Source organism: Triticum aestivum, chromosome 7A, assembly GCF_018294505.1.
Source record: "Triticum aestivum cultivar Chinese Spring chromosome 7A, IWGSC CS RefSeq v2.1, whole genome shotgun sequence".
NCBI classification, from domain to species: Eukaryota; Viridiplantae; Streptophyta; class Magnoliopsida; order Poales; family Poaceae; genus Triticum; species Triticum aestivum.
Genome location: NC_057812.1, coordinates 337,916,419 through 337,988,507, shown reverse-complemented (window position 1 = coordinate 337,988,507; position 72,089 = coordinate 337,916,419).

Here is a 72,089-nt window from a genome sequence, read left to right as displayed (position 1 = left end):
CCCGAGAGGTTTTAGGGCTTGCCGGCGGCTCCATATCGTAAAACGCGATGATTTCTTCTCTCTGATTTTTTCTCCCTGAAACACAATATATGGAGTTGGAGTTGGAGAGGCAACAAGGGGCCCACGAGGTAGGGGGGCGCGCCCTAGGGGGGCAGGCGCGCCCCCACCCTCATGGACAGGTGGTGGGCCCCCTGGCCTTCATCTTTTGCGGGTATTTTTCATATTTTCTGAAAAGTTGCTCCATGAAGTTTCAGGTCCTTCCCGTTTGTTTCTGCACATAAATAACACCATGGTAATTCTGCTGAAAACAACATCAGTCCGGGTTAGTTCCATTCAAATCATGCAAGTTAGAGTCCAAAACAAGGGCAAAAGTGTTTGGAAAAGTAGATACGACGGAGACGTATCAACTCCCCCAAGCTTAAACCTTTGCTTGTCCTCAAGCAATTTAGTTGACAAACTGAAAGTGATAAAACAAAATGTTTACAAACTCTGTTTGCTCTTGTTGTTGTAAATATGTATAGCTAGCATTCAAGTTTTCAGCAAAGATTATAACTAACCACATTCGCAATAACACATAGGTCTCAAGTTTACTCATATCAATAGCATAATTAACTAGTGAGCAATAATAATAAATCTCGGATGACAACACTTTCTCAAAACAATCATAATATGATATAACAAGGTGGTATCTCGCTAGCCCTTTCTGAGACCGCAAAACATAAATGCAGAGCACCTTTAAAGACCAAGGACTGACTAGACATTGTAATTCATGGTAAAAGAGATCCAGTCAAGTCATACTCAATGTAAATTAATAATAATGAATGCAAATGACAACGGTGCTCTCCAACTGGTGCTTTTTAATAAGAGGATGATGACTCGGCATAAAAGTAAATAGATAGGCACTTCGTAGAGGGAAGCATGGATTTGTAGAGGTGCCAGAGCTCGGTTTTAAAACGGAGGTGAATAATATTTTGAGCGGTATACTTTCATTTTCAACATAACAACCAAGAGATGGCGATATCTTCCATGCTACACACATTATAGGCGGTTCCCAAACAGAATGGTAAATTTTATACTCCCCCTTCCACCAACAAGCATCAATCCATGGCTTTCTCGAAACAACGAGTGCCTCCAACTAACAAGAGTCCCCAGGGGAGTTTTGTTTGCAATTATTTTGATTTAGTTTGCATAAAGCATGGGACTGGGCATCCCGGTGACCAGCCATTTATCTCGTGAGTGAGGAGCGGAGTCCACTCCTCTTGAGAATAACCCGCCTAACATGGAAGATACAAACAGCCCTAGTTGATACATGAGCTATTCGAGCATACAAAACAGGATATTTATTTGAAGGTTTAGAGTTTGGCACATACAAATTTACTTGGAACGTCAGGTAGATACCGTATATAGCTAGGTATAGTGGACTCATGTGGAATAACTTTGGGGTTTAAGGGATTGGATGCACAAGCAGTATTCCTGCTTAGTAGAGGTGAAGGCTAGCAAAAGACTGGGAAGCGACCAGCTAGAGAGTGACAACAGTCATGAAAATGCATTAAAATTAATCAACATCGAATGCAAGCATGAGTAGGATATAATCCACCATGAACATAAATATCGTGAAGGCTATGCTGATTTTGTTTCAACTACATGCGTCAACATGCGCCAAGTCAAGTCACTTAAATCATTCAGAGGAGGATACCACCCTATCATACAACATCATAACTATCTCAATAGCATGTTGGCACGCAAGGTAAACCATTATAACTCATAGCTAATCAAGCATGGCACAAGAAACTATGATCTCTAATTGTCATTGCAAACATGTTTATTCATAATAGACTGAATCAGGAATGATGAACTAATCATATTTACAAAAACAAAAGAGGTCGAGTTCATACCAGCTTTTCTCATCTCAGCCAGTCCATCATATAACATCATAATTGCCTTTCACTTGCACGATCGAATGATGTGAATAATAATAATAGTGCACGTGCATTGGACTAAGCTGGAATCTGCACGCATTCAATAAACAGAAGAAGACAATGCAATATGGGCTCTTTTGTCAGATAAACAATAATGCATATAAGAGCCACTTCAACAATTTAATTATGGTCTTCTCCTATCGACCCCAAAGAAAAGAAACAAAACTATTTACACAGGAAAGCTCCCAACAAGCAAAAGAAGAACAGGAAATAATTTTGGGTTTTCTTTTTAATTACTACTACAAGCATGGAAATTAAACTGATTAAAAGCTACAACTAATTTTTTTGGTTTTTCTTAAGGTTTATTAAACACACAAGAAGAAAGCATAAAAAGGAAAATAAACTAGCATGGATGATACAATGAAAACTATGAGCACCGACATCTAGCAATGAGTGTCTGAACATAAATGTACTATCGGTGGGAAATACGTACTCCCCCAAGCTTAGGCTTTTGGCCTAAGTTGGTCTATGGCCACGGCTGGCCTGGCGGATATCCATAATAATAGTTGGGGTCATACTGTGATGCAGCGGCTATTTCCTGCTGAGCTGCAGCGTGGCGACGAGTGGCCTCCGCTCTCCTCTCGTACTCATCTGCCTCCTCTCTGGTAATAGTATATCTTCCTTTTGCCTGATGATCAAAGAAGGCAGGAGCAGGGAGAGTAATATGGACAGCACGGCGTCTGTCGAAGATTAGTCGATACTGGAGAGGTGATTCATTCCTCTCGACAAACTGGTGGTGAACCATAGCATTAAAGTCTAGGTAAGCAAGAGGTAATTCAATATCATCTTCGTGTATGGCTATACCAAGAAAATTAGCTATGCGGGTTGCATAAATTCCTCCAAAGAAATCTCCATTAAATCTATTAAGATACAACCTACGTGCAACAATGGCTCCCAAATTATAAGATTTGTCTCCTAACACAGCACTCCGAAGAATACTAAGGTCAGGGACACACATGTGACATGCCTCATCTTTACCATTAATGCATCTACCTATGAAGAGAGCAAAATAATGTATAGCAGGAAAGTGAATGCTCCCTATGGTGGCTTGTGTTATATCTCTAGATTCTCCTACAGTTATGCTAACAAGAAAATCTCTAACTTCAGATTTGCGAGGATCCCTTATACTACAACATTGTGGAAGTTTGCAAGCAGTGGTAAAATCCTCTAAGTCCATAGTGTAAGAATTATCATAAAGATCAAACAGGACAGTTGGAGAATTATGTGAAGTTGCAAATTCAAACCTCCTCACAAAGGTACCGGTGAGGTTGTGGTACTGGCTGCACTTCTCTTCCTTGAAGCTCACAAGATCAGCGTTACGCAAGTATGCATTGAATTCTTCCTTAATTCCTGCTTGATTCATAAAGTTCTCAGAAGGCCACTCACAAGGACGCATCGGAGCGTCTCTTGGTGGCTCTTCATCAGCATCACGCATTGCAAGCCTGGGGCCTTGCTTCCTTGAGGAACCACCCTGGAACATTTTCCTAAGCATTTTTCTTCCTCTGAAAAATTCTAAAATTTTTAGTAACTTCAAAATAAAAGTAAACCAAACTCAATAATATTGATAGCAACTACTCATACAAGTGCCTAGAGCCTATGTCATGCATCAAAACTACTTTTGACCATATAAATTTGACATGCAAGCTCAAGAACATGGTCACCTAGGCAGCACAAATTTGCAATGAATAAAGCACTAGAACAAAAACTAATTGGACCAATGGAGGAGTCACATACTAAGGAACAATCTCCCCAAGCAGTTTTGTGAGAGGTGCTTTGAGCAAGGAGATCGAAAATGGCAGCAAAACAAGCTTGGACTCGGGTTTGAGCTGGTTGCTCGTGTTTGTGGGAGGAAGAAGGAGTGTGTGGGTGAAAGGATAAGTGGAGGAGGGCCACCATGGGCCCACGAGGCAGGACGGCGCGCCAAGGGGGGTAGGGCGCGCCCTCCACCCTCGTGGCCAGGTGGATGACCCCCCTGCTGTGTTCTCAGTGCCAAATATTCTCAAATATTCTAGAAAAAATCATATTTAAATTTCAGGGCATTTGGAGAACTTTTATTTTCGGGGTATTTTTATATTGCATGGATAATTCAGATAACAGACAGAAAAATACTTGTTTTTATTTTATTTAATATAAATAACATAAAGTAAAAGTGGGGTACAGAAGGTTGTGCCTTCTAGTTTCATCCATCTCATGATCATCAAAAGGAATCCACTAACAAGGCTGATCAAGTCTTGTTAACGAACTCATTCCGAATAACATGGAAACAGAGAAATTTCGAATAACACTATGTTACCTCAACGGGGATATGCACATCCCCAATAATAAGAATAGCATATTTCTTCTTGACAGTAGGAAGAGGAAATTCAAAACCTCCAAATATAATTGATGGAATTTTTCCAATAGAGTTGATACTATGAACTTGAGGTTTTTTCCTCCGAAAGTGTACCGTGTGCTCATTACCATTAACATGAAAATTGACATTGCCTTTAGTGCAATCAATAACAGCCCCTGCAGTATTCAAAAAGGGTCTTCCAAGAATAATAGACATACTATCGTCCTCGGGGATATCAAGAATAACAAGTTCGTTAAAATAGTAACGTTTGCAACTACAACAGGCACATCCTCACAAATACCGACAGGTATAGCAGTTGATTTATCAGCCATTTGCAAAGATATTTCAGTAGGTGTCAACTTATTCAAATCAAGTCTATGATATAAAGAGAGATGCATAACACTAACACCGGCTCCAAGATCACATAAAGAAGTTTTAACATAGATTCTTTTAATGGAGCATGGTATAGTGGGTACACCGGGATCTCCATGTTTCTTTGGTATTCCACCCTTAAAAGTATAATTAGCAAGCATGGTGGAAATTTCAGCTTCCGGTATCTTTCTCTTGTTTGTAATTATATCATTCATGTACTTAGCATAAGGATTGGTTTTGAGCATATCAGTTAATCGCATACACAAAAAGATAGGTCTAATCATTTCAGCAAAGCGCTCAAAATCCTCACCATCCTTTTTCTTGGATGGTTTGGGAGGAAAAGGCATGGGTTTCTGAACCCAAGGCTCTCATTCTTTACCATGTTTCCTAGAAACAAAGTCTTTTTTATCATAATGTTGATTCTTTGATTGTGAGTTATCAAGATCAACAACAGGTTCAATTTCTATATCATTATCATTACTAGGTTGAGCATCATTATGAACATTATTGTTAACATTATCACTAGTTTCAGGTTCATTACCTGATTGTGTTTCAACATCAGAAATAGAAATATCATTTGGATTCGCAGGTGTTTCGGTAATAGGTTCACTAGACGGATGCAAAGTCCTATCATTTTTCTTTTTCTTCCTCTTAGAAGGACTAGGTGCATCTATATTATTTCTCTGAGAATCTTGCTCAATTCTCTTAGGATGGCCTTCAGGATACAAAGGTTCCTGAGTCATTCTACCAGTTCTAGTAGCCACTCTAACATCATTATCATTATTCTTACTATTCAATTCATTGAGCAAATCATTTTGAGCTTTAAGTACTTGTTGTACTTGAGTGGTAACCATGGAAGCGTGTTTACTAATAAGTTTAAGTTCACCTTTGACATTAGCCATATAATCACCCAAGTGTTCAAGCATATTTGAATTGTATTTCCATTGTCTACCAAAATAAGCATTAAAATCTTCTTGCTTAGCCATAAATCTATCAAACTCATCTAAGCATGGGCTAGCAATCTTAGTAAATGGGATTTCAGCTTTATCATATCTATAGAGAGAATTTAGCTTTACTACCTTTGTCGGGTTATCAAGACCATGAGTTTCTTCAATAGGTAATGGATTAAGATTATATGTTTCTTCAACTGGCGGTAAATTAAGACCATGTATTTTTTTTCAATAGGAGGTAAATTCTTAACATCTTCAGCTTCAATACCTTTTTCTTTCATAGATTTCTTTGCCTCTTGCATATCTTCAGGACTGAGAAATAGAATACCCCTCTTCTTCGGAGTTGGTTTAGGAATAGGCTTAGGAATTGGCTCCGGAGGTGTCCAATTATTTTCATTTGTCAACATATTATTCAATAGAATTTCAGCTTCATCCGGTGTTCTTTCCCTGAAAACAGAACCAACACAACTATCCAGGTAATCTCTGGAGGCATCGGTTAGTCCATTATAAAAGATATCAAGTATTTCATTTTTCTTAAGAGGATGATCAGGCAAAGCATTAAGTAATTGGAGAAGCCTCCCCCAAGCTTGTGGGAGACTCTCTTCTTCAATTTGCACAAAATTATATATATCCCTTAAAGCAGCTTGTTTCTTATGAGCAAGGAAATATTTAGCAGAGAAGTAATAAATCATATCCTGGGGACTACGCACACAACTAGGATCATGAGAATTAAACCATATCTTAGCATCACCCTTTAATGAGAACGGAAATATTTTAAGGATGTAAAAGTAACGAGTTCTCTCATCTTTAGTGAACAGGGTGGCTATATCATTCAATTTAGTAAGATGTGCCACAACAGTTTCAGATTCATAACCATGAAAAGGATCAGATTCAACCAAAGTAATTATATTAGAATCAACAGAGAATTTATAATCCTTATCAGTAACAAAGATAGGCGAAGTAGCAAAAGCAGGGTCAGGTTTCATTCTAGCATTTAGAGATTGCTTAATCCATTTAGCTAATAGCCTTTTGAGTTCATTTCTATTTTTGCAAGCTAAAATAGCTAAAGAAGCTTCTTGATCAAAAACATAACCCTTAGGACTAACAAGTGATTCTTCATCATCACTTTCATCAGTATCTTCAGATTCAATATTTTCAATTTCTCTAGCTCTAGCAAGTTGTTCATCAAGAAATTTACCAAGTGGCACAGTAGTATCAAGCATAGAAGTAGTTTCATCATAAGTATCATGCATAGCAGAAGTGGCATCATCAATAACATGCGACATATCAGAACGAATAGAAGAAGCAGGTGTAGGTGTCGCAAGCTTACTCAAAACAGAAGGTGACTCAAGTGCAGAGCTAGATGGCAGTTCCTTACCTCCCCTCAAAGTTGAGGGATAGATCTTGGTTTTTGGATCTCTCAAGTTCTTCATAATGATAAGAAGATATATATCCCAAGTGACTCAAAGAATAGAGCTATGCTCCCCGGCAACAACGCCAGAAAATAGTCTTGATAACCCACAAGTATAGGGGATCACAACAGTTTTCGAGGGTAAAGTATTCAACCCAAATTTATTGATTCGACACAAGGGGAGCCAAAGAATATTCTCAAGAATTAGCAGCTGAGTTGTCAAATCAACCACACCTGGAAACTTAGTATCTGCAGCAAAGTATTTAGTAGCAAAATAATATGAGAGTAGTGGTAACAGTAACAAAAGGTAACGGTAGTAAAAGCAATGTTTTTGGTATTTTGTAGTGATGATAGCAATAGCAACGGGAAAGTAAATAAGCGAAGAACAATATATGGAAAGCTCGTAGGCAATGGATCGGTGATGGAGAATTATGCCGGATGCGGTTCATCATGTAGCAGTCATAACCTAGGGTGACACAGAACTAGCTCCAGTTCGTCAATGTAATGTAGGCATGTATTCCAAATATAGTCATACGTGCTTATGGAAAAGAACTTGCATAACATATTTTGTCCTACCCTCCCATGGCAGCGGGGTCCTTACGGAAACTAAGGGATATTAAGGCCTCCTTTCAATAGAGAACTGGAACAAAGCATTAACACATAGTGAATACATGAACTCCTCAAACTACGGTCATCACCGGTAAGTATCCCGATTATTCTCACTTCGGGGTTAACGGATCATAAAACATAATAGGTGACTATAGACTTGCAAGATAGGATCAAGAACACTCATATATTGATGAAAACATAATAGGTTCAGAGCTGAAATCATGGCACTCGGGCCCTAGTGACAAGCATTAAGCATAGCAAAGTCATAGCAACATCAATGTCAGAACATAGTGGATACTAGGGATCAAACCCTAACAAAACTAACTCGATTACAGGATAGATCCCATCCAACCCATCACCGTCCAGCAAGCCTACGATGGAATTACTCACGCACGACGGTGAGCATCATGAAATTGGTGATGGAGGATGGTTGATGATGACGATGGCGGCGGATTCCCGTCTCCGAAGCCCCGAACGGACTCCGGATCAGCCCTCCAGAGAGGTTTTAGGGCTTGGCGGCGGCTCCGTATCGTAAAACACAATGATTTCTTCTCTCTGATTTTTTCTCCCTGAAACACAATATATGGAGTTGGAGTTGGAGTAAGTGGGAGGTTGTTCGGCATTATCAGCTGTTCAGTCCCATCCTCGAGGGGGCGGTCTGGCTGGTCTGCCTGAGTGTACCTTGGAGGCGTTGCTCTGTGGCCTCGTCATCGAATTGCGGTAGTAATTTTTGCTTTGGGTAGCTTTTGGTCTATCGCTCCTGACTGCACTCCTCTTCGACATCTAGGACATTAGTCCATCTCTCATTAAATGTATCTTGTTCGGACATTATTTTTTGCCAATGTTTCTTCATGCTTCGTGCGTTGGAAATTAGCTACCGTTTAAGCCACTCTTGATCCAGCGGGTCTTCGGGGACAATGAAGTCCTCGTCTCCTAAACTAACCTCCTGTTTGGAAGGGGGTAGTTGCTGTCTCTGGAGTCATCGAGGTATTCAAGATCGAGTGGGTCCTCATGCTCCTTGTGGTCATTCTGTGGTTGTTTGTCGGCGTTGGGATCATTGAGGTTGTCCGCATTGTCCGGGGTACTGTTGTCACCGGTGTCCGTGTTGCTCGCATGGCTTCGATGGTGTTTCGGCAGCTCATCACTGGGCATGCCGTTGTCCTTCCCGGGAGTGTCCTTATCGTCTTTTGGGGTGTCCACCATGTATACGTCGTAAGTGGACGTGGTCATCCAGTGGCCGGTGACGGGGGGAGCAACATTGGTGTTAGCCATGGCTCCACTATCCTTGTTCATGTATTCGGTATTTTCCAAAGTGTGGTCCAACATGTCAGTTAAGTCTTCGACAGTGGCTACTAGGTGGGTGGTGGGTGGGTCGTAAAATTCCATGTAATTCACCTCGAGGGGATGCTAAACGCAGGCCGAGGGCGAGTCATCTCGAATAGACATCATCCGGATTCGGTCGAGTGCTTCATTTAACAAGGCGAGGTTTACCGAGCTAGTGTGTGATGGCCGCTCTGGACCTATTTCTGTTGCGGCGGGGCGAGGGGTGGTCCAGACCTGAAGTGAATCCTGGTTTTCCAGGGCCGAGTTGATCTCGAGGCCCAGGGTCGGGCTTGTGGCCGGATAGACATAAGGGACCGAGGACAAGACCTGGTCTTTGGATGTCTCCGCATTAGGGCTCGAAGCCAAGGTGGTAAGGGAGAGCTTGGCCAGGGATGATTCCTGACTTCTGAACGTTGAACCGTCATTAGGGCTGATATAGACCGAACATCGTAGCGAGATCCAATCTGTTGTTGCGGCCTGACCTTTCCCGACAGTCCACCTTGAGCAGCAGTAGCCTCTCCCCCACGCACGTGATGTACATGAAGTAGAGGGTTTGAACCTTGCGGATCAGCGCAAGAGAAACAATCTACACGACGATACCTCATGCGCAAAATAATTTCCACGTAGAAATCGCAGCGAAGAGGTTTTCTAAAGTTACCTCAAAAACTTGATACAGGTGTCTACCCTCGAAAAGACATCTTTATTTCATATAAAAATATAACCTGAATTTTACAAAGGACTAGATTGGCTTTATATAATAGTCAAACACCTTAATTATCTTGGAAAGCAGGACTTGTTACAAACTTAAAAAAAAAAGGTAAGGCTCATGCATATCTAAACCGACTTATAATACTACATAAATTAAAACTAGTAGTAGCTTTCATGCATGCGTTAATATATTCTAGGTGGGCCCTATCCAACATCCTTCAAGCTCAATAACTTCCAGATAAATGGATTGATCACGCAAATAATTTTCTTGATCGAAAGGAAAAGAAATAATATTATGTTTCTTGTTTTGATCTGCGCATATCAAACACTCTTAGCAGGGAAATAGTCAAGACCAGTCAAGGACTCCTTGATGCCTCCTCCTGAACATGGCCTACCAAAATAACTAAAGTATTCTTTTCTTTGGTTTCCACTTGATGCATGCACGTTCAATCCAGAAGTAGCTAAAATCTTGAACTGAACAATTCTTACCCCTCTTGATGGTATATCTATGTGTTTTGCAATCATACGCAACATCATGCTCTTTGTACCATGGCTCGCCCAACAACAAGTGATATGAAATCATCGGTGCCGGAATCACATCGCACAAAACCTCAAAAAAATAATTTTCCAACAAAAATGGTACCTTGGTCTGGTGCGTGACAGTGAGCTCTTCATGACCCCAACTGTAACACCCATGATGCGACTATATCTCCCACGTGTCGGAGCACGACTTAGCGGCATAACCGCATGGTAGGCATGTCGCAAGAGGGGTAATCTTTACACATCCCTTGTACTGAATAAGAAAGGAATAAAGAGTTGGCTTACAATCTTCACTTCACACAAATACAAGTTAATCATACATCATGCAGAATACACTCAAGGTCCGACTACGGAACCAAAATAAAATAATACAACCCCAAATGCTAGATCCCCGATCGACCCGACTGGGCTCCACTACTGATCAATAGGAAACGAAACAACACAACAAACAAGATCTTCATCGAGCTCCCACTGGAGCTGGGTTGCGTCATCTGCACTAGTATCAATGGCACCTGCAACTGTTTGGAAGTATCTGTGAGCCACGAGGACTCAACAATCTCACACCCATGAGATTAGGACTATTTAAGCTTACGGGTAGGAAAGGGTAGTGAGGTGGAGCTGTAGCAAAGCACTAAGCATATATGGTGGCTAACTTACACAAAAGAGATCGAGAAGAGAAGCAACGCACGGTCGAGAAACTATAAGTGATCAAGAATTGATCCTCAAGCTACTTACGTTCAAGCATAACACCAAAACCGTGTTCACTTCCCGGACTCCGCCGAAAAGAGACCATCATGGCTACACACGCGGCTGATGCATTTTAATTAAGTTAAGTGTCAAGTTCTATACAATCGGATATTAACAAATTCCCATCTGCCCATAACCGCGGGCATGGCTTTCTAAAGTTCAAAACCCTGCAGGGGTGTCCCAACTTATCCCATCACAAGCTCTCATGGTCAACGAAGGATATTCCTTCTCCCAGGAAGACCCGATCAGACTCGGAATCCCGGTTACAAGACATTTCGATAATGGTAAAACAAGACCAGCAAAGCCGCCCGATGTGCCGACATCTTGATAGGAGCTACACATATCTCGTTCTCAAGGAAACACCGGATTGTACAAACTTCCGGTAGGCTAGCCCAGAGTTGCCCCTGGTGGCCACCGGCGGCTGATAGGTTCGGACCAACACTTAGACAAGCACTGGCCCGGGGGTTAAAATAATGATGACCCTTGAGTCTGCAGAACCCAAGGGGTGATAGTTTGTTAGGCAAATGAAAAACCAAGGTTGGTCCTTGCTGGAGGAGTTTTATTCAAAGAGAACTGTCAAGGGGTTCCCATAACACCCAACCGCGTAAGGAACGCCAAATTAAGGAACATAACCCCGGTAAGACGGAAACTAGGGTGGCAAGAGTGGAACAAAACACCAGGCATAAGGCCGAGCCTTCCACCCTTTACCAAGTATATAGGTGCATTAAAGTAAATAAGATATAGTAATGATATCCCAACAATATTGATGTTCCAACATGGAACAAACTTCATCTTCACCTACAACTAGCAACACTATAAGAGGGGCTAAGCAAAGCAGTAACATAGCCAAACAATGGTTTGCCGGGAAAGGTGGGTTAGAGGCTTGAAATGGCAATATGGGAGGCATGATATAGCAAGTGGTAGTTATTGCGGCATAGCAATAGAGCGAGCAACTAGCAAGCAAAGATAGAAGTGATTTCGAGGGTATGGTCATCTTGCCTGCAAAGATCTCTGAGTTGACGAAAGCTTGATCCTTGTAAGCGTACTAAACAGGTTCCTCGATCACGAACTCGTCTCCCGGCTCTAACCAAGGTAGGAACACAAGAAAAGGAAGCAACAATCAACCACGGTGCAATGCACAAACAACATGATGCAAAACATGGCATGACATGGGGATGTGATATGCAATGCATATGCATGCTTTGGAAGGGAAAGAATGAACTAGACATCAACTTGGCAAACCAAGTGCGCCGCTAGAAATATGAGTTGATTTCGGTCGAAATCGATATAAAGATCACCGGAATCGGATGCATGGTCGAGAAATGGCAAGCAAAATAATAATGGCACAAATCTGCGATTAATAGCATGATGCCATCTAGAATGCAATAAGAAACTAAGCTACTGCACTTCAACATAACAACAAAGCACATGGCAGTGATCTACTCAAGATGCTTGACAAAATATGAACACTGGGCTATGGCTAAAACACACAAGAGCATGTTCAAACAAGCATTGCAAAAGAGCAAAAGATATCAGCATCACAGACTTAGTGAAAATACTAACATGCCAGGAATTAACATCAGGAAGCAATGTTTAGAGCAAGCAAACAACATGCTACAGGATTAGATCATAGCAAACAAAGGCATGGCATTAATCTACTAAAAGCATGGAACAAAAGTCCCTTACTGTTCAAGAGCCAAAAAGGCACAGAAGATATGATGGCACCCATGTAAACGTAGCAAGTTTTGTTAACAGATTCAGACTTAGCAGAAAACTGAGCATGGCAAAAACAGAGTCATGAAGGCATCTTTGCGAGCTCGATTAACTCACCACAAGGCATTGCATGACAAGATAAGCATACTACCAGCAATAAGACATGATCATAAGGCTAAGCATGGCAAGAACAAGTTTATAGCATGCTTGGATCAACTACAACAACCATGGCAAAATTGATTAACATGTAAACAATCTGCCAGGAACATTTTATAGCAAAAGTAGATCAAGATTAAGTCATGCTAGGGCATTCCATAATTGAAGACAGGGGCATGGATGGATAGAGCACAACCATATGTCCAAATCATCCTTACTGAAGAAACTCAAATAAAGCATGTATCTCACTGTAGCAACATGGTCACATGGCATCAAAATAACAGCAGACAAAGACTTAGCCAAAATCCTGAGATACTGAAATCAGCAATAACACGAAGGCTATTTGCATGCTTGTGCTAGTCACCACAAAGATCACAAAAATACATGGCATACACCCCTGTAAAGATGGCATGGCATAGATCAAAACACATGTAAAGCTCATGCCCATATGGTGCACACATCAAATGTGACAAAAATGACAAATCACCCTAAACTGATAAGTAGCAGCAGTAAACATTTTATAGCACTCTTGCATCAATGATTAGGGCACCAAGATGAACTCAAACAAGCATTCCACAATGGAATGGAATGAAGAGCATCTCACAGTGAACATTTTGATATATCATATGCATGATTTGGAGCTACGGTCATCAAGATATGACATGACTAACAAAGGCATATATTACGAGGATCTGTGGACTTAGTGAAAATCCAGGACCGAAAAGTGAGCGTTGGATATCTATTCGTCGCACAGGGCAGGGAATAGGAGAGGCTCACCCTGGGCTTCAGCCCAACTCAGAGGGGAGGCAGTCCGACGCTGAGCAGACGGGCCACCAGAGCTGGGCTAGGCCCACACGAGGCTGGCGTCCCATGCGGCGAAGGAGGTAGGCCCGAGCGGGTGCTCGTCCTCCTTCTGCTCGAGCAGGGGAGGCAGCCATGGCAGGGCTGCACTGGCTTCGGTCGGCAGGGAGGCAAGGAGGAGGCCAGAGCAAGGCGGGAACGGGCAGATCCGGTGATGCAGAAGCCGAATCCGGTGGGGGTGGGGTTCGCTGGAGCTTTGCAGGGCGGCGGCGGATCCTACGTGAAAGAGAGAGAGGTCCATGAGGGAGAGATGTGATCAGGGTGAGAAGAGGGAGGAGGCGACGAGGGCGCGACCTGGCGAGGCGGTGGTGATTCTCGGCGGCGGGAGGCCAGGTGGCGGCGGTGAAGGCATGGGGCAGCGAGGTGCTCCCCCGACCCAGCTCGGGATCAAGAAGGAGGAGCGGCGCGGCACTCGGGCCGGCCGGACCAGATCAGGGCGCCGCGGGCCCGCGCGGTGGAGGGAGCGGCGGTTGGCGATGTGGCAGCGCGGGAGTGGAGGAGGGAGGCAGCCGCGCTGACGTGGCGATCTCTCATTGGTCGGAGCGACGTGGCAGCGGCGATGGACGCGTCCGATGGTAGACGGACATGTCCGGTGGCGCGGTGAAGGTGAGATCTAGGGTTACATCTGCGCGAAATTTCGGGAAGGGGCACATATTTATAGGTAGAAGGAGGTGGGAATGTCCAAATGAGGTGTAGTTTTTGCCCACACGATCGTGATCCGACGATGGAGGACATGGAAGTGGTTTGGATGGGTTGTTGGGCCGTTTGGGAAGGGTGTTGGGCTGCAACACACACGAGGCCTTTGCGGTTCCCCGGTTAACCATTAGAGCATCAAACGGACTCCAAATGGCACGAAATTTGATAGGCGGTCTACCGGTGGTGTACCAAGGACACTTGGCAAATCTCGGTCCATTCCGAGAATGTTTAACACCCGCTCATGAAAAGAGACAAAAGGGGAACGCCGGTGCACATAGGAGTGTCGGAATGCAAAACGGACAACGGGGAAAATGCCCGGATGCATGAGATGAACACGTATGCAAATGCGATGCACATGATGACATGATATGAAATGCATTACATGAATAAAATAAAAACAAAGACAAAACCCAACCACGAAGGGAATCTCATATCACATCTCTGTCGGATTTCGGGTTCCGACAGACCCTTGAGGTTCGAACACTGGGGTGCGCATGGAGATCTCTCCCCTATCGATCCATGTCCAATCTCCTCGCGTGATCTAAGCTGGAAACAACAAACAACACAAGGGACACGAGGTTTATACTGGTTCGGGCCACCGTCGTGGTGTAATACCCTACTCCAGTGTGTGGTGTGGTGGATTGCCTCAAGGGATGATGATGACCAGTACAAGGGAAGAACATCCTCGCGAGAGGTGTTCTTGAGCTGGTGCGATGAACTGCTTGGGTGAGTTCAGTCGCCTCTCTCTCTCTCTCTCTGCTAGGGCTCTATCAGATCTCTAGATGTCTAGGTGTGTCCATCTCTTCTCCCCCTACTCCGTGGTGGCTAGCTCTATTTATAGAGGCCCTGGGCCTCTCCCCAAATAATGAGCGGGAAGGGCGCCAACAATTGGCCATTTTGAAGGGGAACATCTAGTACAAGTTATCCTGATCAAAGGTGGTCTTTGGCTGCCAAAAGCACTGGTGATGACGCCGTCTTGGGCTCCACGGTGACCTCCGTCCTACCGCTTTGCTGGTCTTGGTCTCGTTGCACCGGAATGGTAACCTTTGCCCGACGCCTGGGCCTGTGCTTGCCCCCTTTGCACTAAAGGGGAAACAAGGACACTGCGCAGGCCGGCGCCTGCCTGGCGCCCGCCTGGTGTCGATCGTCATGGCTTGCGTCAAGGGCTCCTCGTGAGGTACCCCTGCCTTGATCTCTCCGCCTCCTCGCGAGCCTGCCTGATGAGGCTGCCTTTGAGGGAGCTTTCTGTCGTCCGCCCCACGAGGCTTGGCCCCTCGTGAGGGTCTTGAGCTTGAGATGATGAAGATGGGCCGCGCTGGGCCCCCACTTGAGCCATGCCGCAGGCCGCAGGCAAGCAAGTCTGGGGACCCCCGTTCCCAGAACGCCGACAGTAGCCCCCGGGCCCAAGGCGCGCCCGGGCTTGGCCTAGTAGGGAAGCGAAGGGGCAAGTGTGAAGCGCCGCGGGCCCCAACAGCCTGCGGCCTTGGGCGCCGCATGGCGATTGATTGGATGTGGGCGCCTGCGCTTCCCCACGACGCCTCGGCGACCGCATGACTTGGCAAGTCCCTGCATGCAGAGAGACCGGTCATGATTACCTGCGATCATGGTGCTCAGCGGTTGGCCTCCTCCGGCTATAAGTATGGGACTGCGCGAGCCCTTTCAGCCCATCCCTTCTTGCTGCTCCTTTTCTTCTTCTTGGCTACTCGCCGCTCCCATGGCTCCAAAGAGATTCTCGGCCGCGGAGAAAGGAAAGGCCCACCAGGCTGAGCCTGACTCCCCCCGACCAAGCGCGGCCGAGGCTGTCCTCGCAAGTATTCCACGGTCCCCGTAGTGGCCTCCCGCGGCCATGGAGGCGGTTCCCTGCGCGGTGGTGAGCGCCCGACCGCCGAAGGGAGGCACGCCGTGGTTGCGCCCCCCCTAGGCCACGCTTTCGCTCTGCGGAGGTGCTGCCGGAGTTCGTCGTGTGGTCAGCGGACCCAATCAGCACCCGGCTCCAGCTCCCCCGTTTCTTCGTAGGTGAACTGTCGGCCAGCGCCGGGTGCGGCCTCGGGCTCTAGGCAGACGGCTGCTGCAGCAGGGCCTCCTGGGCTTCACTGGAGGTCTCCGTTTCTGGGAATGGGGCCCTGACCCGCGGCTGGCAAACATTTGCCCGCGCGCGCGGCCTGGGCCAGTGGTGCACCCTGCACTTCAAGTTCGATGGTGACGCCACCCTCTACGTGAGGGTGTTCGGGGAGGACGGTCGCCGTGCTGGGTGCTGCCCCGAAGACGACGACCGCGACCACCTGCCCAGCCCCGGTACTGACCAAGATGAAGAGGGCGACAGGTGTACAGGCGGTGGTGCTCGGGGTTCACCGAGCTTCGGCGACTCCCTCTCAGACAGCAGCTGCTACAGTGGTGGCCGCGACCAGCCCCCGCGCCGTCGCGCCCGCCTGGGTGAAGGTAGCGGGTCAGCCCGCCGTCGCCCCCCGGCAAAGCGAGATGAGGGATCCGTCTGAGCCCCAGGAGCAGCTCGAACCTTCGCTGTGGGTTGGCGCAGGACGAATCGCGCCTATTTTGTTTTCCTTCTTTTCTTGCGCAGAAATAGAAGGTAGTATAGGGCCGCGCGGGGGCATGTTAGAACTGCTGCTGTTAACCATCGCGTTGCTTCCGCTATTTCTGCGTTCTGTTTCTGCACCGTGCACCCATGTGCGGGAATTATTTTAGCTCGGTGGGGCTTGACGCGGTCCTCGCCTCCCGAGGCCGTGGCCTCGCCGTGCGCTTTGTGCCCTGCAAGGATCAGTAGGAGGGGTAACTTTCGGTCTTGGTTGTGGGGGCGATCGGCCCAGGTCCTGCGCTCGTGTCGCGATGCCCGTGAGGCATGGACTGGGAGGGGTGCTCCCGCAGAGGACTCGGATAAGAAAGCTCCAAATGATCGTGGCAGAAAAACACTCATGAGGGCGCCTGCGAACCTCCCTCGTGAGACTTGTGCGAGAGAAAACGAGGCAAGCGAGTGAAAAAGACCAAGAGTCACAAGCCAGGAACGTCAACAGCTTCAATAAAACTTCAAACGGGAATAAACAAGCCAACTGCAGAAAGCAAGTGAAAAAGCCGCATCCGGCACCTATTCTAGTCTTCGACGTCTTCTCACCAGCGTGAAGCTAAGTGCTGCCACTGGGCGTGGGCGGGAGCCCCCGAGGCCTGAGGGCGGCACTCCGGAGACTCCGAGGCGTGTACAGCCCCACTCATTATTATGTGAGAGTGTCATGGGTGGCGAGCTTCACATGCATTGGCCTTCTTCACAGGCACCGGGCCTTTCCCAAAACAAGGCAGCTTCATCGGCATTTGCCTTGTTCACAGGCACCGGGCCTTTCCCAAAACACGGTAGCTTCACAGGCACCGGGCCTTTCCCAAAACACGGCAGCTTCACAGGCATTTGCCTTCTTCACAGGCACTGGGCCTTTCCCAAAACACGGGAGCTTCACAGGCATTTGCCTTCTTCACAGGCACCGGGCCTTTCCTAGGTGCTAGGCCTCGCTCAGGGATAGAACCTCCGGACATGTTGAATGTTCCACGCGTTCTGGATGGGTACCCCCTCCATGGTCTCCAAGTGCGCAGAACCAGCCCTGGAGACATGAACAACCTTGAATGGGCGCTCCCACATGGGAGAGAGCTTGTGCAGCCCCTCCTTGGAGAGAACCCGTCTGAGCACGAGATACCCTACCTCAAGAGTTCTGGGGCAGATGTGGCGGCAGTGGTATCGTCGCAGCGCCTGTTGATACCTTGCCGCTCGCAGCGCGGCTTCTCGGTGGCGTTCCTCCCCCAGCACGAGATCCATCCCCCGTATGGCGTCCTTCTGCGTCTCGTCAAATGCCAGGATCCGTGTGGAGCGACGCCTGACCTCGTGAGGGAGAACAACCTCTGCTCCATAGACGAGGAAGAACGGGGTCTCTCCAGTCGGCTTGGTCGCAGTTGTGCAGATTGACCACAACACGGACTGGAGCTCGTCGTACCAGCCCTTGCCACAGGCCTCCAGCTTCTTCTTAAAGGTCATGGCTTTGAGGCCCCTCAGGACCTACGCGTTGGCTCGCTCGGCCTGGCCGTTGCTCAGGGGGTGTGCTACCGAAGCGTAGCATATCTGCATTCCAAGGTTAGCACAGTATGTTTTGAAGAGATTACTGGTGAATTGCAAACCGTTGTCGGTGATGATGCGGTTGGGCACCCCAAATCGGCTGATGAGGACCTTGATGAACTTGACCGCGGAGCCTGCCGGGATTGTGCGGACGGTTTCCACCTCAGCCCACTTGGTGAACTTGTCCACAGCGACGTAGAGGTAGCGATAGTGTAACGCCCCGAGACCGTTGTGCCAGGTGTCCTCCAGTTTTCGCTGTCATTGCCATGTATTTTGCTTGCGTGTTGCATCTTGTCATGTCATCATGTGCATTGCATCATCATGTTTTCGAAACTTGCATCCGTCCCGGTCTCCTCGTTCTCTCCGTTGTCCGTTCTGAGCCCAACCACACTTGCACGCGCCCGCGGCATGTCCGAAATAGTATTTTATAAGTGGCCGGAAGATTTTCTCGGAATGGTATGAAAGTTGGTGTGTGGTCTTATTATAGTGTAGATAGATCGCCTGTCAAGTTTCATCGCATTCGGAGTCCGTTTGTCGCCCCAACGGATAACTATAGCGGCAGTATAGCCGGTCTATCGTCGGACGTTTTCGGTCTCCGGAAACTGCTGCCGGGCTCTCTCTCTCTTCTCTCCTCTCAGCCTCGCCACAGTCCACCTAGGCCCACGCCTACCCTCTCTGCACATTACATCCACCCCTCACGCGCATCTGAAAGCTGTCCCGGATTTGACCCGGGCTGTCGCCACCGTTGTGTCCGGATCATCCCCAAACATCTACAAAACGTCTCCATTTTGTTAATGGGACTTCCTAACATAGTTATTTGCGACCGTCCGATTACGATCAAAGGTACCGGATAGCCCCTAATTTATCCCACCTGCTATTTATATACATATGAAACCCTAATTCTAGCCCTCTTGTCCCATCGCGCCGCCACCTACCTTTCTTCCTCGGGATCCCCTCATTCCCCCGATCCAATCCCACCAACCATCTCCACCCCTCAATTTCATCACCGAGCCAACTGGCGGCCTCCCTGCATAGCCGCGCCCCTGGCCCCGATCCTATCAACCGAGGCCCAGCCTCCTCTCGCTCGTGCACGAGCACGCGCCCAGGAACTCGAGCGGGGGAGCCCCGATCCCGCAGCACCAGGCGCCCTAGCATCCTCGTCGCCCCGCGGCTCCAGCGCGTCGCCCCCTTCCCGTGGCCGCGTTGAGCTTCCTCTACATCGCCCGGATCCGGCTGGGTCCATGCCTCCCCTGTAGCCCTGCGCCGCCAAGCTCCTCCCGCGGCCGTGCCACCATTCGTCGCTAGGCCAGACTCCCTCACCCTTTCTCCTGCTCTCCTTCCCTTTCTTCCCCATCTCTCTCCTGTGATTCACCCTCTCTCTGTCTTGTTTGGAACAGAGAACTCCCGCAGGGTTCGTCGCCAACGGATGCCATGGCCGCCTGAGTTCTTCCATGCCGGCCTGCTACCTCGCCTCGCCGACCCTAACTGGCCCAGATTCGCGTCTCCGACCACCAAGCCAGCGTCGAGCCCCGCTCCCCTCCGTCCTCCACCTTCCCTCCATCACACCGCCCGTGGCCGAGCCCCTTGCCGCTGCGTGCTTTGCTTTCCTGGTTCGAGCAGCAGCAGCGAGCGCCACCGCGCGTTGACCCGCGCCTGGACTGCGACCAACGCATCCAGGGCCCACCGAGCCTCCTCAGCCTGGCAGCGACCGGCCCAGCCGCGTGCCTCATCCAGCCCAGCACCAACCGGGGCAAGCCCGATGTGAGAAGCCCCCCTCCAGCCCCTATGCATTGTTGGGCCAACCAGATTCAGCCTGTTGCGTATTTCTTCCTGCTGCTGCATTTAGCTAATTATCCAGAGTTGGCGGTTTTGCAGAAAAGCCCTCATACTTCATCCATTTAATAACTCCCAAACTGTGCATCATATGTAAAAACTCCAAATATGAAACTTGCTTAGAATTTCATCTAGTTTAATAATATCCAACTTTCATCTATGTTTAAAATGCTTAAGATGTTTTTTGTTTAAACTTGCTTAATTAACTTGCTAAAATGATTTATTTCATAACTAAATAACCGTAACTCAGATTTTAATAAACCTTATATGTAAATGGGGTGGAAAAATGCCTAGTTTAACATGGTGGATTTACTTTGCATGTTTAACAACTCTAAAATATGGTTTAGGGCAGAACAGGACCAAACCTAATATATGCACATGAGGAGTTTCCAGATTTGTTGTTCGTTGCTTCCGGCCTCATTTAAACTTGACTAGATAGGTAGTTTTACTTTGCTTCACCCTCTTGCCATGTTTATCAACATTTAATATTGTTGGGTACATAAACGAGATCGAACTAAATAACTTGAATGTCGTGTTTCGTCAATATGTAACGGAGTTGCATATTGAGCTCGACTTAATTTGTAGGGTTGTTTGTGCACTTTGCCATGCCATGCCTCATTAACTGGACATGCATCATACTTGTTGTGCATCGTGCCATGTTTATGTGATGGTTGTTTACTATGTTGTTTGCTTCTTTTCGGGTTACCTCTCGCGTTAGCTTCGGTTTCGTTCCGGAGTTGTGAGGCTCCGTTCATCTACGTCTGTTTGTCTTCTTCATGGACTCGTTCTTCTTCCTTGCGGGAATTCGGGCAAGATGATCATACCCTCGAAATCACTTCTATCTTTGCTTGCTAGTTGCTCTCTCTTTTGCTATGCCTATGCTGCGATACCTACCACTTTCTTATCATGCCTCCTATATTGTTGAGCCAAGCCTCTAACCCCCCTTGTCCTAGCAAACCATTGTTTGGCTATGTTACCGCTTTGCTCAACCCCTCTTATAGCGTTGTTAGTTGAAGGTGAAGATTGGAGCTTGTTCCATGTTAGAACATGGATATTTTGTTGGGATATCACAATATCTCTTATTTAACTAATGCATCTATATACTTGGTAAAGGGTGGAAGGCTCGGCCTTATGCCTGGTGTTTTGTTCCACTCTTGCCGCCCTAGTTTCCGTCATATCGGTGTTATGTTCCCGGATTTTGCGATCCTTACGCGGTTGGGTTATAATGGGAACCCCTTGACAGTTCGCCTTGAATAAAACTCCTCCAGCAATGCCCAACCTTGGTTTTACCATTTGCCATCTAGCCTTTTCTTTCCCTTGGGTTCTGCAGACTCAAGGGTCATCATTATTTTAACCCCCCGGGCCAGTGCTCCTCTGAGTGTTGGTCCAACCCGTCAGCCGCCGGTGGCTACTAGGGGCAACTCTGGGCTGGCCTACCGGAAGTTTAGACAATCTGAGTGTGCCCTGAGAACGAGATATGTGCAGCTCCTATCGGGATTTGTCGGCACATTCAGGCGGTGTTGCTAGATTTGTTTTAACTTGCTGAAGTTGTCTTGTAGAACTGGGATGCCGAGTCTGATTGGAATGTCTCGGGAGAAGGTATATCCTTCATTGACAGTAAGAGCTTGTCATGGGCTAAGTTGGGACTCCCCTGTAGGGATTTGAACTTTCGAAAGTCGTGCCCGCGGTAATGGGCAGATGGGAATTTGTTAATGTCCGATTGTAGAAAACCTGAAGTTGACCTTAATTAAAATGCACCAACCGCGTGTGTAACCGTGATGGTCTCTTCTCGGCGGAGTCCGTGAAGTGAACACAGTGTTGGAGTAATGTTTGACGTAGGTTGTTCTAGGATCACTTCTTGATCATAGTTGTTCGACTGTGCCTTTGCTCTCTCTTCTCACTCTCATTTGCGTATGTTAGCCACCATATATGCTAGTCGCTTGCTGCAGCTCCACCTCATACCTTTTACCCTTCCTATAAGCTTAAATAGTCTTGATCGCGAGGGTGTGAGATTGCTGAGTCCCCGTGACTCACAGATACTTCCAAAACCAGTTTGCAGGTGACGTTGAACCGTGCAGATGACGCAACCAAGCTCAACGAGGAGCTCTATGAAGATCGTGTTCTTTATGTTGTTCCGTTTTCCAGTTGGTCAGTAGTGGAGCCCAGTTGGGGTCGATCGGGGATCTGTGTAGCATTTGGGGTAGTCTTCTTTTATTTTGGGTTCCATAGTCGTACCATGATTGTATCTGGTTGATGTAATGCTTTATTCATGTAATTGTGTGAAGTGGCGATTGTAAGCCAACTATGTATCCTTTCCCCCTTATTGTATTATATGGGTTGTTGTGAAGATTACCTCACTTGCGACATTGCTTTCAATGCGGTTATGCCTCTAAGTCGTGCTTCAACACGTGGGAGATATAGCCGCATCGAGGGCGTTACAGATAGCCCCCTGGCGCATGAGGAAACGGGCCCAGAATGTCCAGCCCCCAAACTGCGAATGGCCATGAGAGGGGTATAGTCTGTAGACCCCCCACAGGCTGATGGATCTGCTTAGCATGAAACTGGCAGGCCTCGCAAGCCTTCACCAGCTCAATGGCGTCGATGAGCGCCGTGGGCCAGTAGAATCCACTACGGAATGCCTTGCCGACGAGGGTTCGTGAAGACGAGTGGTGCCCGTAGTCTCTGCCGTTTATGTCCGCCAGTAGCTCCTTCCCTTGCTCTCGAGAGATGCAGCGTAGGGACACATCATTTGGTCACTTCCTTTAGAGCTCTCCATCCCTAATGCAATAAGTTGTGGCCTGCCGCGCCACACGCTCCGCTTCCTCCTCGTTCTCAGGCAGAGTCCCTTGCGTCAGGTAGTTCTTGAGCTCCGGGATCCAACACCCTACCTGAGGCTCTAACGCCAGGAGCAGGCGTGCCCCTGAGGCCGGGCCGCAGACCGGGGCTCCTAAGGCAGGCGGCTGAGGGAGCTCCTCTCTTGGTAGTGCCGTGCTTGACAGTGACGGCACCGCCGAAGGTTTGAAGAGCCACTCCTCGAAGACGCCAGGCTGCTGAGGCAGCCACCGAGATGCCCTCTTGGCAATGTCATCAGCTTCCTGATTGGTGCCGCGGGGCACGTGTTGCAACTCCAGCCCCCAGAACTGTTTCTCCATCTTGCGAACCTCAGCGAGGTAGGCTTCCATGTGCTCGTCCTTTGGCTCGTATATCTTGTTGGAGAAGTTGATGAGGAGCTGTGAATCGCCCTTGATGATGAGGCGCTTTACCCCTAAGGCAATTGTGGCCTTCAAGCCTGCTATTAGGCCTTCGTACTCTGCTATGTTGTTGGAGACTTTTTCTCCGTGCTAGAAGCAGAGTTTTATGGCGTAGTAGAGTTTGTCCTGGGTAGGGGATACGAGCACTGCGCCAGCTCCCGCACCATGTCGGGAGAATGCCCCATCGAAGTACATGACCCAGCCGTCCGGTGCTTCACTTCCCGGGGAAAGTGATCGGTCTTCGCCTACCTCAAGACCCGGCGCTTCTGCCCATTCTGCCACCAAATCCGCAAGTGTGGCTCCCTTGATGACTCTGGTCGTACTGAATTCTAGCTGAAATGCCTGTAGTTCAATGTTCCATTCAGCAACCCTCCCAGCTGAGTTGAGGCTCCTGAGTACTCTTTCCAAGGGGTATGCTGAGACAACTTTGATGGGATGGCCTTGGAAGTAGTGGCGCAGCTTGCGTGAGGCCACTAGCAGCGCGAGGAGGAGTTTTTGAGGCATGGGATACCGGGCCCTCGCGTCCCGTAGCACCGTGCTGACGAAGTACACAGGATGCTCGACGAGGTTGAGGGTGCTGGCGCAGCTTGTGTCCTCTAGAGGTCGAGGCGTCTCTTGAGATGGCGGAGCCCCTAGTGCTTGGTCGCCTGAAGAGGCCTCTCCCGCTCCGAGTGCGTTCTCCTGCTGCGGCTGTTCCTTTCTGGCTGCGGTTGCGGCCTTCAGGAGGCCCTCTCGGATCTGCTTTGCTTCAGTTCGGACGGTCGATGTGGCCTTGGCACAGCGCTCCTTCCTGACCTCCACCAGGGCTGCGCTAGCGGAGTAAGGGGTGGCCGCAAGTTAGAGCACTAGGGGCTCCCGAGGACGCGGGGCTACCATCACTGGCAGGCTGGTAAGGTACCTCTTGAGGTCTTGGAATGCCTTGTCGGCCTATTCAGTCCATTTGAAGGGGCCCTTTTTCTTCATTAGCTTGAAGAAGGGCAACGCTCGTTCCCCCAGCTTGGAGATGAAGTGCCCCAGCATAGTTACACGCCCGGTGAGCTTCTGCATTTCTCTGAGGGTCCTTGGCGGGCTCATGTCTTCGACTGCCTTGACCTTCTCCGGGTTGGCCTTGATGCCCCTGTGAGACACGAGGAAACCCAGGAGCTTGCCAGAGGGGACTCCAAACACGCACTTCTCCGGGTTGAGCCGTAGGTCCACTTCGTTGAGGCTCGCAAAGGTTTCTTCCAGGTCCCGTATCAGGGTTCTTGCCTCACAAGACTTCACCACAATGTCATCGACGTAAGCTTCAGCATTCCTCCTGAGCTGTCGGCCTAAGGCGATGTGCATCAGCCGCTGAAAGGTCGCGCCTGCGTTGCGCAACCCAAATGGCATGCATGTATAGCAGTACACTCCACACGGGGTCAGGAAAGCCGTCTTTTCCACATCTTCTACCGCCATCTTGATCTGGTGATAGCCCGAGAAGGCATCTAGGAAGCACAATAGGTCACACTCTGCGGTGGAGTCGACTATCTGGTCAATGCGGGGGAGCGGAAATGGATCTTGCTGGCAGGCCTTGTTGAGGTTGGTGAAGTCGACACACATGCGCTCCTTTCCTCCCTTTTTTGGCACAACGACCGGATTAGCCAGCCAATCAGGGTAGCGGACCTCGCGGATAACTCCTGCCGCCTCTAGCTTCCGGGTCTCTTGAACGATGAAAGCATGTTTCTCAGTGGACTACCGCCTCGCCTTCTGCTTCACGGGGCGCACATTGGGGCCCACGTTGAGGTGATGCTCAATCACTTTCCTTGGGACCCCTGCTAACAGATCAGGTTCCCACGCGAACACCTTCTTGTTCGCACGCAGGAACCTCACCAGGGCCTTCTCTTGCTCGGGCTCGAGGTTGGCCCCTATGGTGAAAGTGGTGCCAGTGGACCCGTCCTCGTCGACTGGTACCTGCTTGGTTTCCACCTTGTCTTGGGTGAATAGCTGCTTCTTTTTAGCCGGCACGGCCCCCTTGGGCTCAAGAGCGTCGGTGCTAGTGGGCTACGCCACCGCGGCTGCCCTGAAAACCAGCTGGAGCACCTGCAGCGCATCCCCTGTGTCTCCTGACACGGTGAGGACGCCGCTGCTCCCAGGCATCTTCATGAGGTTGTATGCCGGGTGAGTTGCTGCCATGAACCGAGCCAAGGCTGGATAGCCGAGGATGGCATTGTAGGGGAGGCCAATGGGGACGATGTCGAAGTCGATCAGCTCCGTGCGGAAGTTGTCGTAGGTGCCGAAGGTCACTGGGAGGCGGATCTGTCCCAAGGAGGCAGTGGAACCGGCACCGACGCCCGAGAAAGGCCTGCTGGGTTGGAGCCGCTACGACGGCACGTGGAGGAGGCTGAAGGCCTCCACCGAGAGCACGTTGAGGCCGGCACCACCGTCGATGAGGGTCCTGATGACGGCCACTTGGCAGATGGTGGGGGTGCACAACATCGGGAGCGCGCCCGAACCGATGGGTTTGAAGGGGTGATCCTCCGAGTCGAAGGTTAGATCGGCCTCGGGCGCCACCCAGCCTAGGGGGGCTTCTCGGCGCTTGGAGGCGGTGCTGATCCGGTGGGTGAACGGCTTGACGTGATGGCTCGAGGGTGGTGCCTGGGAGCCACCCAGGAGAGCTGCGACGACGGGCGGTGCTGGTGCGGCAAAACGGAGAGGAAGAGTTCGCACAGCTCCTCCCAGGAGGTGACAGAAGTCGTCGGCAGGTGGAGGACCCACACGCGTGGGACGCTGGTGAGGCCCATGGGAACCAATTGGCCATCACCCGGTCGTCGCCCCCGACTCTGAGGACAGCCTCCTCGTACGCCAGTAGGAAAATCATCGGGTCTGTCGCGCCGTTGTAGCACAGCGGCATCTCGGGCTTGAACTTGCACGACCACTTCACCTGTCGCAAGGCGGGGACCAAGGCCCGGAGCCCCCTGGCCCTGGTGCCGGCATCCGTTGCTGGAGCGGGCGGCGCGTTGTCCTCCATGAGGGCGGGATGCGATGTCGGGGGAGAGCGGGTCGTCAGGAGGGAGAACTCCGGCGCACCCCTACCTGGCGCGCCAAATGTCGGATTTCGGGTTCCGGCAGACCCTTGAGGTTCGAACACTGGGGTGCGCGCGGAGATCTCTCCCCTACCGATCCACATCCAATCTCCTCGCGTGATCTAAGCTGGAAACAATGAACAACACAAGGGACACGAGGTTTATACTGGTTCGGGCCACCGTCGTGGTGTAATACCCTACTCCAGTGTGTGGTATGGTGGATTGCCTCAGGGACTGATGATGAACAGTACAAGGGAAGAACAGCCTCGCGAGAGGTGTTCTTGAGCTGGTGCGATGAACTGCTTGGGTGAGTTCAGTCGCCTCTCTCTCTGCTAGGGCTCTATCAGATCTCTAGATGTCTAGGTGTGTCCATCTCTTCTCCCCTACTCTGTGGTGGCTAGCTCTATTTATAGAGGCCCTGGGCCTCTCCCAAAATAATGAGCGGGAAGGGCGCCAACAATTGGCCATTTTGAAGGGGAACATCTAGTACAAGTTATCCTGATCAAAGGTGGTCTTCGGCTGCGAAAAGCACTGGTGATGACGTCGTCTTGGGCTCCACGGTGACCTCCGTCCTGCCGCTCTGCTGGTCTTGGTCTCGTTGCACCGGAATGGTAACCTTTACTCGATGCCTTGGCCTGTGCTTTCCCCCTTTGCACCAAAGGGGAAACAAGGACACTACGCAGGCCGGCGCCCGCCTGGTCTCGATCGTCATGGCTTGTGCCACGGGCTCCTCGCGAGGTACCCCTGCCTTGATCTCTCCGCCTCCTTGCGAGACTTCCTGATGAGGCTGCCTCTGATGGAGCTTTCTGTCGCCCGCCCCGCGAGGCTTGGCCCCTCACGAGGGCCTTGAGCTTGAGCTAATGAAGATGGGCCGCGCTGGGCCCCCACTTGAGCCACGCTGCAGGCCGCATGCAGGCAAGTCTGGGGACCCTCATTCCCAGAACGCCGACAATCTCCGGAAAAGGCAAGAGTCGGAGTTACAAATATGGAAAGTTGTATCCGGGGCGTTACACCAACGGTACGGGTATGGTCATGGACATGGTGTCATTTATAGCTCCAACTTTTCCACCATCTCGATGCTTGCGGCGTTGATCAAATTCATGTGATCGATCATCATGGCGCATGACCTCTCTCTCATCACCACACGGGTGTGAAAAAGCCCAATCCAATGGCCCTCCTCCTCCAGTTGAAATCCATAACTTAACTTACTGAATGACAATGCACTCTCCATCTTGTCCATAGTGTCGTGAACAACCTGATGCTCTGAATACCACCTGATATAGGCCAAACCTCATAGCGAGATCTGATCTGTTGTTGTGGCCCGACCTTTCTCAACACTCCACCTTCAGCAGCAGTATCCTCTCGCCCCCACACGCGATGTACACGAAGTAGAGGTTTTGCACCTCACGGCTCAGCATGAGAAAAACAATCTAGACGACGGTACCTCAGGCCCAAAACAATTTCCTCACAGAAATCACAACAAAGAGGTTTTCTAAAGTTACCACAAAAGCTTGATACATGTGTCTACCCTCGAAAACACATTTCCATTTCATATAGAAATATAACCTAAATTTTACAAAGGACTAGATTGGCTTTATATAATAGCCACACACCTTCATTATCTTGGAAAGCAAGACTCCTTAGAAAATTAGAAAAGGTAACACACATGCATATCTAAAATGACTTATAATACTAAAGAAATTAAAACTAGTAGTAGCTTTCGTGCATGCGTTAATCTATTCTAGGTGGGCCCCAGCCAGCATCCTTCAAGCTCAATAACTCCCAGATAAACGGATTGCTCACGCATATAATTTTCTTGGTCGGAAGGAAAAGAAATAATATTCGGTTTCTTGTTTTGATCCTCGCGTAGCAAACACGCTTAGCAGGGAAATACTCAACACAAGACAAGGACTCCTCGATGCCTCCTCCTGAACATGGCTTGCCAAAATAACTAAAGTATTATTTTCTTTGGTTTCCACTTGATACATGCACGTTCAATCCATAAGTAGCTAAAATCTCAAATTGAACAAGTTCCTCTTCTTTGCCTATGCACATCGTGTGCAACACCTCAACATGCATGCACGTAGCATTTACTAGTGGCTGCTCATCTGTTTAACTTAGCCGCAAGTACTCTGATGTATATTCAATGTATTTTTGCAGAACATCGTTTTAGGCGAAACAACAATTACTTTAGTATTTAAACCGCACGTGGCCGTATCAGGGGCCTAATGCCAGGGACGTGTCACGAGGAGAGGGTTCAGCCGAGAGTGATTCTTGGCATCCGAACACCGCTTCAGCGTCAAGGCCTAAAGTTGGGTCTCCGGCGGGCACCGTTATTGTAGCTAAAGGGGATTCCTGGTCTCGGACACGGTCGAGTCTTCCGGTATTGAGGTGAGCTGAAGGGTTGGGGCTAATCCATAGATCGGATCGAGGGAAAGCTCTGGAACGGGCACAATGGGGCCCATGGGGGTACAGGGAGAGGCTACGAATCCAGCAAAGACCAGATCGCCTCGGGCGTCCACAGCGTATTCTAGGTTGAAGAATCTAATCAGGTGCCCAGGGGAAAAATAGTTGATTTGGTGTAGATGACCAGTTGGGTTAGCGTGCAGCACAATGCTGCCGAACGCGAGAGTTGGTCGGGGACAAAGAGGTCCTCGGAGCTTACGCCATCTCTGATGATCAGGAGAGCCATCGATCCATCGGCGACCCAACAGCGGAACTCTCAATGAACGCACCAATGTCGTTGTCAAAACTTGCAGATCTCTGGTAGGGGGTCTCGAGTTGTGGATCTAGGATCAATGAGGAACAAGGGACGAAGAACATGGTGTTTACCCAGGTTCAGGCCGTCTCGAAGAGGTAAAATCCTATGACATGCTTGATTCTATTTTATGTGTATGATATGGTTGCAGAGTCGATCTACCTTGAGATCAGGCAACATAAACCCTAGGTTGATGGGGTAATGGATGTTGCTCTAGCCCTAAATACTAAAACCCCTTGGCTTATATAGACACCAGTAGGGTTAGGGTTACATGCGATCGGTTACAATGAATGAAAGATCACGCTAACCCTTGACTTGGAGGGCACACAACGACTATGAAGATCTCCTATCCGGCCATGGATTGGCGCTCTAGCTTGGCCCCATAGTGGCCCATCAGTCCGACCCATATGTAGTAGGCCGATGGCTCGAGGACCCCGTAATCCAGGACTCCCTCACCTAGTTTAGCCCGTAACCAAGGCACCAGGGTTTGATTCCCATATAATATGTGATGTTTATTACTCATGGATTGGACCAGTTCAACCACTCCGGTTTAACCTCTGGTTCGCATGAAAATCGGTCGGTTTGAATGGTTTTCCCCGGACCAATTGTAGGATGGTCCGTAGTGCTTAAGAAAATATCAAGGTCTTCGGTTTTGAGTTTTTTGGGTCCGACCACTGCTCCTGGTCGCCCTTTTATACAATGATTGTTTCTAATACACACTGAATTTTTAAAAATGGACATTGGACATATTTTTATATTTTTAAATAGGTGTTTATTTATCGGTAACGCTACGCATCAGCTGGCGTATCTTTTTAAAAGATCCGCCGCCTCATGGGCCATTGGATTCAAAGCGAAATGGCCGTCACAATCAGCTGTCGGCTTTGCAACAAGTATTGTTGCAGATTTTTTTTTGCAATAGAGCTAATGTTGCAAATATTGTTTTTGCCTTCACCATTATATAGGTGTTATAGGAAAAAAGTTTTGCGACATGACTGATGTTGTAGAAATCTTTCTTGCAATAAGGAGGATGTTGCAAGAAAACAATCACCGTTAGTCGTTCGCTGCGAGCTCTCTTCGAATAGTGGTGTTAGGGCATGTCTCCCTCTAAGTAGTTTTGGTGATTGATGACAATGCATTTGCGGACTAATCGTGTGCGTTGAGCTTTTTAGACATTCATTAATTGGCATGAGACGGTTCATTCCCCTCGGAACTCAAGGTGAAGATGGTGTAGTTCTCTTTTGTTTCGGTTTTGGTGGACTTGAGTCGTATGAGACACCGTACTAACAAGAGTGGGTCCGTATCGGAAAGGCTAGGGTGGAATCAACACGTACACATCTGTTTCGCACCCCAGCTCCTTCCCTCATCCTTGGAGTTTACTTGTTATCACGGAAATGGCATTAGGGGGCGCCAGTGGTAGTACCGCTGAGCCGAAGCGGCAGTACCGCTGATAGCTACAAGCGGTAGTACCGCTGTTTCACAGTGGTAGTACCGCCTGTAACATCCCGATTCTCAGAATGTTTAAGAAAAAGTTTTCAAAAAATCAGGGCGAGAAAATTTCATTTATTTTATTTGGTAACAAATCTTAAATCGGACTTTTATAATTTGAAGGATTTAATTTGAACTAATGTGAACTTAAATTAAAAATTTGTGTTTAGTTCTTTTCTTTTAAATAGATTTTATTTTCCCTTCTTCGGCATATTAAAATATGCGCGTTCGAATTTTCTTTGGTCTTCTAAGATTCATTTGATTTTTTTGAGCTTCTTTTCCTTTTCTAGATTTTCTGGAGAGGAAAATCAATTATTTTTCTCTGTCAAACTCTGTACAAAATTTCCTTCACTCAATATCTTTCTCCCACCCCTGGGTATGCATTCCATATTTTCCCCTCCCAACCGAATTCTTTTTTTGTGTCTTTCCTGGGCTGCAACCCAACCACTCCTTCTCTATTCTTTTTGCTTCCACATGGGCCTAGCCGAACTGGCCCAACACCCAACCTAGTGATCAACCCTCTTCTCCTTCCTCCTTACGCTCACTTTACACATGAGGTAACCTCAACAGCCACCTAAGCATACACATAGGAAACGTATACGTCTTCCTTTAATTCCTCCTCCCTTCCTATTCCTCTCCACTCACCATCCCTCCCACCGAAGGCCTCTTCTCTTTCCTCTTCCTTCGTCCTTAAGCTCGGTGGCATACAGAGAGGAAACGTTATGAGTACAACCACTCTCCTTCCTTCCCCTTCACTCCCATAAATCTCAACCTTTTCAAGTTCTGAAGATATGTAGATGAGCGCCCCGACCTCCTCTTCCATTCCCATAGCAATTCATTTCCTCTCCCTTCCTCCTCTACCAAAGAACTCTCCCTGAACTTCGAAGCTCCATGGACGCGAGGTCTCCATCCCGATGACTCCAAACACCTCCGTCCAAACCATTGCGCCAGATGATTCTACTACATGTCACAGCTCCATTCAGAGAAGAAACAACGCGTTCCGTCGAGCACACGCGAAGAATTTCACATGTGCGTGTACACTGTTCGTCAAGTTCACAACACCATTCCGTCCAACTCGGTGAGCCTCTATCCAATTCCTCATGCACACCTCCTCAACATCACCCATAGTATCTCATAGACATCATGTTTCAACCTATCTATCTCGTTGGCCACGCTTGTCCAAAACATATTTCAATTCGATGGCATCGGCTTGTCTTTATATTTTTGGCCTATCGGATAATCTTGTGGTCAACATATGAATTCTTTCTCATGCCCGTAGTAACCCCATGGTGGACTTAGATCGCTAGTTTCATCAATAGGAGTTTAGTATATATCTTTGTTATAGTCGTCCTTGGCCAAGTTTGAATGTGATTTGTTCATCGGTTAAATTTTGCATTAATATGTTATTGTTCATATTTTTGCGATATGCCTAAGAGTGCATCCTATTGGTCTCATAATTTTTGCGTGACAAATAAATTTTTAGTTTATTTGTTTACTGATTGTAGTTTTTGTTGTCGCAAGTAGATAATATTTTGTTTGTATTGTTATTGTCTTGTGTTAGACATGTCTATAGATTTTAATATAGTTTTCTATGGTTTCATGTATATAATTCATGCCTAATTGTAGTAGTGTGTTAAACATTTGTTTCATATTAGTTCTTTTAATTTATTAACACGCATAGCAGTTGATCGGGAACTTTTATATTAGTATGATATTTGTATGTTCGTTATATGACTAGGAGTGCTCCTAATTATTCCATAAATTCTAGGAGTTAGATGCGATTGAATGGATTTATTATAAGTATTTATTTTATTTATTCATTATATATTTGTATGTTGTCTCATGTGGTATTTTTTTGCGTAACATGTCGCGCTATCTTATGCATGCGTACAATTTCTGTTAAATGTTTGCCATGCTTATAATTCCGTAGGATTATTCTAAGCTTTGCTTTGTTCATTGAATCATGAATTACTTTATGTCTTGATTATTTTAATTTTTGCTTAGCATGGATAGATCTTGGATATGGTTCGCATATTCATTTACATCCATGTCACGTGTTGTTTTATTGGTTTGAAATCATTGTCATGATCCTTTATGCTAGAAGTCAAATGAAATGATTTCCTGTTTGCGGATAAATCCATTGTGGTTATTTGTCGCATAGCATATTTTCGCCTAGTTGTTCTTTTGTTTTGTAGATGATTGTTATGCAAGATTACATGGTTGGTCTCATTAGGTCATGTTTACATTTCTATCACTAGTTTATTCTTGTGGCATAGAACTTAGCTTATTACATCCTGGTAATTATCATTTGTGTTTATTTATATTGGTTTATTACCTTGCCATGTTAACAATTGCTTCAAGTAGAATGCTTGTTTTGATTGTCTACTACCATGTGATATAGCATTGCGAGTAAGTACTATCGTGTGATTGCACATATGGTTGGCCTTCATTAAGATGATTCACATCATAGTAGTTTGTTGATCTCATACTTTCTTTGATTAAATAACTTCTTGCCTGATCAATACTATGCCATGTTGTTATGATTGTATGACTAGAGTGCATAGTGTGTGTCGGTGTATCAACTCATGTTATAGATCATTCCAGGTTGTTATGTTATGTCTTTACAAGTGTATGTTGTAATAGATAGGAAATGCATGCCATGATCTTGTCCTTGCTATTCATGCTACTATGGTGCATTGCTTACTGTTGTTCAATCCATGATATATAATTACTTGGTTACATGTTTGTATGCGTAGTCAATGTGATTACATGTCATAACTAGTATGTAGGCTTGTGTGCTATTGCCATGCTTGATAGTCATGTTAGTTGATATCAATTAAATATGTCATAGTTATGAGTAGTATTGTATTGGTAGCATACTCTCGTATCTCTTGTGATGACCATACATGTCTACTTGTCATATCTACTTTATCTAGTTGTTGCAGTTGTGGTATGCTTAAGCCAAGACATGTCATGCTAATAACCTTTCATGCCTTATTATACTCCATGTTTATAGTTATTCCAGTGTTGCTTATACATGCTTAACTTGTCATACATTAGTATTATGAGTGCTCTATACTTGTTGCAATAGTTCATCACATGCATATGATAGTTACCTTTCATGTTAGTTGAGTTGTATCTTTCTCATATGCCTAGTGTGCATAGTTTGATCTCTTGTTTAAGCATGTGCCGGTAATATTATTGCTACTAGCTATTTGGCTATTAATTAGTTGTTCTTTATTATTAAGAGCATATTCTAGTCTAGTATCTTATCATGATCACTCGTATGTGTGATGCTTGTGTTATTCGTTTAGACCTCTAGTGGTTCTATACTCACATGCCTTGTGTGCAGATGTGTCTTGATTTAGTTGTTTATTTAGTTTTGACCATGGAAATGGTTTGGCTCTTGTTATAGGAATGCTCGCTATAGTTATTACGTTTGATGTTATACTTTGGTTGTTGGTAACTATTATGAATATTTGGATTCATCCAAGTATTTATTTGTGGTTGATAATTACTCTTAACCATATCATGTCTAAGATAGTTATTCATCCATTTGATCCATGTGTTGTGTAGTTCTTGTAATTGTTTGACAAATGAATTAGTTTGATATAATGGAGTTGATTCTATTTTCTTTTAATAATGATTTAGGTCTAGACCTAGATCAATTTAAGTCATGTTGTTGAATGATGTTTTCATTGCTTAATTAGTATGGTTTATAATGTTTGTTTGGTTGTCATATAGAATACATGATTTTTAATTATAAAGTTGATCTATGTGTTTGGATGCTATTGACCATTATATATATTTAGATTGTATCTAAATATTTATTTGTGGTTAAATTTTACCTTGATCATGCCATGTTGTAATTGCGCAGTTAAAATGCATAGGATGGTTCCATTTCATGTGTGTGGATGCCATTGTGTTTGTTATATACTTGTTTCATGTAGAGTTAGTCGAGTTGTGTAGTGGGCACTACTATTGGTTAGTAGCACAGTTCATACTAGAGCGTTAGTCTTGATCACCAAGCCTTTCATAGTTGTGTCAACCTAAACCTTGTCACACGCTGATTCCTCTCTACTTACCTCCCTATCATGCTATCTCATTTCAGAATCTCCATCTGATCGATATCTCGCTATCCATCCACTCTTAATTTGTTTTGGATGTTATTTGGATTTTCTATTGCTTTGGTATTTATTGTTTTCCTTTGCTATTGTTACGACGAGTAGGGAGTGACGACGATGTTGGACATGGACAGAAACAGGTTACCAAAAAAGGACTCAACAACGAAGGCATGCCTCCTTCTTTGATAATACTTATCCTATGTTTTACAAAATTGCATTGTGTTTTATGGCTACTATATGCATGCTATTTTGTCTCGTAGCTAGCGTGTCGATTGACACATTACCCTGACCCGCTTGTCGCCTATTCACTTGACACCTGAGTAGAATTATATAGTATTCTGGTAGAGTAGAAATGCTTAGCCATGCTTATTACCCTATAGCTTCTTTGTTGAATGATCTTTGAGTCATTGACACTTGAAACTTCTTGTTGAGCTCGCTGAGCTAGGCAAGTTGGCCTTGTTGACCTTCTCTATCCTCTTCTACTCAGGGTGAAACTTATCATCTGAATACTGGTGCGGGCGACAGCTGAATCAAGGATTGAAGGAGCGATTGGCTGCCCTTCACGAGCTGAAGGGGGCAATCAGTCGTCCGTGCCGCATGAGGCCTAATAAGTCTTGGATTTGAAGATTGTGATAACAGTACAACCACATGCTATATGGGCACTAGCTTGGTCAAGTAAGCTAGTCAGCCTTAGGTGTCGATGTCGCCGTACCGCAGATGGGATAGCTGCCCTACGGGGAGTATCCTCGGCATAGATGGGGGGACCGGTTTGAGGACGTACTCTCAGTTCCATGCGCCAGACCCAGTGGGCATGTCACATCTTTGGGGGATCTAGTCCAAAGACCTCGTCACAATCTCCCTGCCGGTATACCAGATTGTGTACTACGCTAGCGACGGCTAGTGGCAACAAGTCGGGATTGTGTTGTGTGGGTAAAGTGTACAACCTCTGCAGAGTGTAAAACTATTCGAATAGCCATGTCCACGGTCAAGGACATCACATGAATCTTTCTTGACATACAAGACCTGTCTTGCTTATTCCCTCTTTACCCCTATTCTTGGAACCTATGAAGAGTGTGAGTTGATCGAGGATCCTCACTTTGATGAAAGTTATTCTGGAGATAAAACACATTCTTATCAAAAATTGCTTTTATCCAACTGCTTTATTTGTCAAACAAAAATTAGCTTTATGTCACATGTAGCTATTAGGTCCTTCCCCGTGGGAGGCATGTTGAGTACGTAATGTACTCATGGCAATAATTTTGTTGACAACAGAGTTACCTGGATACGAAGATGATGACTACGACTACTATGACGATATGTAGAAGTGAGGTCATGTGGACTACGTCGACTGCCTGTGGCTCAGATGGAGTCGCTATGCATTGTACTTTCTGCTGTTTTTCTGAATGTAATAAATGTCATGAGACATTTCGCTAGGTATGTCTTGTGACAATATATATTACTTGTAATACTTTAATGTATTGTGCAATGATATCATTTCACTGTGTTGTCAACAATGATCCTGGGGTTGACAAATATACACAGGAGGATCTGGAAGCTAATTTCGGGTTCTCACAGAAGTGGTATCAGAGCCGATGTTGACCTAGTCATGTGGCCTTAGTTAGAAATGGAAAGCCTTAGGGACTATTGTTATAAGAAAAACTATTTTGAAAAGGATCATTCTCGTATTCTTCTCCTTCACTGTTGCTATTGTCATCTCATCTTATTCAGTTGAAATTTAAACTCTACTTCTCTACCATCTTCATTGTAGTATGTGAAACCCTTTTCCCTGCCCTTGGTGTTGAAAAGTCAGAAGTTTCACACGATGTGCCAAGAATTTCAAGATAACTTCAACCCCTGAAGCTTTGAGTAGCAACATTTTTTCGAGAGAAGACACTTCGAGACCTTAAGAAGGCAACAACTGTCGATCATGATCCAATCGTCAACGTTGAAGATTTGCTCCAAGAATTATTGTGACCATCCATATAGGATTAGGTTGGTTAATACCCATGTAGTGGTAGGACTCGTAACTAGTAGACGCAAAACTTTTTTGTGTGAGTATCGTCTGCATATTTTTCTTCTGGCGTTTTCCTATGCAGTCATACTAAAACCCTATTTGCCAAAATGAGTTGCTTTTGAGTTTTATTTGGATAGCTTCATGATTATCTGGGTGTTATCTTTTGTTTATCTTTTGGGGTATCTCCTCCTCATGTAGGATTCTTTTACTCCTCTTAAACTCTTTCCCTCTTCTCTATAAACCCTGGAGGTCACCTTGAGATGAGCGAAGTTGCAACAACCCGTTTGGAAATCTATCATCCAATTGAACCCCATGGAGAACTACTTTTAAGGGGGTAGTACATGGTGATTGTGACGAGATTGAAGATTTGAGGACCTTCATTCACAAAGAAGAAGATTTGAATAGCTTCGCAATACACCTACCGCAAGGTTCAACTTCAAAGGAGGATCAACGGGTCTATCTGCATTGCAGCTTGACCTACGGAAGAAGTGATACCGAAGAATGTTCAACCACTCACCAAAGTTATGTGGTTACCATCGCCAAGATCGAAGGACTGTTCCCAAGTCTTGAGCAAGTTGGAGACAGTATCAACAATAGAAGTATCTAGAATCAAGACGGCAAAGTTGCTTGTCACCAAGATCAAAATCGACCGCCACCATAAATGTGCTTGAGGAGAACTGTGTCAAAGACAAAACTAACCCAAACCCATTCTCTTTAGTCAGCCTGAATCTCGGGGACGAGATTTCTTTTAAGAGGGGTAGATCTGTAACATCCCGATTCTCAAATGTTTAAGAAAAAGTTTTCCAAAAATCAGGGCGAGAAAATATCATTTGTTTTATTTGGTAACAAAGCTTAAATCGAACTTTTATAATTTGAAGGATTTAATTTGAACTAATGTGAACTTAAATTAAAAATTTGTGTTTAGTTCTTTTCTTTTAATCAGATTTTATTTTCCCTTCTTCGGCATATTAAAATATGCGCGTTTGAATTTTCTTTGGTCTTCTAAGATTCATTTGATTTTTTTGAGCTTCTTTTCCTTTTCTAGATTTTCTGGAGAGGAAAATCAATTATTTTCCTCTGTCAAACTCTGTACAAAATTTCATTCACTTAATATCTTTCTCTCACCCCTGGGTATGCATTCCATATTTTCCCCTCCCAACCGAATTCTTTTTTTTGTGTGTTTCCTGGGCTGCAACCGAACCACTCCTTTTCTATTCTTTTTGCTTCCACATGGGCCTAGCCGAACTGGCCCAACACCCAACCTAGTGACCAACCCTCTTCTCCTTCCTCTGTACGCTCACTTTACACATGAGGTAACCTCAACAGCCACCTAAGCATACACATAGGAAACGTATACGTCTTCCTTTAATTCCTCCTCCCTTCCTATTCCTCTCCACTCACCATCCCTCCCACCGAAGGCCTCTTCTCCTTCCTCTTCCTTCGTCCTTAAGCTCGCTGGCATATAGAGAGGAAACGTTATGAGTATAATGTAACGCCCCAAGACCGGAGCTTCAGATGCCTTCCAGGGTTTCCGGGTTTTGTCGTGTGATTTGTTTGGTCCGTTGCATTTCATCTTTGCATCATTGCATATTTTGCGTTGCATCATGTCATTATGCCATCATCTCATAAATCTTTTGCAACTCAAATAAATAAACCGTATGGATTTTCAGCCATTTAAACCGAGGGAATGCACATGGTGATTTTCTCTTTATAACATATATCCTCCCAATATTATTAGGGAGCTATAATTAATATTCAAACACACTTGAAAAATAATTCCATGTATTTTATACTTCAAGTTTGGTCCCCAAAACCTTGCCCATAATTTCTTTCATCGCTTTCCCGTTCTCCACAAAAATTCCGAACATTTTTGGACACTCCAAAAATGTTTTCCTAATTCAAATTTATTTGAATCACATTCAAATGTGTTCGATTGCAATCCTTCCAAACGGTGCCAAATGTATTTTTCTTGGATCAAGCTCCTTTTTATGAGTCTAAGAAAATTGGTGCCCTGCTCAAATTCTTCTCCTATCTCTCTCTGCCTTTTCTTGTTTCTCGGTTTATTTGTTTTTCAGGAAATAAAGGAGAAATAAGAAGAGAGGAGAGAATAAGAGCTAGCCCGCTGGCCTCCTGGGCCTCCCAACCTCCCATGCCGGCCACCCAAGGCCATCCATTCCCGTAGCCCAACCCCCTTCTAACTCTAGGCCCACCTAACCTGCTAATGTAGCCCCAATCCGGATTGATCCCCTCCTCCTTGTTCTCCCTGCTCGCGCCGCCAGGAGAGAGCGCCCGCGCCCGTTGCCTCAGTGCCCGATCCGTTCTCTCCCTCGACCCCCTCGTCCTTCGCGCCCTTGTCGCTGCTCCTAGCGCCGACAACCTCTCCAACTGTGCCAACCCCGCCGCCAAGAGCCGCCTGCCCTCCGGTCTGCCGTCTCGTGCAGCTTCACTACCGCGACTCCGCGAGTCCCGCCGCTGGAGCGCAGAGCCCTCCCTCGCGCGCCGGCCACCGACGCGGTCTCCTGTCGGCCTCGCCAAGGCCAGCGTCGCCAGCATCGTCCTCCACTGCCTCCTCGCCAGGGTCCCTCGCGGGCTCCTCCTCGTTGCCTTGCCTCGTCGCTGGACCCTGCTCCGGCGCCGCGCCGCTGCGGCCAGGAGCTGCTGCACCCTCTCGACGCGCCCCTGGCCATGCTCCACCTCGACGCCTCGCATCCACAGAACCCGGCCACGGCCGCGCCATGGCCGCCTCCCTCCTTTGCACCTGGCCTCGGCTGGAGTCGCCCCTGTCAGCAACCAGCACGACCACAAGGCTGCCCTCTCCTTCCCCTGCAGAGGAGCTCGCAGCTACCACCATCGCCTCTTTGCTGTTGGCATCCCGAGGCCCCTTGTGCTGTTTTGTGTTGGACGTCAAGGCCACCGAGTTCGACTACGAGTATTCGCCAAGTACCATTCGGATGCACCAAGTTCGACCATATGGACCGCCAAGTTCGACTACGATCCTCGAGACCATCGTGTTACACGCCAACATGAGTACGACCACGGACGGCTTACCTGCGGATGGATTTCATCAAGTTCAACGACGACCCATGAAGCACATGGGTACATCAAGTTCCTCTCCGAGCGTGAACGACTATCATCGCCGAGACCGCAAGTACCACGACAACCCCGAAGGGATTCGGACCCGTCAAGTACCTCTTCAAAAACGAACGTGTACCCCTACTTCCAGTACCGTCACGAGAACAACTACTTCCTCTACGAACCCGAACCGCTCCGAGAATGCACCTGGAAGGTATAACCGCCGAGACGATGACCCATAGACGAAAGCATGTGTTGTATGAGATGCTCACGTTCGAACCGTGTCCGAGTTGTCATTGCACGTTCCTCCTCGGTTGCCATGCCGTCGACCCATGGGAAACCCGGTTACCGGGATCACCCCACCATCTTGCATGACACGCTCCCGCACACTTCCCCTTTGCATCGGTATCTCAATTGAGTTACCGGAAACAGATATGTTGCCGTGGCATCACTTCCGGATTCGTTGTCGTGGCACCCCTTTCGTTTTCGCCACGATGACAAATGCCTCATATTTTTCGTGCCAACATTTTCATAAAATTGCTTAAAACTTGCATATGTCATCCACATCATAATAACAACATTTAAAATGTTTATATTTGTTGTTTCCATCAATTTGCTAAATGCATATGGGGATTTACCGGATTTGTTGTTTGTTATATCCGGCCCCATTTAAATTGTTTAGATGTTATAGTTTTGTTACGCTTCACCTATTGCCATGTTAACCAACATTTAATATTGTTGAGTACCTAACCGGGAGTGAACTAAATAATTGATGTGGTGTTTCGTCAATATGCAACTCGTTGCATATTGAGATCCACTTAACTTGTAGAGTTGTTTGTGCACTTTGCCATGACATGTATCATTAAACCGGACATGCATCATACCTGGTTGTGCATCATGCCATGTTCATGTCGTGGTTGTTTACTATGTTGTTTGTTTCTTTCCGGTGTTGCTTCTTCGGGTTGGTTCCGATAACGTCGCGTTTGTGAGGACCCGTTCGACTACGTCCGTTTGTCTTCTTCATGGACTCGTTCTTCTTCCTTGTGGGATTTCAGGCAAGATGACCATACCCTCGAAATCACTTCTATCTTTGCTTGCTAGTTGCTCGCTCTTTTGCTATGCCTATGCTGCGATACCTACCACTTGCTTGTCATGCCTCCCATATTGTTGAGCCAAGCCTCTAACACACCTTGTCCTAGCAAACCGTTGTTTGGCTATGTTACCGCTTTGCTCAGCCCCTCTTATAGCGTTGTTAGTTGCAGGTGAAGATTGAAGTTTGTTCCTTGTTGGAACATGGAGATGTTGTTCCTTGTTGGAACATGTTTACTTGTTGGGATATCACTATATGTCTTATTTAATTAATGCATCTATATACTTGGTAAAGGGTGGAAGGCTCGGCCTTATGCCTGATGTTTTGTTCCACTCTTGCCACCCTAGTTTCCGTCATATCGGTGTTATGTTCCCGGATTTTGCGTTCCTTATGCGGTTGGGTAATAATGGGAACCCCTTGATAGTTCGCCTTGAGTAAAGCTCTTCCAGCAATGCCCAACATTGGTTTTACCATTCGCCACCTAGCCTTTTCTTTCCCTTGGGTCGGCCAGCCCAAGGGTCATCTTTATTTTACCCCCCCGGGCCAGTTCTCCTCTGAGTGTTGGTCCAAACTAGAGTCCTGTGCAGCGCCCCCTCGGGGAAACTCGAGGTTTGGTTTTAGTTTTATGGAACGCTCATCTGAGTGTGCCCTGAGAAAGAGATATGTGCAGCTCCTATCGGGATTTGTCGGCACATTCGGGCGGTGTTGCTGGTTTAGTTTTACCCTGTCGAAATGTCTTGTACCGGGATACCGAGTCTGATCGGAACGTCTCGGGAGGAGGTCTATTCCTTCGTTGACCATGAGAGCTTGTGATGGGCTAAGTTGGGACACCCCTGCAGGGATTTGAACTTTCGAAAGCCGTGCCCGCGTTATGGGCAGATGGGAATTTGTTAATGTCCGGTTGTAGAAAACCTAAAGTTGACCTTAATTAAAATGCATCAACCGCGTGTGTAACCGTGATGGTCTCTTTCCGGCGGAGTCTGGGAAGTGAACACGGTGTTGGAGTTATGCTTGACGTAGGTTGTTCTCGGATCACTTCTTGATCATAGTTGTTCGACCGTGCTTTGCCTTCTCTTCTCGCTCTCATTTGCGTATGTTTAGCCACCATATATGCTAGTCGCTTGCTGCAGCTCCACCTCATACCTTTACCTTTCCCATAAGCTTAAATAGTCTTGATCGCGAGGGTGTGAGATTGCTGAGTCCCCGTGACTCACAGATACTTCCAAAACCAGCTTGCAGGTGCCGATGAGTCAGTGCAGATGACGCAACCAAGCTCAGGAGGAGCTCGATAAAGATCTTGTCCTTTGTGTTGTTTCGTTCTAGTTGATCAGTAGTGGAGCCCAGTTGGGGTCGATCGGGGACCTTGTCGCATTTGGGGTTCTTCTTTTATTTTGGTTCCGTAGTCGGACCTTGATTGTATCTGGATGATGTAATGCTTTATTCATGTAATTGTGTGAAGTGGCGATTGTAAGCCAACTATGTATCTCTTTCCCTTATGTATTACATGGGTTGTGTGAAGATTACCTCACTTGCGACATTGCTTTCAATGCGGTTATGCCTCTAATTCGTGCTTCGACACGTGGGAGATATAGCCGCATCGAGGGCGTTACAAGTTGGTATCAGAGCCTTCCCCGACCTTAGGAGCCCCATTGCTTGATCGAATTAGCAGCCGAGTTGAGTCTAGAAAAATGTTTTGAGTCATTTAGGAATTATATATCGGAGAGTTTAGGAATTCTTTTTACTTCCCAGTCCCTCATCGCTCTGGTAAGGCATCCTGACGTAGAGTTTTGACTCTTCTCTTCTCAAATTTCACTAAAAATTTTTTAGGATCACGCGGGTATCTTGGAATCGTTCCGATGGTTTTGTGACGAGAACATTGTTCTTGGTGCCTCCTGTCATTAGGGGTTTGTGGCAGTGTCCCGGGGAGTTGAGCTCCGAGGTGTTGTCGTCACAATTTTATCGTTGCAGTTCTGGAATACCTGAGTTTAGTTACGCCGACATCGAAAATCTCTTTTATGCAGTTGTTGGTGAGATAACCTCGACGCCACCCAGTACTGGGGCGGGAGTTCGGGAGTATTGCCATAACTCGTATAACGGATGCTTTTCGAAGGTTGAGGTAGATGATTTCCGAAGGTTTCTTGGTTATGTGTTGAAGGATGGATACAGCTGGATGTAGGATTTGCTAGTTTGGGTGAGATATTATGCTTCCCCTGTATCCCCAACACCTGATTGCATAACCGGAAAATTTCGGGAGTTTATAAGTGGGAATTCAAGTAGCGCTTAGGATATCTTTCCGACAGATGTATGATATGAACTTGGGGTTCGACGTCTAGTGGTCCGCCTATTCACGGTTGGTTTTACAGTGGTCTCGTTGTGTCTTAAAGAGTCCTTGGCTATGCCGAGTCGGGGACGCTTGGTATGTCATGTGCACTGCCTTGTACATGATGGTGCTGTACGATCGAGCCCGTGTAGGCCCCACCACGAAAACTTCGGACGAAATCTCTATCATATGTTTGTTCCGGCTTATTCTACAAGCCAATCCTTTGTTTTTTGTTTTGAGTTGTGGTATTCGAGTTGCTTCAAAGTCAAATGTTTATTCCATATTTTTTCCTAAGCGGTGTTCTCATACTCCTATGTGAATACTAAACCTTCATGATAATCGAGACTATCATGTCAATCCTTTTCAACTGGTGTGCTTCTCTTCAAGTGGATCCGATCATTTCAACTTCCGCAAGATCAATTATCACTTCTTCTCAACGGTGTTTGTTTCATCCGTCTCCAAGTTTCCTTTGTTTTCCCGCCCACCCACCCTTTTTTCTTCAAGGACTCGGATTTCTTAATCAAGCATCCTTTTATTCTTGTGAAGTCTCTTGATTCTTTTCTTTGAATGTTCTACCCGGTGGTTCACATAAAGATGCTCTTCTAGTTCGTCATTCCTCACTCATTTTTCATCTCCGGTGGTTTCAAGTCAAGCTTTGTTGATCATATCCTTTCCTCGTTTCAATGTTTTCTCATGCCGGTGCAATTCTTAATCATTCACCTCTCGCTATTCAATTGTTCTGGAGTGCCAAAGATATCTCAGAAGGATCGTCTTGTCATTCAAGATCCGTTAATCCTATTTTGAGGATGTTTATCTCATTCAAGCCTTTTAATTCAACCGGTGCAACCTCTCTTTTAAATCATTCAACGGTGTTTTATTTTGAGTGGGCCCTAACCCACAGGTTTTTTTTCCCAGGATCTTACCTGACTCTTCTTATTTTCCCGGAGCTATCCTCAAATTTCTTTTCGAAGTTTGACGTAAGAATGTGTTATCATTAGTCAAATGTCTTTCTCCAAGATCTTTCAAATTCATTTCATTGTTGATTCAACTTTTATATTCTTCTTTATTCCTGAGTGCCTCAACTATTCTTGGTGGTGTTTCTCATCGTAATTCTCGGATTTTGAAGACCGAAGAAGAGTTTTTCCTCAAAAATCTTAACCATTCTCTCAGAGATGCATAGTTCAAGCTTGATACCATCCTCTCATAATTGTTTTCGATTGTGAGAATTCTTTTCACCTATCCGGAGCAATTCAAGATTCTTTTCAGTTTGATTCTCCAAAGGCCAACATTTCGGGACCATTCATATTCAGCTTTCAGCTCTCGTTCTCCAAATATTACTGGTGCTTCATTCAAATATTATCTAAGCAGTTCTTGATCTCTTCGTCCACTTGTATCTAAATACCCTCAAGTATCTTCATTCGTTCTTCATATTCTTCCCGGTGAATTGTGCCTTTGCTACGTTCATTTTCAATTCTACCGGTGGTTCATCGAAGACCTTCTCAAGTTTGAGCTATATCTCTCTTAGTCCTTTTTTCAAAGAGAATAAGTTGTATGCAATCCGTTTGCTCGTCATCAATTTAATTGGTGAAGGAGGAGCATAACATAATTCTTATTCTTGATTCACGCAAAGGTTTGATTCCTTATTCTGGAGGTTCATCAAATTCTCGGTTTCACTTGTTTCATCTTTTCTTTTCCCGGAGCTCCAAACCCTCATCACCACGAAGCTCCATTTAAATCATCGCAAGGCTCCACCTTGTGTTTTCAACTACCCTTTCTTTCCATTTGATCATTCTTTTGTTTAACGGAGTTCTTCATGGAGGTTCTACAAGATGGTTCATCAAGGATTTAATTCTTTCTCAAAGTATTCATCGAGATTCTTTTCAGAGGATCTCAAGCATTCTTCTTCTTGCTATCCGGAGTGCAATTCTTTCTTCCGTATCATTGGAGGTGGTATTATGTCATTCTTGATAACTTGAGTTCATGTTTCATGATTCATATGTTGTTAAGAATGAGGTATTTTAAATCCACCAAGCTCTTCATTGGAGTTATCTTGGGTTATATTTCACCTAAAGCTTTCCTTTAAGGATTGTCGCTCTCATGGTGTTTATCAATGATCCAATTTCTTCATTTATCCTTTCCGGTGCGATATACTTTCTCGTCTCCTTATTCATATAAATACAATTCTTTTACCGTGACTGGCAGTTTGTCACCTCATAATTCGAGATGTATTCCATAAGACCATATTAAGCTTATTCTTTTCGTTGTTGGTTTTCCAACAATTCCGTTCTAGCACTTGTTGTAAGCGTGCTCCCTCAAGATCTTGTTTCCCTTCGTTCATCCCATTCCATTCTATTCTTTTGTTCTGGAGGCATTGTGATGATGCTCTTTTTGACCCATCATCTTGTTTGTCAAGATCATGTTCTATTCCTTCCATTTACAGTCGGAGTGCTGTCCAAATTATATCATTCTTAATCCTCCTCTATCTTGTTTTAACCGGAGTGGTTTCAATATATATCTTGCCCTTCAACCTCACAGTTTTCCCAATGTTCATTCTTCCTCTTTTCTAACGGAGTGTTTTCGACTTTGTTCACCTTCGTAGTTTTCTTTCTCAAATTTGTTCAACCTCGCAAGGTTCTTTGGTTTCACTCATTCGTCAAAGAAGCAACTTAGTTTTACCTCTTCTCTTTCTCTTCCGTTTTTTCCCTCCAGTGCCATTCTAGATCTCGGGACGAGATCCTCTCGTAGTGGTGGAGTGTTGTAACGCCCCAAGACCAGAGCTTCAGATGCCTTCCAGGGTTTCCGGGTTTCGTCGTGTGATTTGTTTGGTCCGTCGCATTTCATCTTTGCATCATTGCATATTTTGCGTTGCATCATGTCATCATGCCATCATCTCATAAATCTTTTGCAACTCAAATAAATAAACCGTATGGATTTTCAGTCCATTTAAACCGAGGGAATGCACATGGTGATTTTCTCTTTATAACATATATCCTCCCAATATTATTAAGGAGCTATAATTAATATTCAAACACACTTGCAAAATAATTCCATGTATTTTATACTTCAAGTTTGGTCCCCAAAACCTTGCCCATAATTTCTTTCACCGCTTTCCCGTTCTCCACAAAAATTCCGAACATTTTTGGACTCTCCAAAAATGTTTTCCTAATTCAAACTTATTTGAATCACATTCAAATGTGTTTGATTGCAATCCTTCCAAACGGTGCCAAATGTATTTTTCTTGGATCAAGCTCCTTTTTATGAGTCTAAGAAAATTGGTGCCCTGCTCAAATTCTTCTCCTATCTCTCTCTGCTTTTTCTTGTTTCTTAGTTTATTTGTTTTTCAGGAAATAAAGGAGAAATAAGAAGAGAGGAGAGAATAAGAGCTAGCCCGCTGGCCTCCTGGCCTCCCAACCTCCCATGCCGGCCACCCAAGGCCATCCATTCCCGCAGCCCAACCCCCTTCTAACCCTAGGCCCACCTAACCTCCTAATGTAGCCCCAATCCGGATTGATCCCCTCCTCCTTGTTCTCCCTGCTCGCGCCGCCAGGAGAGAGTGCCCACGCCCGTTGCCTCAGCGCCCGATCCGTTCTCTCCCTCGACCCCCTCGTCCTTCGCGCCCTTGTCGCTGCTCCTAGCGCTGACGACCTCTCCAACCGTGCCAACCCCGCCGCCAAGAGCCGCCTGCCCTCCGGTCTGTCGTCTCGTGCAGCTTCACTACCGCGACTCCGTGAGTCCCGCCGTTAGAGCGCAGAGCCCTCCCTCGCGCGCCGGCCACCGACGCGGTCTCCTGCCGGCCTCGCCAAGGCCAGCGTCGCCAGCATCGTCCTCCACTGCCTCCTCGCCAGGGTCCCTCGCGGGCTCCTCCTCGTTGCCTTGCCTCGTTGCTGGACCCTGCTCCGGCGCCGCGCCGCTGCGGCTAGGAGCTGCTGCACCCTCTCGACGCGCACCTGGCCATGCTCCACCTCGACGCCTCGCATCCGCAGAACCCGGCCACGGCCGCGCCATGGCCGCCTCCCTCCTTTGCACCTGGCCTCGGCTGGAGTCGCCCCTGTCAGCAACCAGCACGACCACGAGGCTGCCCTCTCCTTCCCCTGCACAGGAGCTCGCAGCTACCACCATCGCCTCTTTGCTGTTGGCATCCCGAGGCCCCTTGTGCTGTTTTGTGTTGGACGTCAAGGCCACCGAGTTCGACTACGAGGATTCGCCAAGTACCATTCGGATGCACCAAGTTCGACCATATGGACCGCCAAGTTCGACTACGATCCTCGAGACCATCGTGTTGCACGCCAACATGAGTACGACCACGGACGGCTTACCTGCGGATGGATTTCGTCAAGTTCAACGACGACCCGTGAAGCACATGGGTACATCAAGTTCCTCTCCGAACGTGAACGACTACCATCGCCGAGACCGCAAGTACCACGACAACCCCGAAGGGATTCGGACCCGTCAAGTACCTCTTCGAAAACGAACGTGTACCCCTACTTCCAGTACCGTCACGAGAACAACTACTTCCTCTACGAACTCGAACCACTCGAGAATGCTCCCTTGGAAGGTATAACCACCGAGACGACGCCCGTGAACGAATGTTGTGTGATGTATGAGATGCTTGTGTTTGCACCGTGTCCGAATTGTCACTCGTTTCCATGCCACTAACCCGTGGGAACCCGGTAGTCGGGAGCACCCCACCATCTCTAGCATGTTTCGCACATCCGCACGCTTCCTTTTGCACCGGTATCTCCATGAGCTACCGGAACCGATATGTTGCCGTGGCATCATTTTCGGATTCGTTGCCGTGGCACCCCTTTCTTCCACCATGGTGACAAATGCTTCATAACATGCTCATGTCAACATTTTCATAAAATTGCTTAAAACTTGCATATGTCATCCACATCATAATAACAACATTTAAAATGTTTATATTTGTTGTTTCCATCAATTTGCTAAATGCATATGGGGATTTACCGGATTTGTTGTTTGTTATATCCGGCCCCATTTAAATTGTTTAGATGTTATAGTTTTGTTATGCTTCACCTATTGCCATGTTAACCAACATTTAATATTGTTGAGTACCTAACCGGGAGTGAACTAAATAATTGATGTGGTGTTTCGTCAATATGCAACTCGTTGCATATTGAGCTCCACTTAACTTGTAGAGTTGTTTGTGCACTTTGCCATGACATGTATCATTAAACCGGACATGCATCATACCTGGTTGTGCATCATGCCATGTCTATGTGGTGGTTGTTCACTATGTTGTTTGCTTCTTTCCGGTGTTGCTTCTTCGGGTTGGTTCCGATAACGTCGTGTTTGTGAGGAACCGTTCGTCTATGTCCGTTCGTCTTCTTCATGGGCTCGTTCTTCTTCCTTGCGGGATTTCTGGCAAGATGATCATACCCTCGAAATCACTTCTATCTTTGCTTGCTAGATGCTCGCTCTTTTGCTATGCCTACGCGGCGATACCTACCACTTGCTTGTCATACCTCCCATATTGTTGAACCAAGCCTCTAACCCACCTTGTCCTAGCAAACCGTTGTTTGGCTATGTTACCGCTTTGCTCAGCCCCTCTTATAGCATTGTTAGTTGTAGGTGAAGATTGAAGTTTGTTCCTTGTTGGGACACGGAGATGTTGTTCCTTGTTGGAACATGTTTACTTGTTGGGATATCACAATATCTCTTATTTAATTAATGCATCTATATACTTGGTAAAGGGTGGAAGGCTCGGCCTTATGCCTGGTGTTTTGTTCCACTCTTGCCGCCCTAGTTTCCGTCATATCGGTGTTATGTTCCCGGATTTTGCGTTCCTTACGCGGTTGGGTATAATGGGAACCCCTTGACAGTTCGCTTTGAATAAAACTCCTCCAGCAAGGCCCAACCTTGGTTTTACCATTCGCCAGCTAGCCTCTTTTTCCCTTGGGTTAGGCCAGCCCAAGGGTCATCTTTATTTTAACCCCCCCGGGCCAGTGCTTGTCTAAGTGTTGGTCCGAACTGAGTGGACTGCGGGGCCACCTCGGGGAAACTTGAGGGCTGGTTTAACTCGTAGGATGTCTCATCCGGTGTTGCCCTGAGAACGAGATATGTGCAGCTCCCATCAGGATGTCGGCGCATCGGGTGGCTTTGCTGGTCTTGTTTTACCATTGTCGAAATGTCTTGTAACCGGGATTTCGAGTCTGATCGGGTCTTCCCGCTAGAAGGAATATCCTTCATTGACCGTGAGAGCTTGTGATGGGCTAAGTTGGGACACCCCTGCAGGGATTTGAACTTTCGAAAGCCGTGCCCACGGTTATGGGCAGATGGGAATTTGTTAATGTCCGGTTGTAGAAAACCTGAAGTTGACCTTAATTAAAATGCATCAACCGCGTGTGTAACCGTGATGGTCTCTTTCCGGCGGAGTCCGGGAAGTGAACACGGTGTTGGAGTTATTCTTGACGTAGGTGTTTCTAGGATCACTTCTTGATCATAGTTGTTCGACCGTGCTTTGCCTTCTCTTCTCGCTCTCATTTGCGTATGTTTAGCCAACATATATGCTAGTCGCTTGCTGCAGCTCCACCTCATACCTTTACCTTTCACATAAGCTTAAATAGTCTTGATCGCGAGGGTGTGAGATTGCTGAGTCCCTGTGACTCACAAATACTTCCAAAACCAGCTTGCAGGTGCCGATGAGTCCGTGCAGATGACGCAACCAAGCTCAGGAGGAGCTCGATAAAGATCTTGTCCTTTGTGTTGTTTCGTTCTAGTTGATCAGTAGTGGAGCCCAGTTGGGGTCGATCGGGGGACCTTGTCGCTTTTGGGGTTCTTCTTTTATTTTGGTTCCGTAGTCGGACCTTGATTGTATTTGATTGTTGTAATGCTGTATTCATGTATTGTGTGAAGTGGCGATTGTAAGCCAACTATGTATCTTTTCCCTTATGTATTACATGGGTTGCGTGAAGATTACCTCACTTGCGACATTGCTTTCAATGCGGTTATGCCTCTTAGTCGTGCTTCGAACGTGGGAGATATAGCCGCATCGAGGGTGTTATATACAACCACTCTCCTTCCCTCCCCTTCACTCCCATAAATCTCAACCTTTTCATGTTTTGAAGATATGTAGATGAGCGCCCAGACCTCCTCTTCCATTCCCATAGCAACTCCTTTCCTCTCCCTTCCTCCTCTACCAAAGAACTCTCCCTGAACTTCGAAGCTCCATGGACGCGAGGTCTCCATCCCGATGACTCCAAACACCTCCGTCCAAACCATTACGCCAGATGATTCTACTACATGCCACAGCTCCATTCAGAGAAGAAACAACGCGTTCCGTCGAGCACACGCGAAGAATTTCACATGTGCGTGTACACTGTTCGTCAAGTTCACGACACCATTCCGTCCAACTCGGTGAGCCTCTATCCAATTCCTCATGCACACCTCCTCAACATCACCCATAGTATCTCATAGACAGCATGTTTCAACCTATCTATCTCGTTGGCCACGCTTGTCCAAAACATATTTCAATTCGATGGCATCAGCTTGTCTTTATATTTTTGGCCTATCGGATAATCTTGTGGTCAACATATGAATTCTTTCTCATGCCCGTAGTAACCCCATGGTGGACTTAGATCGCTAGTTTCATCAATAGGAGTTTAGTATATATCTTTGTTATAGTCGTCCTTGGCCAAGTTTGAATGTGATTTGTTCATCGGTTAAATTTTGCATTAATATGTTATTGTTCATATGTTTGCGATATGCCTAAGAGTGCATCCTATTGGTCTCATAATTTTTGCGTGACAAATAATTTTTTAGTTTACCGATTGTAGTTTTTGTTGTCGCAAGTAGATAATATTTTGTTTGTATTGTTATTGTCTTGTGTTAGACATGTCTATAGATTTTAATATAGTTTTCTATGGTTTCTTGTATATAATTCATGCCTAATTGTAGTAGTGTGTTAAACTTTTGTTTCATATTAGTTCTTGTAATTTATTAACACGCATAGCAGTTGATCGGGAACTTTTATCTTAGTACGATATTTGTATGTTCGTTATATGACTAGGAGTGCTCCTAATTATTCCATAAATTCTAGGAGTTAGATGCGATTGAATGGATTTATTATAAGTATTTATTTTATTTATTCATTATATATTTGTATGTTGTCTCATGTGGTATTTTTTGCGTAACATGTCGCGCTATCTTATGCATGCGTACAATTTCTGTTAAATGTTTGCCATGCTTATAATTCCGTAGGATTATTCTAAGCTTTGCTTTGTTCATTGAATCATGAATTACTTTATGTCTTGATTATTTTAATTTTTGCTTAGCATGGATATATCATGGATATGGTTCGCATATTCATTTACATCCATGTCACGTGTTGTTTTATTGGTTTGAAATCATTGTCATGATCCTTTATGCTAGAAGTCAAATGAAATGATTTCCTGTTTGCGGATAAATCCATTGTGGTTATTCGTCGCATAGCACGCCTAGTTGTTCTTTTATTTTGTAGATGACTATTATGCAAGATTACATGGTTGGTCTCATTAGGTCATGTTTACATTTCTATCACTAGTTTATTCTTGTGGCATAGAACTTAGCTTATTACATCCTAGTAATTATCATTTGTGTTTATTTATATTGGTTTATTACCTTGCCATGTTAACAATTGCTTCAAGTAGAATGCTGTTTTTGATTGTCTACTACCATGTGATATAGCATTGTGAGTATGTACTATCGTGTGATTGCACATATGGTTGGCCTTCATTAAGATGATTCACATGATAGTAGTTTGTTGATCTCATACTTTCTTTGATTAACTAACTTCTTGCTTGATCAATACTATGCCATTTTGTTATGATTGTATGACTAGAGTGCATAGTGCGTGTCGGTGTATCAACTCATGTTATAGATCATTCCAGGTTGTTATGTTATGTCTTTACAAGTGTATGTTGTAATAGATAGGAAATGCATGCCATAATCTTGTCCCTGCTATTCATGCTACTATGGTGCATTGCTTACTGTTGTTCAATCCATGATATATAATTACTTGGTTACATGTTTGTATGCGTAGTCAATGTGATTACATGTCATAACTAGTATGTAGGCTTGTGTGCTATTGCCATGCTTGATAGTCATGTTAGTTGATATCAACTAAATTATGTCATAGTTATGAGTAGTATTGTATTGGTAGCATACTCTCGTATCTCTTGTGATGACCATACATGTCTACTTGTCATATCTACTTTATCAAGTTGTTGCAGTTGTGGTATGCTTAAGCCGAGACATGTCATGCTAGTAACCTTTCATGCCTTATTATACTCCATGTTTATAGTTATTCCAGTGTTGCTTATACATGCTTAACTTGTCATACATTAGTATTATGAGTGCTCTATACTTGTTGCAATAGTTCATCACATGCATATGATAGTTACCTTTCATGTTAGTTGAGTTGTATCTTTCTCATATGCCTAGTGTGCATAGTTTGATCTCTTGTTTAAGCATGTGCCGGTAATATTATTGCTACTAGCTATTTGGCTATTAATTAGTTGTTCTTTATTATTAAGAGCATATTCTAGTCTAGTATCTTATCATGATCACTCGTATGTGTGATGCTTGTGTTATTCGTTTAGACCTCTAGTGGTTCTATACTCACATGCCTTGTGTGCAGATGTGTCTTGATTTAGTTGTTTATTTAGTTTTGACCATGGAAATGGTTTGGCCCTTGTTATAGGAATGCTCGCTATAGTTATTACGTTTGATGTTATACTTTGGTTGTTGGTAACTATTATGAATATTTGGATTCATCCAAGTATTTATTTGTGGTTGATAATTACTCTTAACCATATCATGTCTAAGATAGTTATTCATCCATTTGATCCATGTGTTGTGTAGTTCTTGTAATTGTTTGACAAATGAATTAGTTTGATATAATGGAGTTGATTCTATTTTCTTTTAATAATGATTTAGGTCTAGACCTAGATCAATTTAAGTCATGTTGTTGAATGATGTTTTCATTGCTTAATTAGTATGGTTTATAATGTTTGTTTGGTTGTCATATAGAATACATGATTTTGAATTATAAAGTTGATGTATGTGTTTGGATGCTATTGACCATTATAAATATTTAGATTGTATCTAAATATTTATTTGTGGTTAAATTTTACCTTGATCATGCCATGTTGTAATTGCGCAGTTAAAATGCATAGGATGGTTCCATTTCAAGTGTGTGGATGCCATTGTGTTTGTTATATACTTGTTTCATGTAGAGTTAGTCGAGTTGTGTAGTGGGCACTACTATTGGTTAGTAGCACAGTTCATACTAGAGCGTTAGTCTTGATCGCCAAGCCTTCCATAGTTGTGTCAACCTAAACCTTGTCACATGTTGATTCCTCTCTACTTACCTCCCTATCATGCTATCTCATTTCAGAATCTCCATCTGATCGATATCTCGCTATCCATCCACTCTTAATTTGTTTTGGATGTTAGTTGGATTTTCTATTGCTTTGGTATTTATTGTTTTTCCTTTGCTATTGTTACGACGAGTAGGGAGTGACGATGATGTTGGACATGGACAGAAACAGGTTACCGAAGAAGGACTCAACAACGAAGGCATGCCTCCTTCTTTGATCATACTTATCCTATGTTTTACAAAATTGCATTGTGTTTTATGGCTACTATATGCATGCTATTTTGTCTCATAGCTAGCGTGTCGATTGACACATTCTCCTGACCCGCTTGTCGCCTATTCACTTGACACTTGAGTAGAATTATATAGTATTCTGGTAGAGTAGAAATGCTTAGCCATGCTTATTACCCTATAGGTTCTTTGTTGAATGATCTTTGAGTCATTGACACTTGAAACATATTGTTGAGCTCGCTGAGCTAGGCAAGTTGGCCTTCTTGACCTTCTCTATCCTCTTCTACTCTGGGTGAAACTTACCATCTGAATACTGATGTGGGTGACAGCTGAATCAAGGATTGAAGGAGCGATTGGCTGCCCTTCACGAGCTGAAGGGGGGAATCAGTCGTCCGTGCCGCATGAGGCCTAATAAGTCTTGGATTTGAAGATTGTGATAACAGTACAACCACATGCTATATGGGCACTGGCTTGGTCAAGTAAGCTAGTCAGCCTTAGGTGTCGATGTCGCCGTACCGCAGATGGGATAGCTGCCCTGCGGGGAGTATCCTCGGCACAGATGGGGGGACCGATTTGAGGACGTACTCTCAGTTCCATGCGCCAGACCCAGTGGGCATGTCACATCTTTGGGGGATCTAGTCCAAAGACCTCGGCACAATCTCTCTGCCGGTATACCAGATTGTGTACTACGCTAGCGATGGCTAGTGGCAACAAGTCGGGATTGTGTCGTGTGGGTAAAGTGTACAACCTCTGCAGAGTGTAAAACTATTCGAATAGCCGTGTCCACGGTCAAGGACAGCACATGAATCTTTCTTGACATACAAGACCTGTCTTGCTTATTCCCTCTTTACCCCTATTCTTGGAACCTATGAAGAGTGTGAGTTGATCGAGGATCCTCACTTTGATGAAAGTTATTCTGGAGATAAAACACATTCTTATCAAAAATTGCTTTTATCCAACTGCTTTATTTGTCAAACAAAATTAGCTTTATGCAAATGAGCCATACAACCTTCCTTTGAAGCCACATGTAGCTATTAGGTCCTTACCCGTGGGAGGCATGTTGAGTACGTAATGTACTCATGGCAATAATTTTGTTGACAACAGAGTTACCTGGAGACGAAGATGATGACTACGACTACTATGGCGATATGTAGAAGTGAGGTCACGTGGACTACATCGACTGCCTGTGGCTCAGATGGAGTCGCTACGCATTGTACTTTCCGCTGTTTTTCTGAATGTAATAAATGTCATGAGACATTTCGCTAGGTATGTCTTGTGACAATATATATTACTTGTAATACTTTAATGTATTGTGCAATGATATCATTTCACTGTGTTGTCAACAATGATCCTGGGGTTGACAAATATACACAGGAGGATCTGGAAGCTAATTTTGGGTTCTCACACCGCCCATGGCCACAAGCGGTAGTATGGCTCCGGTTTCGCACTGGTACCTCCTCGACTCGAGACATGCGTGTCTCGTGTCGGGTTCAGCAGTAGTAGGTGTCGTGGTTCTAAGTCTGACAGTAGAATAGGGGTAGTATAACGGAGCATGATCTACCGAGATGCATATGGGTGACACGGTGGTTTTAGCGAGTTCGGGCCTCTCACGGTGGAGATAACAACCCTATGTCTCGTGCTCCGGAGAGGCTTTGTTTTATCAGAGTATATATCCGAAGATTACAATGTGTGTGAGAGAGAGGAACGGATCCCCACCCCTGAGCTAAGTCCTGAGACTAATGGTGAAAAGAGAGAGAGGTGGAAGAAGCCCCCTTGTCTAGTGGTGGGGGGTGGCTTATATAGAGTGCGCCACCCCCTCACCTCCTATGTTACAAAGTGGGGTATGAATGCCATAATGCCAGCCCTCTATTAAGCCCTCACTATTAGAAAGATGCCGACTGCCTTGCTGCCTGCTGGTCTTCGTATATCCGAGTGAGTCGTACGGTCGAGTGGTGAGCCGTCATCCGAGTGGATGGTATGTTGCTTGGTCGAGTGGATAGTATGCTGCTTGTTCGAGTGGATAGTGTGTCTGTATGAAATTGACCTGGACCCACATGTTGTGTGGGCCCCATGCTTCATGATATTTCGACCCTTCGTGGGCCTACCTGTTATGTATATCCCCAACATTAGCCCCCGAATCGATTGCGATTTTGCAGAACGAGTTGGTGTAAGACACAGTTTGGTCCGAGTGATTACAGAAATACTCGGTACATGTCGCCGCGCTTTCAGACAACCAAGGTTTGAACAAAATCTCAATGGATTCCGGCACCATGCTTCCCGACTAATCGAGGTAAGCGTCTGTGAGGAGCAACTTGGTGACATTCGTTCATCTCTCGGGAGAGGTTTAACTCGTGATCTAAGTATGGGCGTGTCATTAAATCCGTGCAACAGATTGACACATGGACTGCTCTTTTAGAGAGATGCCATTCTTATCCCGGAGGAACGCCAATACGAGTCGTTTTCAGATCCACACTTGTGAGTTTCACGCTTTGAGTCCTAGAAGAAGGTTCAAAATAGGTCCATGGAGGAGCGTTAAACTCGCCTTATAGAATTTTTTGGAGTGATTTGGAGCTGGGCCTACATCGAGTAACTGATTACTCGGAACTTCTTCACGCCTGGAACATGTCTTTTTTGTTGTTTGGCCGTCACTCGGGTTGGGCGAACCGTTCCGAGTGGATACCATTCCAGTGGGGGCACACTGAGTGCACCCACTGGGTATAGTCCCCGAGACTGCTGTCGACTGCGGGCAGTCGGCGGGAGTCTTAGAGCCTGTCTTTTTGTTGTTGTTTGGCCGTCACTCGGTTGGGCGGACCGTTCCGAGTGGATACCATTCCAGTGGGGGCACGCTGAGTGCACCCACTGGGTGTAGTCCTCGAGACTGCTGTCGACTGCGGGCAGTCGGCGGGAGTATGAGAGAACTAAGACTCTTCTTAGCTGGTACTGATCGAACTTGTTCTTCTCTGACTCGGAGGTCGAGTAATACTGGAGATAGGTTTGCATAGAGCAAAATGTTTCTTTTTGAGTCCTCTTCTAGTGGGGGCACGCTGAGTGCACCCACTGGGTGTAGTCCCCGAGCCTCTGTCGGACTAGATGAGTCTGGCAGAGGGTTTAAGTCTCTCGGTAAACCTCCATGCAGTTGGCATGGGAAATATCTTTGTCTGGAATTGAATCAATCGGATGGATGCGTAACGAGGTGGTTGTACGAACGATGAGTAAGGTCGCCTGTACGATTCAGCGATGGCGCTTCATTTTTACCCTTTTGCATGAAAAGGGGTATTTATCCAAGTGGACGTGCTTCACTTATAGATCTTCGGCGAACCGAGCATGTATGGTCAGAAGAATATCTTGATGTGATCAACAGGTTGACCAAATGAGCGTAACCCCTAAGGGTGACATGGCCAACTGCCGCGCGTAGCCCCCGAGTGATGCTCGAAGGAGGTAAGCTTGCTACAGAGTGTGATATGAGGTTTGACCATATGAGTAACTTAGCCGTTCCCGTGCTAGGGGTGTAGAGGTAAAGACATGTCCAACTGATGGTGACGCGCGGGGCGGCCGAGGGGCGAGGACGTGTATAACCGAGTGGCGACGCGCGGGGCGGCCGAGGGGCGAGGACGTGTCAAAACTGAGTGGCGCCGCGCAGGGCGGGCAAGTGGTGAAGACGTGCAGAACCAAGTGGCGATGCGCGGGGCGGCCGAGTGGTGAAGACGCACACAACCGAGTGGAGACGCGCGGGGCGGACGAGTGATGAAGACGTGCGCAACCGAGTGGCGACGCGCGGGGCGGCCGAGTGGTGAAGACGTGCAAAACCAAGTGGCGATGCGCGGGGCGGCCGAGTGGTGAAGACGTGCAAAACCGAGTGGCGATGCGCGGGGCGGCCGAGTGGTGAAGACGCACAGAACCGAGTGGAGACGCGCGGGGCGGACGAGTAATGAAGACGTGCGCAACCGAGTGGCGGCGCGCGGGGCGGCCGAGTGGTGAAGACGCACACAACCGAGTGGAGACGCGCGGGGCGGACGAGTGATGAAGATGTGCGCAACCGAGTGGCGACGCGCAGGGCGGCCGAGTGGTGAAGACGTGCAAAACCGAGTGGCGATGCGCGGGGCGGCCGAGTGGTGAAGACGCACACAACCGAGTGGAGACGCGCGGGGCGGACGAGTAATGAAGACGTGCGCAACCGAGTGGCGACGCGCGGGGCGGCCGAGTGGTGAAGACGTGCAAAACCGAGTGGCGACGCGCGGGGCGGCCGAGTGGTGAAGACGTGCAAAACCAAGTGGCGATGCGCGGGGCGGCCGAGTGGTGAAGACGTGCACAACCGAGTGGCGACGCGCGGGGCGGCCGAGTGAAGGACTAAGTGTCCAGCTGAGTGGCAAAAATGGTCCTTGAAGGAGTTAGCCAGATGCTTTTGAAGCTGATGTAGCGACAAGGTCGGTGTAGTGTGGCTGTGGCGCAACAAGACCGGTGCGACAACTGAATTTGAGTAGGAACGAAGATGGCACGCAGAGTGTCTGGGTGATTATGAAATTTGTCAAAGTGACGGATCGAATGTACTTGTTGAAGTGAAGGGTCTGATTGGTGATGAAGTACTCGACCACTTAGGAGAGTGTCATTCCAAATGAGATGCAGCCCCCGAGTGCGGCGTAGCCCCCGAGCATACTACAGGCTTCGACAACGGACATGTCGGAATATGAGAAATATAGTTTTGAATGGATGATTTGTAATTCATCGAGTCGGATTTGGGTAAAGATGAGGAGAAGCTTCCGAGTGATGCTCGGAAGAAGCAAACTCGCAAAAGAGTGAAGTGTGAAGTTTAATTATGAAAGGGACTTATCTGTCTCATGCCCGACGAGGTCTATATCATTGATACGATGAAGAGAATTCCATAAAGGGGTTGGCCGGACGTGTTTGAAATCAACAGGGCGACAAAGTTAGTGTTGTGGTGCGCTAGGACCAGTATGGAGACCGAGTCCGAGCAGCGATGAAGTTGGCGCGTAGGACCGTCGAGTGATCGCGGTAACTTGTGTAAAAAATGGCACAAGTCAACACAATAATTTCTTGAGGAAATTTGATGTGTGCTGAAATGATTTGTGTGAATAACACCCATAGACACCCGCTGGGAGTGCAAGGGGCTTGCTGGTTGACCAGCAAAAGTTTAAAAGAGCGAAGGATTCGTTCGCACTTGTCGAAGCGAGAAATCCTACTGAACTTGTTGGAATACTGGCTAAAATAAAACGGAAGTGTAGTGTTTTGACTGAGTTGCAGCCCCGGAGGACCGATGCAAACTCGAAATGAAGAACGACACATGGTGTTCGTGAATGATATATGCGAAAAAAAGGAAGTTGGACTTCGGAGTCACATAACCAGTACTAAGCAAGTATGTGAAAATAAGCAGTCGAGCGTAGAGGTACACTCGGTGGTGTGGCCTCCGAGTGAACCTGATGTGTGAATTATGGAATACTCGGGAAGACGAAAATAACAGAATGTAAAATGACTTAGCTGTCTGAAGGCGCGCAGGGCGGTCGAATGGTGATGAGGTGACCAACCGATTGGCGACGCACGGGGCGGCCGAGTGCTGATGAGGTGATCAACCGATGGCGACGCGCGGGGCGGCCGAGTGCTGATGAGGTGACCGACCTGTGGCGACGCGCGGGGCGGCCGAGTGGTGATGAGGTGACCAACCGAGTGGCGACGCGCGGAGCGGCCGAGTGGTGATGAGGTGACCAACCTGTGGCGACGCACGGGGCGGCTGAGTGGTGATGAGGTAACCAACCGAGTGGCGACGCGCGGAGCGGCCGAGTGGTGATGAGGTGACCAACCGAGTGGCGACGCGCGGAGCGGCCGAGTGGTGATGAGGTGACCAACCGAGTGGCGACGCGCGGAGCGGCCGAGTAGTTATGAGGTGACCAACCGAGTGGCGATGCGCGGAGCGGCCGAGTGGTGATGAGGTGACCAACCGAGTGGCAACGCGCGGAGCGGCCGAGTGGTGATGAGGTGACCAACCGAGTGGCGACGCCCGGAGCGGCCGAGTGGTGATGAGGTGACCAACCGAGTGGCGACGCGCGGAGCGGCCGAGTGGTGATGAGGTGACCAACCGAGTGGCGACGCGCGGAGCGGCCGAGTGGTGATGAGGTGACCAACCGAGTGGCGACGCGCGGGGCGGCCGAGTGGTGATGAGGTGACCAACCGAGTGGCGACGCGCGGGGCGGCCGAGTGGTGATGAGGTGACCAACCGAGTGGCGACGCGCGGAGCGGCCGAGTGGTGATGAGGTGACCAACCGAGTGGCGATGCGCGGGGCGGCCGAGTGGTGATGAGGTGACCAACCGAGTGGCGACGCGCGGAGCGGCCGAGTGGTGATGTGGTGACCAACCGAGTGGCGACGCGCGGAGCGGCCGAGTGGTGATGAGGTGACCAACCGAGTGGCGACGCGCGGAGCGGCCGAGTGGTGATGAGGTGACCAACCGAGTGGCGACGCGCGGCGCGGCCGAGTGGTGATGAGGTGACCAACCGAGTGGCGACGCGCGGAGCGGCCGAGTGGTGATGTGGTGACCAACCGAGTGGCGAGCGCGGAGCGGCCGAGTGGTGATGAGGTGACTAACCGAGTGGCGACGCGCGGAGCGGCCGAGTGGTGATGAGGTGACCAACCGAGTCGCGACGCGCGGAGCGGCCGGATGATGTAGACGTGTGCCGCGGAGTGACGATGCACGGTTCATCCTGGTGAAGTAGAGGCGCGTGCTGCAGTGGCGACGAGCGAGACGTCCGAGTGACGTAGACGCGTCCCGCAGAGTGGCGACGCGTGGAGCGTCCGGATGATGTAGACGCGTGGCCCGGAGTGACGATGCGCGGGGCGTCCTGGTGAAGTAGAGGCACGTGCTGCAGTGGCGACGAGCGAGACGTCCGAGTGACGTAGACGCGTCCCGCAGAGTGGCGACGCGCGGAGCGTCCGGATGATGTAGACGCGTGGCCCGGAGTGACGATGCGCGGGGCGTCCTGGTGAAGTAGAGGCACGTGCTGCAGTGGCGACGAGCGAGACGTCCGAGTGACGTAGACGCGTCCCGCAGAGTGGCGACGCGTGGAGCGTCCGGATGATGTAGACGCGTGGCCCGGAGTGACGATGCGCGGGGTGTCCTGGTGAAGTAGAGGCGCGTGCCGCAGACTGATGACGCGCGGGGCGTCCGAGTGATGTATACGCGTCCCGCGGAGTGGCGACGAGCGGGGCTTCCGAGTGACATAGACGCGTCCCGCAGAGTGGTGATGCGCGGGCGTCCGAGGAAAGTAGACGTGTTCCGTGCAGTGACGATGCGCGGGGAGTCGGAGTGAAGTAGACGTGTCCTGCGGTGTGCGATGCGCGGGAAGTCCGAGTGAAGTAGATGCGTCCCGCGCAATGATGATGCGCGGGCGTCCGAGTGAAGTAGACGCATCCCGTGGAGACGGGTGATGGATAGCCAAATGTCTTTTCTTCCGAGTGGTTCTGGATGACGTTTCCTTTGGCTCCATCCCTGTCGAGTGCCGAATCTTTTTCTCCGGAGTGGCCATGGTGCATCGTTGAGCCGGTGTAGAGGACGGAGAGTCGTGCGCCGTTGTAACTGTTGCCGAGTGATGATGATGTATCCAAGTGACGTCGTGCAGGGCGCCGCGTCAGATTTGTGCTCCGAATGATTCCACCGTTGTAGCTCCGACTGGATGGGAGAGTACTGTGGTCGGGGACGTGGCCATTCTCGAATGCCGCATTAGGCCCCCGCATCCATGCGAATTTCAGAAGTGCCCCTCTGACCATGGTCGCCATGGAAATTATTAGGATTCGCCGAGGGAGCAGGTTAGCAGTCGGAGTGAACAACCCGTCCGAGTGCGAGATTTTTCCAAGTGAACCAGCAAACCGCTCAATCAGACGTGTCTCCGCTGCGCGGAGGCCGCCCTCTATCAGTCGACTGGGTGGAGGAGTCTCACGCTGCGGCTGCTGCGTCTTGCTGCTCGAGGAGCCGGACCGCCTGTCCGGGGCCATGAAGAATACGTTACGAGGCATTGATGGAGTTGCCCACGTCCAAAGAATCTGCATGCTATAACTCTTGCCCAATTGATGAAATGGCAGTTTCCATCTCTTGGCCATGCACTAATTGACATTGATTTGGCAATCAAGAAAATTTCCATTCTTTTCCTTCCGTTATTCCTTCTTTTGGCCATGCACTAAACGGACATTGATTCGTCAATCAAAGCAATTTCCTTTCACCTCCTCAACGTGCATGCAAGTGGGATATGCGTGAGCCTGCATGCATGCGTGACGAAGGCAAACCCAACCGTAGAGCCATTGACACCGGCTAGAGGAGGTGGCCGCGCGCGAGGACGTCGCAGACGGGCCGGGGACGACGCGATGGACCGCGCAAGTGGCTGTTTGTACGTGCTCGACGGCGCGGCGGACCGCGCCGGAGGGTGTTTGGACGAGCTCGCTGACGGCGTCGTAGACGAGGCCGGAGGCGACGCGGCGGACCGCGCCGGAGGGCGTTTGGATGAGCTCGCCGACGGCGTAGTAGATGAGGCCGGAGACGATGCGGCGGACCGCGCCGGGGGGCGTTTGTATGAGCTCGCCGATGGTGTCGTAGACTACGACGGAGACAACGGGATGCCCACGCCAACGGCTGTTTGCAGTGGTTGCCATTGATGATGATCATGTTGAGAAGGCAAGAAAGATGAGGATTGACTTGCCCTTTTCTCTTCCTCTCAGTTTCATGACCGATCATGCAAGGGTGCGTCTGATCCTGGGGGAGGAAAAGACAAACTCATTGTTAGACAATGTATTGTGGAAAGACTAGATCGAATGGATACTTCCCTTGTCCTTTTGTTTGTTCGAATGCGTGATGACCAGAGCTCTAGCGGCCAATTTCTGTGGCGATCGTAGTTGATTCGCTGTTGAAGATTGAAGAAAAAACCATTTGCATCATGGCTCGATAGACGCCATGCCCCACGGTGGGCGCCAACTGTCGTGGTTCTAAGTCTGACAGTAGAATAGGGGTAGTATAACGGAGCATGATCTACCGAGATGCATATGGGTGACACGGTGGTTTTAGCGAGTTCGGGCCTCTCACGGTGGAGATAACAACCCTACGTCTCGTGCTCCGGGGAGGCTTTGTTTTATCTGAGTATATATCCGGAGATTACAATGTGTGTGAGAGAGAGGAACGGATCCCCACCCCTGAGCTAAGTCCTGAGACTAATGGTGAAAAGAGAGAGAGGTGGAAGAAGCCCCCTCGTCTAGTGGTGGGGGGTGGCTTATATAGAGTGCGCCACCCCCTCACCTCCTATGTTACAATGTGGGGTATGAATGCCATAATGCCAGCCCTCTATTGAGCCCTCACTATTAGAAAGATGCCGACTGCCTTGCTGCCTGCTGGTCTTCGTATATCCGAGTGAGTCGTACGGTCGAGTGGTGAGCCGTCATCCGAGTGGATGGTATGTTGCTTGGTCGAGTGGATAGTATGCTGCTTGTCCGAGTGGATAGTGTGTCTGTATGAAATTGACCTGGACCCACATGTTGTGTGGGCCCCATGCTTCATGATATTTCGACCCTTCGTGGGCCTACCTGTTATGTATATCCCCAACAGTAGGAGCGGTAGTACCGCACCTACCACCGCTGCTAGTGCCGCCCGGGCTCTCGCTCCCGTGTCCCTCCCTCCTCTGAAGCCACTGCTCTCTGTCACTGCGGTAGTACCGCCGGGGCTCGTGGTAGTACCACTGCGGCCAACGCTAGTACCGCTTCCCTGAGCGGTAGTACCGCTCAGTGCAGGCTGAAGAGGGGACAACAGTTGGATTGTTTCCCCCATTATAAAAGGGGGTCTTGTTCCCCAAGAAGACTCACCTCTTTTCCCCCAAGCTCCATTGTTGCTCCAAAGCTCATTTTGACCCGATCTCTCTCCCTAGCCAATCAAACTTGTTGATTTTCTATGGATTTGTTGAGAAGGCACCGATCTACACTTCCACCAATGGAGGGGTACTCTTCATGTGCCACCTCAGTCACTGACGTCAAGAAGGCCACCCTGAGTCACTAATGTCACCTTGTTTGTAAAGTTTTGGTCGCCGCCTTCAAGGGCACCACTAGTGGAATCACGACATCTCGCATTGTGTGAGCGTGTGAGGAGAATACGGTGGCCCTAGTGGCTTCTTGGGGAGCATTGTGCCCGCACACCGCTCCAACGGAGACGTACTTCCCCGCAAGGGAAGGAACTTCGGTAACACATCCTCGTCTCCACCGGCTCCACTTGTGGTTATCTCTTTCATTTACTTTGGGCAAGCTATTGTTAGGTTGTATCCCATGCTTGCACTTGTTGTTATTGTTGTTTGCATCATATAGGTTGCTCACGTAGTTGCACATCTAGACAACATATTTGTTGCTAAACCTAATTTGTGAAGAAAAGATAAAAATTGGTAGTTGCCTATTTACCCCCCCTCTAGTTAACCATATCGACCCTTTCAATTTGTATTAGAGCCTTGTCTCTTTATTAAGGGTTTCAGCACCCGAAGAGTATGGTTGACACCGAGGAGGAAGTGCCAGAGGCCGTGGAGTTGACTTTGATCACTTGAGACGACTTAAATGAAGCTATGTCTTAACTTAAGACGTCTATGACGACCGGAGTCAAGTCCATGCTTAAGGAACGGTCCAACCCGGCACGCACCCCTCAGTCATTGACGTCAAGAAGGCTTCGGCTGATACCACAACGTCGAGTGCCCATAACTGTTCCCGCATAGTTGCTTAGTGCATATAGGCCAGTGGCTAGACTCAGATCAAATATCCATATCTCGTTAAGCGTGTTATTTGAAGTATCCATGGACGCCAACCAAGACCAGGCCCACCTGTCTCCTAGGTGGTCACTTATGTGGCTTGAAGCTACATCGGTATTTCCCCAAACAGGAAAGAATGATGCAGCACAGTGGCGGTAGGTATTTCCCTCAGATATGAAACCAAGGTTATCGAACCAGTAGGAGAACCAAGCAACACAACGTAAACTGCACCTGCACACAAATAACAACTTCTCGCAACCCGACGTGTAAAAGGGGTTGTCAATCCCTTTCGGGTAGCGGCGCCAGAAATTGGCAAACGGACGTGAGATAAAATTGTAGTAGATTGATAGTTCGAATGCCAAATAAAATAAATAAGAATAAAATGCAGCAAGGTATTTTGTATTTTCGGTTTAATAGACCTGAAAATAAAAGCAAAGGAAGATAGGTCGCAAAGGCAAATAATATGAGAAAGAGACCCGGGGGCCGTAGGTTTCACTAGTGGCTTCTCTTGAGAAAAATAGCAAATGATGGATGAACAGATTACTGTTGGGAAAATGATAGAACTTCAAATAATCATCATGATATCCAGGAAATGATCATTACATAGGCATCACGTCCAAGATTAGTAAACCGACTCCTGCCTGCATCTACTACTATTACTCCACACATCGACCGCTATCCAGCATGCATCTAGTGTATTAAGTTCATGGAGAAATGGAGTAATGCAATAAGAACGATGACATGATGTAGACAAGATCTATCTATACCCCATCATTTTATCCTTAGTAGCAATGACACATATGTGTCGATTCCCCTTCTATCACTGGGATCAAGCACCATAAGATTGAACCCACTACAAAGCACCTCTTCCTATTGCAAGATAAATAGATCAAGTTGGGCAAACAAAACCCAAATAATGGAGAAGAAATACGTGGCTATAAGCAATCATGCATAAAAGAGATAAAAGAAACTCAAATACTTTCATGGATATAAAAAGATAGATCTGTTCATAAAATCAAAGTTCATCGATCCCAACAAACACACCGCAAAAAGACTTACATCATATGGATCTCCAAGAGACCATTGTATTGAAAATCAAACGAGAGAGAGGAAGATATCTAGCTACTAACTACAGACCCGAAGGTCTACAAAGAACTACTCACGCATCATCGGAGAGGCACCAATGGAGGTGGTGAACCCCATCCGAGATGGTGTCTAGATTGTATGTGGTGGTTCTGGACTCTGTGACGGCTGGAATTGATTTTCGTCGATGCCTTAAGGGTTTCTGGAATATTGGGGTATTTATAGAGCAAAGAGGTGGTTCGGGGGGCACCCGAGGTGTGTACAGCCCACCAGGGGCGCCTGGGCCTCCTGGCGCGCCCTGGTGGGTTGTGCTCTCCTCGGAGCACCCGCCAAGCGCAGCCAGGGCCCATTAGGTGTCTTCTAGTCCAAAAAAATCTCGATAAAGTTTCGTTGCGTTTGGACTCTGTTTGGTATTGATTTCCTGCGATGTAAAAAACATGCAGAAAACAGCAACTAGCACTTGGCACTATGTCAATAGGTTAGTACCAAAAAATGATATAAAATTATTATAAAACATCCAAGATTGATAATATAACAGCATGGAACAATCAAAACCTATAGATATGTTGGAGACGTATCAGCATCCCCAAGCTTAACTCCTACTTGTCCTCGAGTAGGTAAGTGATAAAAACAGAATTTTTGATGTGGAATGCTGCCTAACATGTCATATCATATTCTTTTCTTTGTAGCATGGACATTTGGACTTTTGTATTATTCAAAGCAATAGTCTAGTTTTGACATGATAACTTAAATACTCAAGCATATCAACAAGCAACCATGTCTTTCGAAATATCAATGCTAAAATAAGCTATCCCTAGACCATCTTGCACAATGATTGATCCATTCATGAAACACACTCGCATATTAGCTACACCCAATACTCAAGTACGATCATATTGCCTCCTAGTTGGTGCTTTTATAAGAGAAGATGGAGACTCAAATTCAAAAATAAAAATTGCATAAAGTAAAAGAAAGGCCCTTCGCAAAGGGAAGTAGGGATTTGTAGAGGTGCCAGAGCTCAAAGCGAAAAACTTAGAGATAAAAACAGTTTGGGCGGTGTATCCTTCCCACCAACGAAAACGACTTAGAGTTCCCAACACTTTCCATGCTAGATATATCATAGGCGGTTCCCAAACAGAAAATAAAGTTTATTCATTTTTCTACCATACTTTCACTTTCCATGGCTAGCCGTATCCACGGTTGCCTTCCATACCAACACTTTCCAAGGAATTTATTATTTGACAACATAAAGTAAATTCATCTTTCATTTCGGGACTAGGCATCCCTAATACCTTTTCCTTACTCTCGTGCAATGACAAGTGAATAAACACTCATCGTGAGAATAACACATCTAGCACGGAAAATATTAGCCACCCCTCAATGCTCCATGAGCGAAACGAACACACAAAAGAGAAGTTTATTTTGAAAATTAGAGATGGCACATACAAATTTGCTTAGAAGGCAAAAGAATACCGCATATAGGTAGATATAGTGGACTCATGTGGCAAAATTGGTTTAAGGGTTTTTGGATGCACAAGTAGATATCATACTTAGTGCAAAATGAAGGCTAGCAAAAGATTGAGAAGCGACCAACCAAGAAACAAATAATCTCATAAGCGAGAATTAAGCATAATTAACACCAAATAAATGCACCACAAGTAGGATGTAATTTCATTGCGTAATTATTTACTTTCGTGCTTGCATAGGAAATCACAAACCTTAACACCAATATTCTTACTAAAGCATAATTACTCATCAACATAACTCACATATCACATCATCATATCTCAAAATTATTACTAAGAATTAACTTTATTTTGTCCAATGATCTTCATGAAAGTTTTTATTATATCATTCTTGGATATCTATCACTTTTTGTACTAATTTTTATGTGTTGCTTTTGACAAGCTCAAACAAATATAAGTGAAGATCATGAGCATAATATTTCTTTCTATCAAATTAATTTAACTGAAGCAAGAGAGAATTTCTTGAAAATTTTACTAACTATCAAATAAATGTAAGTGAAGCAAGAGAGCACTTCTTAAAAAATACTAAAGCACACCATGCTCAAAAGATAAAAGTGAAGCACTAGAGCAAGTCCATGGCTCATAAAAAAATTAAGTGAAGCATAGAGAGCAATTCTAACAAGTCATGACATTATTTTGGCTATCTCAAATGGGCGTGTCCAGCAAGGAATCAAGACTTAAAATACAAAATAAAATAAGCAAAGACTCATATCATACAAGACGCTCCAAGCAAAACACATAGTATGTGACGAATAAAAATAAAGCTTCGAGTAAAATACCGATGGTCGTTAGAAGAAAGAGGGGATGCCACTCGGGGGCATCCCCAAGCTTAGTTGCTTGCTCTCTTTTGGATAATAGCGGGGATGCCGGGGCATCCCCAAGCTTAGGCTATTCTCACTCCTTATTCCTTCATCCATCGTAAGATTACCTAAAACTTGAAAACTTCAATCACACAAAACTCAACAAAACCTTCGTCAGATCCGTTAGTGTAAAAAAAATCACTACTATAAGTACTGTATCAAACCACTTCATATTTTGTTTTGCATTATATCTAATGTATTACAAATTTTCTATGGCAAGAACTCATCAAAGAAAACCATAAAGCCATTAAAAGAAGCACAGAACGCAAAAAAACAGAATCTGTCAAAACAGAACAGTCTGTAGAAATTTGACTAATTGGAAGACTTCTGGAACTCCAAAAATTCTGAAAAATTAGGAAGACCTGCGAAATTTGTATATTAATCTACTGCAAAAAGAATTGGCATTTTAGCACGCTCTGGTAAAAAATTAGAATTATTTTCGAGAGAGCAAAAATTTCTTTTTTCAGCAAGATCAAACAACTATCACCCAAGAAGATCCTAAAGGCTTTACTTGGCACAAACACTAATTAAAACACAAAAAACAAAATCATAAAAGTAGCATAATTTTGCTAACACTCAAGAACATAAAGAAAAATTATTGGGTTGCCTCCCAACAAGCGCTATAGTTTTACGCCCTTAGATAGGCATAAAGCAAGGATCTAAGTTTTGTCTTCCAATGTTTTGGCAATTTTTGTAAGGGCTTTCTCAAACCTGTGAGGATCTTTGCGCTTCCCTAAATTCTCTGGAAAATAAACCATCTTTAGATCCAAAATATCCAATCGCTTGTTGCAAAGAGTAATCAAGGTATTCGTGCAATTGATACTACCATCGAGGTGTTTGAGGGGTTCATTATATTTTTTGTATTTCAACCATATGTTTATGAAAATCACCAAGTTTGTCCAACATTTGAACTCCCTCAGGGGTGAAAGAAAACCCCTGCTTTTGATGTGGAACTCCCAAAATTCCTTCTAAAATTTCATAGGCAGCATTGGCATCAAGCTCAATAAAATTCGCTTTAGCAGTAAAATCTAGGAGTTGTCTATGATGCAAAGCCAATCCTATGTAAAACTTACGAAGCAAGATCTTAGCGTCACCCTTTAAATTGCAAATATGATAGGATTCCATAAGCCTATACCAGGCATCTTTCAAATTTTCTCCTTGTTTTTGTTTGAAGTAAAGAACTTCAAAATCTGGTAACAAAGGAGGAGTAGGAACGATAGCCATTAAGACTAGGAAGTGAAAACACGGGTAGATCTGACAAGAAAACAGCGAACGAAAAAGAGGGGCGAATAAAATGGCAATTTTTTGTGAACTAGGGGAGAGGAAAATGACAGGCAAATGGAAAATAATGTAAACTACGAGAAGATGAGATTTGTGATTAGGAACCTGGTATATGTTGAAGATCATGCCCGGCAAGGGCACCAGAAATTTCTATTGATGCGGCTTGAAGCTATGTCGGTACTTCTCCAAACAGGAAGGGATGATGTAGCACAACAGTGGTAGGTATTTCCCTCAGATATGAAACCAAGGTTATCGAACCAGTAGGAGAACCAAGCAACACAACATAAACAGCACCTGCACACAAATAATAACTTCTCGCAACCCGACGTGTAAAAGGGGTTGTCAATCCCTTTCGGGTAGCGGCGCCAGAAATTGGCAAACAGACGTGAGATAAAATTGTAGTAGATTGATAGATCAAACGCCAAATAAAATAAAAAAGAACAAAACGCAGAAAAGTATTTTTGGTTTAATAGATCTGAAGATAAAAGCAAAGGAAAATAGATCGCAAAGGCAAATAATATGAGAAAGAGACCCGGGGGCGTAGGTTTCACTAGTGGCTTCTCTCGAGAAAAATAGCAAATGATGGGTAAACAAATTATTGTTGGGAAATTCATAGAACTTCAAATAGTCATGACGATATCCAGGCAATGACCATTACATAGGCATCACGTCCAAGATTAGTAGACCGAATCCTACCTGCATCTATTACTATTACTCCACACATCGACTGCTATCTAGCATGCATCTTGTGTATTAAGTTCATGGAGAAACGGAGTAATGCAATAAGAACGATGGCATGATGTAGACAAGATCTATCTATGTAGAGATAAACCCCATCGTTTTATCCTTAGTAGCAACGATACATATGTGTCGGTTCCCCTTCTGTCACTGGGATCAAGCACCCTAAGATCGAACCTACTACAAAGCAGCTCTTCCCATTGCAAGAAAAATAGATCAAGTTGGCCAAACAGAACCCAAATATCGGAGAAGAAATACGAGGCTATAAGCAATCATGCATAAAAGAGATCAAAGAAACTCAAATACTTTCATGGATATAAAAGGATAGATCTGATCATAAACTCAAAGTTCATCGATCCCAACAAACACACCGCAAAAAGAGTTACATCATATTGATCTCCAAGAGACCATTGTATTGAGAATCAAACGAGAGAGAGGAAGCCATCTAGCTACTAACTACGGACCCGGAGGTCTACAAAGAACTAGCCACGCATCATGGGAAAGGCACCAATGGAGGTGGTGAACCCCATCCGAGATAGTGTCTAGATTGGATCTGGTGGTTCTGGACTCTGTGGCGGCTGGATTTGATTTTCTTCGATTCCTTTAGGGTTTCTGGAATATTGGGGTATTTATATAGCAAAGAGGCGGTCCGAGGGGCACCCGAGGTGGGCACAACCCACCAGGGCGCGCCTGGGCCTCCTAGAACGCCCTGGTGGGTTGTGCTCTCCTCGGAGCACCCCCTAGGCGCAGCGAGGGGCCATTAGGTGTCTTCTGGTCCAAAAAAATCTTCGTAAAGTTTCGTTGCGTTTGGACTCCATTTGGTATTGATTTCATGCGATGTAAAAAACATGCAAAAAACAGCAACTGGCACTTGGCACTATGTCAATAGGTTAGTACAAAAATGATATAAAATGATTATAAAACATCCAAGATTGATAATATAACAGCATGGAACAATCGAAACTTATAGATACGTTGGAGACGTATCAGTCACAACCTGCCATGTCGCTCCGCCACAAAGTAACACTCGGGGGTCGTCAAGAACCCAAACCCACCACTGTCGGATTTCGGGTTTCGGCAAAACCCTTGAGGTTTGAACACTATGGTGCACACAAAGATGTCTCCCCACAGCTCATGCTCTCGCAACGATCCTAAAGCCTAACTCGCCGAACCCGCAGAACAAGGGACACAAGAGTTTATACTGGTTCGGGCCACCGATGTGGTGTAATACCCTACTCCAGTGTGGTGTGGTGCATTGCCTTGTAGGTTGAGGATGGACTAGTACAAGGGAAGAACATCCTCCTAAGGAGAGGTGCTCTTGATCCCGGTGAGCTGGTGCATATGTGGGTGGAACGGATCCGGTCCCAGATGAGATGATCCCTGCGGTGGTGGCTAGTCCTATTTATAGGGGCCCTGGTCCTCTTCCCAAATATTAGGCGGGAAAGGATCCCATAATGGCCAATTTGAAGGGGGACATCTACTACAAGCCATCCTGACAAAATGTGGACTTCACCTGCCAAAGGCTCTGGTGGTGACACCGTCGTGGGCTCCGCGATGACCTCCATCCTGCTGGTCTTGGTGTTGTTGCACCAATATGGAAACCTTTGCCTGATGTCTTGGGAATCCTCGTCTGCGCCTGCTCTAGTAACATCAAAGAGGAAACTAGTGCTTTGCGCCCGCCTGGCCTTGGTCGTCATGGCTCATGTCACGGGAACCTCACGAGGTGCCCTTTGCCTT